The sequence below is a fragment of the Nannospalax galili genome, unplaced genomic scaffold, assembly GCF_000622305.1.
Source record: "Nannospalax galili isolate Female #2095 unplaced genomic scaffold, S.galili_v1.0 scaffold473, whole genome shotgun sequence".
NCBI lineage: Eukaryota > Metazoa > Chordata > Mammalia > Rodentia > Spalacidae > Nannospalax > Nannospalax galili.
The window spans coordinates 1,027,112-1,098,545 of record NW_008334092.1 but is presented as its reverse complement, the minus strand read 5'-3'; the positions used below and the strand labels follow the sequence as shown (position 1 = coordinate 1,098,545).

Genomic DNA, 71,434 nt, shown 5'->3' with positions numbered 1-71,434 from the left:
AACTGTGGGTGATTTAGCACAGCTTGGACAGAGAGGAGAGACAGGAATTTCTTACGTGCTCTTGTGAGAGAGACATTACACTCTAGGGCAGTCATGAGATGGAAACCACTCCCTAGTGCTGGAGCTGAGCTTGGTGTCACCTGTCCCATCTTTGGCATCGTTGACTTTGATCCCTGGAGGGAAGGAGGCTAGAAAAAGATCAAGGGGTCACAGTGGACTGAAGTAGCAGAACTGAGGCCAGGTCCGGCCAATGGAGCACCACGGCAAAGAGATTTTGCTCTGTAAACCCACTGAGAGAACCAAGTGGCTTCTCCAGGGCCTGGTACTAAGTTTTCTGCTGTGCCCAAAGCTATCTGTGGATCCCTTGTGTATCCAAGTACTAGTCAGCGGGAGAGTCACCAGATGTGAGAAGGCAAGGTCGAAGACAGGAGTGAGTTTTCATCACAGTAATAAGGTCTCCCATGTGTCTAAGGCCTACTAATTGATCCTCTGAGTGCTTCATCATCTCAGTCCTCACAGTAACCCAGTGGCATAGATGCCATTCTACAAATGAGAACGGAGACACAAAGTGATCTGACTAGTAGAAACTAAATGGTCTGACAAGAATCGTGGCTCTTACAGCCCCAGCACTTGGGAGATGGAGGCAGGAGGAACAGGAGTTCAAGGCCATCCTTGGCTACATAGCAAGTTTGAGACCAGCCTAGGCTACTGAAACCTTACCTCAAAAATGCAGAAAAACATTTTTTTTTATTTCCCACCTCATATCAAGTAGGTTACCCTTTCCCATCAACGAGCACACACAGGTCAGCTGTGCTCTAACCTAACCTGGCATGGTATGACAGCAGGAGTTCCAGATTGTTCTAGCATGCTAGGTATTTACCATTCTATCTGTTCTAGCATGCTAGGTATTTACCATTCTCTCTCTCTCTCTCTCTCTCTCTCTCTCTCTCTCTCTCTCTCTCTCCTCTCTCTCCCTTCTCCACACCCCCCTCCACCATCACAGGTCTCCTCGGAGTCTTCTGGAGGTACCTTCGTCTACCAAGGCTCCGTCAAGGGCCAAGGCTTTGGGCAGTTTGGCTTTCAAAGACTTGGTAACTAGGACATGTTCTTTATAAGTGTATGCTCAGAGATGGGAGAGATCTGTGTTCTTTACCAGAAGACTGGTGAAGTTGTCCATCTGAAACAGGATTTTTTGACTCTCCTGCATCCAAACTGCCTCTAAGATTCAGACAAAAGCTATGGCATATCTCTCCAGAAACAAGTCTGACAATCAGGCCCTGAGCTGCCTTACTGGCCATTGGGTGCTGCAGGCATCACTGCTTGGAGGACCAGGAACCCCCTGAAGCACCCTTACATGGACCATCAGGGCTTCCCTTCCCTATGATGTCATTTCTTCTTAACATAGTCCTGGAAGGCTGTGATGGTTCCAGAATCACAGATGAGAAACCCCATGCATTAAGGAGCCTTCCCTCCTTTGTCCTTTCCCAGCATGCTTGGTGGCATTCAAACCAAACATTCTCACTTCAGAAATGCCCTGACTCAGAGACTCCAGTTGCCCAGCCTCAGGCTAATATGGGATGGAATCATGGGAGACAGGGAGGGAGCTGTAGATGCTGGAGACCCAGCTCTGTGGCCCAGACACCATGACTTCCAGTCCCGGGGGGGCCCTGCCTTCCAGGCAATCCATGACGTCTTCCTTAGCTCTCACCTCCAAAAAGCTCTAGTAAACAGAAATCTACCTGGGGCTCCCCCTCCGCCCTACTCCTTCCCACAATCCTCTAGGCATTGCCCTCAAGGGATCCTTGCCCCAGTCCTTTCTAAGACAGTCCCCCAGGCCCTCAGCCATATACTGGGAAGACCCCAGCAAATTGGGCTCCAGTTTGGATTCCACAACCGACTCCCTGTCCCTGAGGAAGACCTGTCACCCTCTTGAACCCTAGACCCTCAGTGATGTAACCCTTCATAGGGAGTCACTGGAGAGAGCAGTGACCCTTCAAACATCTCACTCCCCTCCCCTCACTCAGGATAATTCAGCCTCATCAAGTTATATTACGACTTAATCTGTTTTTTTAAAAAAAAGGTTCATCTAATAATATGGCCAAGAAAAGTGTAGAAACTTCAAAGGCCCTCATCCTTTAAAGGTCTTGTTCAGAGCCGGCTTCACGTTGGTCTGCCAGCTGCCTTCCCTGGGACTCAGCAAGTGCTCTGCAAACAATCTGACCAGCACAGGCAGAATCCGGGTGGGGGGAGCTATCTGAGCACGTGAGGCGGGCTTCTGGGGTCGGGACACAGGGGTGGTGTGCAGCGAGACTCTAGAGGGGCTGACAGGGACCGTGGCCTCAGGAGTGCCTAGGACTTGAGTGTTGCGCTTTGGCATTTTTGCAGACCTGAGGCTGTTGGAGTCAGACCCGGAGTCCATCGGCCGCCATTTTGCTTCCAACAGCAGCTCAGTGGCTGCCGCCATCCTGGTGCCTTTCATCGCCCTCATCATCGCGGGCTTCGTGCTCTATCTCTATAAGCACAGGTATGGTGGAAACACAGGCCAGGGAGGGTAACAGGTACCCTGGCCAACTCTACCCCAACCCCCCATCCTTGGCCCAGAGGACTGTAACCTTCTAAAGAGGAGAAAGAGCCCCAGTCCTCTCTTACTTTGGGCCTCTGTGTCTCTGTCTGTAAGTCAAGATCACTGTCTGTTATTCCCAGGAGAAGACCCAAAGTTCCATTCAATGGCTATGCCGGCCACGAGAACACAAACGTTCGGGCCACATTTGAAAACCCCATGTATGACCGTAACATCCAGCCCACAGACATCATGAGCAACGAGGCGGAGTTCACAGTCAGCACAGTGTGTACTGCGGTATAGCCCCCAGGCCTGGCTGCCACTGCTGCTGCCACCGAGAGCCCCGCCGCCAGCAGCCGGTGAGATGGGGGAACTGGAGGGTGGGAGACAGACTGGTTGCAGAACACAGGGGCACACGCCACAGTCATGAAGGGCAGGCTGCACACTGAGCCGGCCACCAGGCTGGGCCAATGCAGTCCCCACTGTGCCTCTATTAGGACCCTCATGGCACATGAGAGCATTGGAAACAGGTACCTAAACATCAATGAACACAAAGACCACACAGCTAAGGAGTGGGCCAGGATCCAGTCCCCAGCGGGAAAATCAGCCCATAAGGGAAAAAGATTACAGATAGAAAAATCAATGATCAAGGTTTGGGGAGACGGCCCAAGGGATAAAGCTCTTGCCGAGCAAGCTGAGGACTGGAGTTCAGATCCTCGGCACCCACATAAAAGCTGGGAGCCCTGCCTGTAAACCCCAGCACTTGGGAGGTGCAGCTGGAAGATTCCATGCCAAGCTGGCTAGCCAGACTAGCTGAGTAGGTGAACTCTGGGTTCAGTGAGAGACCCTGCCTCCGTGAATAAGATGGAACATGATCAGGGAAGATGCTTAACGCCACCTTCTGGCCTCCACATGCACACACACATATACCCACACACATGTGAGCATGCATACACAGACTAAAGAAGCACATGGGTGCCCGACCTGCTCCCACCCCCAGTGTAAGAAGATTAAAAGTCAAAGGTAAGATGCAGCTGACTAATGTTCTTTTATTATGCCTCCCTCGTCCTTCTTGGCCTCCCCTCTTTGTCTTGTCCCCATCTGATCCCACCCTACCCCACCCCTCCTCTCTTCTGCCAACCCTGCTGTACTCTCCTGGTTCCCAGCTCCGTGGGGGGGGCAGGCAGGAGCTCCCCTGAGCACAGCGCCCAGTGCCCATCTTCGTCTGTCTCTCCGCCTGCGTCTGCCACGGCTGGGACTCAGGCCCTCGCCTGCCCTGCCACCATCTGTGCCCGCCACCCTGGAGAGGACTCTACTATGCCCTGGCTTGGGACAGTCAAGGAAGAGAGGCTGCAGATGGAGTAAAGTGGTTTATGGATTTAAAATGGCAAAGCTGTTCATTGCGTCCTAAGGAAGAAACCACAGAGGCTTAGAAAAGGGAAGCGTGTTGCGAAAGATGTCCCAGGCCCTGGTCTCCACAAACACAGAAGGAACGATGAGGAAGGCACCGTGCCCTCTCACATCAACATGTCCCCATCCATGTGTGAGGACACACGTAAACACATTCATAGGATGCATCCCAGCTGTCTGCAGGGGATCAATAGAAGTCAGCAGCCTTATGTAGAGAGCAGGGGGGATGTCTTCAGAATTAGTTTGGTAATCAGTTTCTTTGATTTCATTTTTCAACTGTGGTTGTACTGAGTTCTGAGCCCAGCCGATTAAAAGTGCCCTGGGCAGCTTTGGAAAGAAAGGGTAAGCCAGTGGGGGATAGAGCAGGAATGTGGCCCAGGAGCCCAGAGTCACGTCTGCCTGTCAGCTGGCCAAGAGAGGAGAAAACACCTCTGTGGTCCAGACAGCATGCACTGGAGAGGAGGGGAGCAAGCCAATCCCGACTCCCAGAAGGTGGCAGCTAGTGCTTACTGCTTTCTTCTCTGTGCCTGACACTTGACATGCGTTGTTTCTAGTCCTTAAAACAGCACCAAAGCAGGACTTGCTATTTCCACTTTATGCATGAGGACACAGAGGTCAGGGAAGACGGAGACATGTACCACAGAGACAGTAGAACGAGGATGCAAACACAAATCTCTCTGACCCCAAATCTATTGCACCTGCTGTCAGAAACCCACATCCAGAAGGGGCACCAAAGGCAGGAAGGTGGGGAATCTCAACAGGAGTATGCCCATGTCTGATCTGGGCTCTGCTCCCTGTGCCTGGGAAGTGCCAGGGCAGGGACCCAGCACCCCAGCCTCCTGAATTGGTGCTCAGCCCTTGGCTCTCAGCAGCCCCTGAATCACAGTCGACAAAGGACTTGGCGTCTCCCCAATGAAAAGAACTGAGTGGACATCACCATCTCTCCAGCTCCTCGCAAGTGGCTTGGCTTCATTTAGACAATTTAGGTGTTTGGGTCATTAATGAATTCCATGAGTATGGTCAGGAAGCTCATGCGTTTAGGAGTCAACATGTATCATTTAGACCTTGTTCTTTGTCCTCCAGAAGGTCCCCATGAGCATACACTCCTGCTTCCATGTGAATGCTGGCCTCAGATGTCTGTAGGGCATATTGAAGTACTAATCATGGAGGGGTAGAGCCATCTGGTTCTCAAACCAGTCTTGGGTTGGAACAGTTAGAAGATCTGACTGACGCTAAGGTGGGCTGAAGTGAGGGGTGACAATTGCCAGCAGGTGCAGCGGAAACTATCAAGGGCGGGAGCCCACTTCTGCTCACACACCCTCTGGGACGCAGCATCCCCAGGCCAGGTGGGAAAGGACCAATCCAGACAAATGCAATCACACTAATTCCTTTCTGTCCCTGGACAACAACACAGGAGGCTGTGCTGCTCTTTCCCCTCTTACAGACCACCCAGTGGATTCCTCCAGTCCTCCTACTTCCCACACCTGTGTGTTCTTGGGAAGTCCCAGGAGACATCAAGGAGCACAGGCTGGTGGGCACCCAGCGCTCGCCGCCCCTCCCACCTCAGGCACTTTCTCTCCACCTCCAGAGGCTCGGAAGGGGATAAAGGCAGATCAGGCCCTGAGCCCGCCGTTCATACCCTATATCCACCACCTCCATCCCATGAGGAAAAAAAAAAAGTAAAACAAAAACAAAAAAAATCTTTTGTACAGAGATATATTTTTATTATACAAAGTTTGTACAGTACCAAAAACAGAAAAAAAAAAGGTGTACATTTTTTTTCATTATTGTAGGTAAACGGTAGTGGAAGCCTTTTTTGTAAATGTAATAAAATGTATAAATACGGTTTTCAGAAAATATCAAGTGCTGTAAATATGTAGTCTACACCCCTCCTTGGCTTGTCTGCAGTATATGCATTTAATTTATCGGTCTCTGTATATGAGGCTCCCCTGGGGTTCTGCATTATGGTACTTTCCGGAATTTGAAAGCAATTTTAAATTTTTTGAATTCAAATAAAATATAAATTTTTGCATTGGTTTTCTCACATTTTTATGACCATGTTCATGGCTAGGGGTAGGTGTTTTGCAGTAAACAGGAGGAAAGACATGTTCCCCTTTGGAGGTGGAGTTGGGCTACAACTGTGGTGGGTAGGATCCAAGGATTCCAGTCCAAAATGTGCAAGCACATAGTAGAAAAGGTCCAACCGCGGGAGGATCTTCCAGGCAAGACAGTCCCTAAGGGACAGCGAGGACAGCCAGGAAGCCTGGCAAGAACTTGGATGCATATGAAGTTTTTATTTTGTGTGGAAGACGTGCCCAGGTCTTCCACAGCTTCCTGCCTCCCATCATGCTTCACTTCTACACTGTCCCTTGTTACCCCGGTCTGGGTGGGGTGTTTCCAGGTCCTTCGCCAGTCATCAAAAGAGCGGAAAACAAGGACTTGCGCAGATTTGCAAAGGCAGGATAACTTTATTTGCATCAAAGAGATAGTGTAGGTTAGAAAGGAATACACTGTCAAGATTGACAGGGAGCCACATGAATGAGAGTATTCGAGGGCCACGATTAATGGTTCAGGACTTCCTTTTATGGGGTTCAAGAGAAGAAATGAGTTACTAAGGGGCATGGTTTCAGTAGTTCTTTATTTTGATTGATTAGGTTATGCATTCATTTTTCCGATTGTGGGTGTCCTTCCTATAATGCATCTGATTTTAATTATGCATAGGCATAATTAAGATGGTAAATAGGGGATTCTCCCTAAAAGGTTGCTAGAATGCACAATCTTGCTCATGCACCCAATGGCTCAGGCTAGATCAGCCTGGGTACTCGTTATACCCAGATACATTAGGAATACTACACTTGAATCGAAGATGTCTAAAGCTGATTGTTACCAGAGGTGGTGAATTCATACTATTGTTTCAGAGATGGGGGTACGTGTACCCTGATGTATATGGGGAGTGAAGAGGGCTCTGAGGTTACTAGGTTCATTGCATAGAGAGGGGTGCATGTGCATAGTACGTGCAGGTAAAAGAACTAGGTTTCCAAGTGTGTTGTTAGAGGGGGGGTGTCCATAATGCAGTATCAAATGGAAATCCCAAGCTAAACTATCTCCCATGTTTACCTGCTTCCTACTTGGCCTCCAACATCCCATCCCACATCAATAACCCAATCTAGACTAACTCTTCAAGTTTCAGTGAAGGCATCATCATCTGGGATAAGATCTGGCATTTATCTCCTGGCCACAGAGAACCAGCTGGGTGGGCCTATCACTCCCATTGGACCCTGGGTAGCTTGGCAGGGTTCACAGCTGTGGTAGTGTGAATGAGAAATATACCCCACAAGCTCAGGTATTAGAATCCTTGGTCAGTTGCCTCATGGAGGACGCACATCACTGGGGGAAGGCTTTGAAGGTTCACAGTCTGGTCCCACAGTTAGCCCATTCTGTTCTGGTTTGCCATTGAAGATGTGAGCTCTCAGCTTCCTGCTCCAGCCACTATGCCTGCCCACTGCCACACCTCCCTGCCATGATGGACTCTTATCCCACTGGAACTGTAAGCCCAAATAAACTCTTCCTTCTATAAGTTATTTTGATCATGGTGTTTTATCACAGCAACAGAAAAGCAACTAATACCGCGGACAAGAACTGTACAAGCCCCCATTGCACATTGCATTAGGAGTTGAAGATCAGAGAAGATTCAGATAGAAATTCACCCCAGCACACAGACACTTTATCGGGAAAACAGCAAATAATTTCTCAACACCCAAAGACATCAAGACTGGACAAAATTTCATAAGCCTAAGGGCATAGAAAGAGGCAGACCAAGCCACAGTGCCAGAAAACCAAGGCACAGCATGCCCACAGCTTCCCGCACTGGGGAAGACGGCGCCTGTTATGATTTGAATACAAAATGTTCCCCATAGGCTCATGTGTTTGAACACTTGGTCCTCAGCTGGTGATGCTGTTTTAGAAGGTTGTAGAATCTTTACGAGGTGGAACCTTGCTGGAGGAAGTGAGTCACTGGGGCAGACTTTCAGGATTAATAGAAGTTCCTGTCTGATTTCTGACTTCAAGCACAACGGAACCAGCCACCTTCCCTTAAGTTGCTTCTTAGCAAGTATTTGGTCATAACAGGAAAAGTAACTAATAGAGTGCCCTGAACTAGGAAAGCAAGCAATCAAAGCTACGCACCCCTCCCTCCACTAAAATCTCCACTTACTACTGGTCTAGGTCTACACATTTATTTTATCATGGGCAGAACAGGGCCTCCACATATCTTTATAACAACATGCGCTCCATCCCAGAACCCAAGTAAAAAAGCCAAATGTGATCCTGGGTATCAGTAATCCCAACACTCCTACAGCAAACTTGGGGTACAGAGGTGTATGTCTGTCATTCCGGCACTCCTGCAGTGAGATGGGGGCAGACACAGGAGAATCAGATGAAAGTTCCTGGGCCAGCGAGCTGGGAGTATGAAGTATGGCAGAAACAAGATCCTGACTCGTCAAGGTGGAAGGAGAACTGACTCCTGAAGGTTGTCTCTGACTTCCACACGTGCTGTGGCACACGCACACACACACACACACACACACACACAGAGTAATAATTTTTTTTTAAAGAATAAGGTAAATTGGGGCTGGAGAGATGGCTCAGCAGTTAAGAGCACAGACCGCCCTTGCAGAGGACCCAGGTTCGATTCCCAGCACCCACATGGCAGCTACAAACCATCCTTAACTCCAGTTCCAGGGGATTCTGACGCCCCTTCTGACCTCCACAGCATTGCACGACATGGGTGCACTCACATACATGCAGGCAATACACTCATACACATAAAATAAAAATAATAAATAAAATTTTTTTAAAAGAATAAGACAATGTCAGTAAACCATTGTAACTAATTGAAATATTTAAAATTTATTTATTAAAAATAAGAGAATGGTTTTTGAAAGCATCTTAGCATTAATTAAATAAAAATAAACAAATGATTATTAATATTAAAAAACAAGTTAGAAATCCAAAAGCTCAAATTCAAAATTGACATAGATCCAGAAAGGAAAGACAGGTCTTAAAATGAAAAAGTAGACTATGAACTGCCAGGGGACAACAGCTACAGAAAGAACAAAGTTAACGAGCTGTGGCTACAGGGAGACCTCATCTCAAAGGACCGAAAAAAAAAAAAAAAAACCCCAAAAAAAAAAAAAAAAAAAACCATGAAAAAAAAAAACTGAAAAAGAAAAATAAGACAGGCAAAGCAAGCTAATTCATGTGTGTGGGGGGGAACCTTAACAAATCAAGTGGAATTAATATTTAAATTTATACCCTAAGAAATCTTACTAGAGTAAATCTTGATCTATATTTGGAAAGATCGACCACGTTTCTGAGAGACTTGTCCTAGAATGGTCAGTTTGAGTCATCTGAGGAGAACTATATGATTTTAAAGGAAAAAGAAAACCTTTCAAGCTGGGGGGCGGGGGGGTGACTCACTTTCAGAGCTGTAATGGGAAGAAAATGAAGTTATGTATTAGTTACGTCTCTGTTGCTATGACAAAACACCATGACCAAGGCAACTTACAGAAAGGAGAGTTTGTTTGGCTTATGGTTCCAGAGGAATGAGAGTCCATCATATTGGGGGTGGCATGGCAGGAGGCGGCAGAAGGGCAAGGCTCACATCTTCAAGCAGGCACAGCAAAACTGGAAATGGGACCCAACACCGTGCTTCCTCCACTGAGACTCCATCTCCTAAACCTCCTCAACCAGGATGTCCAGATTAGCTCACAAAGCAAAATTCAACTCCGGGCTGTAACAAGAGGCACATGAGGGACAGAGTCCATCATGGCAGAGAGGGCAATAGTTAGGAGAAGTCTGGCTACAGAAGCAGGAAGCTGGTCACATCTTCATCCACACAATTGCAGAGAGAGAGAGAGAACAGGAAGTAGGACCAGGGCACAAAACCTTAAAACCCACCCCCAGTGACATACTTCCTCTACCTCCTAAAAGTTTCATAACCTTCCCAAACAGGGTCACTAACTAGGGACCAAGTGTTCAAATACATGAACCTATGGGACACATTTCTCATTCAAACCACCACAATATTTGAAATTAAGTAACTCAAATAGCTAAAAGCAAAGGAACAGCAACTGTGTAAACAAGAGAACTGGGATCAGCGTGTTATCAGGTAAGACGGAAGTCAGGCCCACCAGAGTCAAGCCAGACAGAGGACAGTCGTTTCCAATGAAGCTAGAACAGCTCTCAGTAGCTGTGCACCAGGGAAGGACCCAGCACCTTACAAAGCAGAAACTGTGAGACCCAGAGAGAAACACAACCATCAGCTGGAGATGTAGCTCAGGGATAGAGCAATTGCCTAGGGTACCCAAAGTCCTGGGTTCCATCCTCAAGATAGAGGACGAGACAGACACAGAAACAGATCAAAGTGTTGTAAATCACCACTTTCATCCACAATAAATCAAAGAAATGAGGGCAAGTTTGGAAACTTAATCAACAAAATCCAAAGGCAGTTTTTAAAAAAATATATGGCAGTCTGCTACCCAGTATTAGAGAATAGGTTGTCTTCTTTGTTTTGGGTTTTGAGACAGGCTCTCACTGTATAGGCTAGGTCTGGAACTCCCTATGTAGACCAAAAGGGCCTAGAACTCACAGAGATTCACCTACCTCTGTCTCCCCAGTTCTGGTATTAAGTGGTGATATTGCCACCATGCCCAGCACAAGAGTATATTGTCAGTTGAAGCAACATGGAACACTCCTGCAGATGTCTCTCCTACATAAAGAACTCCTAACATTAAAAAAATTTAAGACTGACTGCACAGTGAGTAAAACTAGTCAGAACTGTTCAAGAAACTTATGCAAAGAACCTTTGCAGGCCTGGTAGTAAAGGTCTGTAATCCCAGGCAGAAGTTCGAGTTCCACCTGGGTCATAGAACAAGGTCCGGGCCAGTCTGGGCAACTTTAGCAAGACCCTGTCTCCAAACGAAAAGTAAAAGGAAGGCTGAAAATGTAGCTCAGTGTTGTGATAATTGCCTAGCATGTGTGACCTTAGGTTCCATCCTCAGTCCTGCAAACAGACAAAAGACTCTTTGAATGTAAGAAAAGTTCAAGGTTACTCCTTGAAGATATCACATTTGAGTCTTGAGATATTGTAATACTGAATGGGAGGCACAGAGGAATGCCATAGTGATAGTGAACTGAGTCCTTTATTTATTAGGCCGGACGTGTGGCAGGGGCCTTTAGTCCCAGCACTGAGGACGCAGAGGCAGGTAGAGTTCTGTGAATTCAAAGCCAGTCCCATTTATACAACTTTACTGGTGTTATTGGGAAGTGGGATCTTCCCGGGAGAAAGAGAGAAGACACAAATATCAAATAAATGTTCAGTAAAACTTTGCAACCTGGAATTTGAACTGGGACGGTCATTCTGATTTTATGATGCATTCTATCTTTCGGGTGTATATGTGTTTCCTGGCTCTCTCTACTGAAGAAACCTGGAAACAATGAACAATTCAGTCGCAAGGATTGCACTTCACCCCAGATTGTGGCTTCCAAATATTCCCCAATAAAAAGAACCAGAGCTCTTTGGAGTGGGGGTCAATTCCAGGTCTAGGGCAGGATAAATATGGAAAGTTTCCTCCCAGAAAACAAGAGAACTCAAGAATCAACTTCAAGGGACGGGAGAGACCACTCAGCGGTTAAGAGCTCATAGGACTCTGGACCCAAGAGTTCCATTCCCAGCACCCAAGTTGGGTGGCTCACAACTGCCTGTAACTCCAGCCCCAGGGTATCCAATGCCCACTTTGGCTTCTGTGGGGACTGCACTCCCACGTACAAACCCACATTCACACTCACACATAGACATATAATTTTAAATACTAGAAATTAAATACAAACAAAAGATACAGAAACAACTTCAAGAGGATCCCTGGATAAATATGTGATGATTTGAACATCAAAGAAACAAAAGCAAAATGTGCCCCAGTAAGAAGGGGAATCTTGGGATTACAGGTTCTCACCATGTGGCAAGAGTGACCTTGAACTTCAGATCCTCCTTCCTCAGCTGTCTGAGTGCCGACACCACAGGTGTGTGCCACCGTACCTGGCAACCCGTGGATGTGGTGGTGGCTTTTGAGGTCAGGGCTGTGACCTTCACCCAGGACGAGGGCTTTGCTGGATGGTCCTCAGAAGCAGCTGTAGAGGTTGGAAAGCCGCAGGAACTTGGCTTCCACAGGCAACAAATGTGGAGAGCAGAATGGCTAAAGTTAATAGAAAACTTCCAGAAGAAATCTTAAAAGTGACACTGTAGAGATGCTCCATAAAAGTAAAGAGGGTGGCCATTGAGGAGACATCTGCACATGATACTGGCTCTCAGTATGAGCATGGACGTTTCCAGTAGAGGGACAAACTGTGCAGGGGAGGATTTAAGATTTCATGGTGGTTCATCGTCTAATAGGTACAGCCTCTAGCATGCTAGCTAAAAACTGCATGTGTGTGAGGCATAGGGAGAAGCTGTAGAATTGTAAGCCTCTGGCAAGGATTCAGAGATATATGGGAACCTATACCGTGAATGGCAAATGTGAGCTATGTTTAAAATACAGAAGAGCTGGGCATGGTGGAGCCAGTCTTAGTGCCAGCACTAGGAGGCAAAGGCAGGCAGATCTCTGTGAGATAGAGGCCAGCCTGGTCTGCATAGTGAGTTCCAGGCCAGCCCGGTCTACATAGTGAGTTCCAGGCCAACTGGGGCTACAGGGAGACCCTGTCTCAAAAAGACCAAAAACAAAAATATCCAGAAGAAGAAGGAAGGGGAAGGAGGGGAGCAGAAGATGGAGGAAGAGGTGTAAGAATAAACAGCAGCCGCCAATGCTAATTTCCAGCTGGTTAATGTAGAATTTCAGTATTACCATTTTAATTTCTTATTATTACATTTTTACTTATTTATTGTGTCTGTGTGTGTGTCTCTGTGTGTGTGTGTCTCTCTCTGTGTGTGTGTGTGTGTGTGTGTGTGTACACATGCCATAGCATGACTGTGGAGATCAGAGGACAACTTGAGGGAGTTGGTCCTCTCCGACCACATGGATCCAGGAGATCAAACTCAGGTCATCGGGTCTGGTGGCAAGGGCCTTTACCCAGTGAGCGATCCTGCCAACCCAAGGTTGCTTAGGAGCAAGGGGATGTGATGGCAGAATTTGCTTCTAAAAATGTTTGGAAAGAATGGCAACATGAATTAAAAAAGAGCGTCCGTGTCTTGGTAACTGGCAAAGCTGCATGCTCTGCATACTCTCTACTTTTCATATGTTTAAGTTTTTCATAACAAATCTTTCTTACAGAAATTAAAAAGAGCAAATAATAACTTGTATACATGTTTGCTTTTCTTTCAAAAATATGGAGGAGGGAAGATTAACTACCATAACCTACAGAAGGTGGGTAGATATGGAAGCAAACCTTGAGTGAACATAATTGTAGATTTTTTTATTTTTTAATTTTGTATGTGTATGAGTGTATTGGCTGCATGCATGTAAGTGCACCCAGTACCCTGGGAGGTCAGAATGGGGTGTTGGATCCCCTGGAACTACAGTTAGGACAACTGTTAGCCACCATGTGGGTGACGGGAACCAAACCTGGGTGCTCTGTAAGAGCAGTCAGTGCTTGGCTTAACCACTAAGCCGTCTTTCCAGCTCCTATTTGTAGATTTTTAAAACCTTTATAGCAATTTACACAGTTAAATATTTAAAGACTAAAACTTCAAAGGGGGCTGGAAAGAAGGCTCATCAGATAAAGATGCTTGCCACCAAGACTGACTACCTGGGTTTGGTTCCCCAGAACCCACGTGTTGTCCTCTGACAATACCCATCCCCTGGCATTCCAGCCCCATGCAAATAAGTTAATAATTAATCAATTAAGGCATTGTAGCCACACATGGTGGTACATGCTTGCAATACAACCACTCAAGTGGGAGCAATAGGAAGTTCAGTGTTTGAGATTAGCCTTGGCTACATAATAAGTTCTAGCCTTGGTTTTTATTGGTAAATAGTGCGTTCCTGTTTTGAGAAAAAAAAATTAAAATGTTTTTGAAAATCTTCAACTTCAATGCAAAGAGCAACAAATAGCTTAAAAGCTGGCAGTAGAACCACGAAAAAAGTAGTTATTTTAAGTTACTCTTAACACGGAACTCTGACTTGACATATATGGGAAGGTCTAGGACTGGAAGCACCCTTAGCTTGCATTGTTTAGCTTATCTTTGGTAGTAATATCAATGCTATAATTTTTAAACAATTTTATATGTTATATGATGATTAATTGGCATCAAATGTTATTGGTAAGAGACAAAAAAAATCCACATAGTAAGCTTTAAAATACGAAAATTTGCCGGGTGTGGTGATGCACGCCTTTAATCCCAGCACTTGGGAGGCAGAGGCAGGCGGATCTCTGTGAGTTCCAGGCCAGCCTGGTCTATATAGTGAGTTCCAGGACAGCTGGGGCTACAGGGAGACCCTGTCTCAAAAAGACCAAAAAAATAAATAAAATACGCAACTTTAAATTTGAGTTAGAAATAATATAAATTCATTTGGTTTAATATTTATATAGGGGCTTGGGAGATGACTCAGCAGTTAAGAGCACTGGCTGCTCTTGCAGAAGACCTGGGTTCAGTTCCCAGAAACCACATGGTGGCTAACAACCATCCGAAACTCCAGCTCTGATGCCCTCTTCTAACCTCTAAGGGCACTGCACAACATGGGTGCACTTACACACATACAGGCAATACTCACATATAAAATAAATAAAATATTTAAAAAATGAATAAATAAAGCTGGATGTTGTGGTGCACACCTGTAGTCCCAGCACTTGGGAGGGCAGAGGCAGGCGGATTTCTGTGAGTTCAAGGCCAGCCTGGTCTACATAGCGAGTTCCAGGCCAGTTGGGGCTACAAGGAAACCGTTTCAAAAGACCAAAAAAAAAAAAAAAGAATAAATAAGCATATATATAATTATTATTTCTGTCTATGGGAAAGTTTCAGAAGCAATGTGCCCCAGTAGCAATGAGCACAATTGACTTCCAGCTCTTAGTTTGGATTTTTTTTTTCATTTATTTATTTGTCTTGGGGGAGCTGGGGCAGCATGGCACATGTGTGGAAATCAGAGGAGTTGAAATTTCTGGAAATTTCTGGAGTTGGTGACTTGGTTCTCTCCTTCCATCCCGTGGGTCCCAGGGAATGACTCAGGTCATTGAGCTTGGGGACGAGCATCTTTACCTGCTGAGCCACCTCACCAGTGCCCAACTCTTGGGTTCTTGATACTATCCACCCAAAGCAACTCGGACTCCTTGGAGCCGATTCTACAGCTGGGGTAATTTTAGCACAGGTGGACCTGGCACAGCTCATGACAGAAAGCAAGGACTTGAAGACTGTGTATTTTGTGTCATTGGTGACTTCCCAGATGAACTGTCAGAACTTTAAATGAAGCACGAAAAGTCAAACCTGTACTACTTTTCTAGAAATGCTTTGAGGGTATTTTATCTGGATATATTTGTTGGAATTGTTCTATCTCTCCAACAATACTTTTGTATTTAATGGATGAATAACACTTGCATATTTTACAACACAGATTATATAGCAAGTGAAGCATAGACTCACTGCAGAACAGCTAAACTGAGCCAGTCAACACATGTATCACCTCATGTGCTGGCTTGGGTGAGAACATACCATCTACTGAGCCATATTCAAGCACACAATGAATGTATTTTTTTATTGAGCTTTTTAAATTTCATACATTTCCCACTCAAATCCAGACCCCTCCCCCATCCATGCCTCCTCCTATTCCCCCCACTGAACCCTATGCACTCTGCCATGCACGCTGAGTCCTATTCATTCGGGTGTTTGTACCCAAATGTCCTTCAGTGTAAATGAACGTACTTTTACTGAGAAGATCTTTTGAACTTTCTCTTCCATCTAACTAAATTTCAACTCCTTTGACCAACATCTCCCCAGTCACCCCTATTCTCCAGTCCCTGGTAACCATTATTCTATAATCTCTCTTTACATAGGTCCAACTTTATTAAATTCCACATAGAATTGAGATCATACAATATTTGACATTTGGCCTCTGTTTTATTTCACTTAGCAGAATGTTCTCCAGGTTCATTCAGGTTACTACAAATCACAAGATTTCCTTATTTTTTTAAGGCTGAGTAGTAGTCCAGTGGGGTGTGTGTGTGTGTGTGTGTGTGTGTGTGTGTGTGTGTGTATCTCACATTGTCTTTAACCATTCCTCTGTTGATGGACATGAGTTTTTCTCTACTGGTATTTTGAATAATGCTGTGATAAACACATTAAAGTAGATGCTGCTTTGACATACTGATTTTCTTTCCTGTGGTTATACAATCATTAGTGGAATAGCCAAACCATGTAGTAGTTCCGTTTTGAGTTTTTTGAGGAACCGCCAGACTGCTTTCCATAATGGCTGTACTAATTTACACTCGCACTAACAGTAGGTTAGTTTCTCCTTTCTCCACATACTCACCAAAAGTTATCCTTCATCTGTTTATACCAGTCATCCTAACAGGTGTGAGACGCTAACTTTATTGTGTTATCTCCCTGATGTTTAGTGATGCTGAGGGCTTTTTCATATACACATCAGGGTTACACTATGTTAGAGGAGCATTTCACCAAGGAATACCTAACCCTTCCCTTATATGAATCATTCCAGGCATGAAGAAAAGAAAAATTCCATGAGCTCATAAGTAACCGTGGGGTCTCTCCCTCCCCTCGCGGGCCATTGGCCACCGACCCACAAGAACAAAGGGAGCAGAAGCGACGAACGGGTTCAGGACAGCCAGTGAGCATGACAGAAAAAGACTTTCCGGGGAGGCAGATTCCGTGAAAGAGCTCCGTTTATTCAGTGGGGGTTAGGGAAAATACAGTGTGGAGGCAGCAGCCAAAGCCTCAGCTGATAGGTGCTCATAGTATGCTTTATTTACATGTGGCAGGGGGATCCTATCATCTGGCTATAGGGCTATGCCTAATTATCATATAGAAAAAACTTGGGGTCATTTTATTGCAGGTAACTATGGCAAAGGTCATGCTCCAATAAGGTCAGGCATCCGTGCTTGATGGCACTTTCCAGATAAGTCAGGCAGAGAGCAGGAGGCCCCCGCTGAGAAAGGGAGTCCTTCCATATAGCACCGAGCCCCTTAGAGCCATCCGGACATGGAGGACTACAACCTTAGCAGCAGGGTTCCCCAACAATTAACAATAAACTAATTCCCCAGATTGAAAACAAATGAAAAAAGTGAACCTAATAAGACATAAAATTTGTAAATACAGGGCTGAAGAGATGGCTCAGCAGTTAAGAACACTGGCTGCTCTTTCAGAGGACCCAGGTTCGGTTCCCAGCACCCACATGGCAGTAAAAATCATCATCCATAACTTCAGTTCCGGGGAAATCTGAGGCCTTCTTCTGACCTCCACAGGCATTGTATGACATGGGTGCACCTACCTACATGTAGACAATATGCTAATACACATACGATAACAATCATTAATAAAAATTTTTAATTGTAAATACATCTCTATTGGAATATATCATAAGAACAGAAAGACAGGTATAAGTTCATAAGCCTGAATTTCATTTGAAATGACCTGGTTTTATGAAAGCTTAATTTTGACAATTACACTAAAAAAAAAAAACTCATAAAAAAATAATAATCTGTAACTCCGAGGTAACCACATTAGCATTACGATATACATCCAGCATGTTTTTGTGTCCACGCACATTTACAATATTATACTTCCTACTTACTGTAGACTTGCCATCTTACACACTCATGCGTGTGCCTTTTATTTCCCACTTTAAATGGCTGCTTACTTTCCATTGCTGCTAGTGCTGTAATTTGTATCTTGGTTCCTTCCATTGGACATTTCCATTATGAAATGTTTTATCACCATATTACTGCCATAAACAATGCCATAGAACAAGTGTTGGGCTTGCTTAGAGCCTAATTGGCCACGAATTTATTTTGGTGACATTCTCTGATGGCGTTTGTTTTCCTCCACCTCAGTCAACAGGAGAATATTGGCTACAGAGAAGTTGTATTTTTGGATTCTTGCAGGACAGATGCACATGTGACAAAAGAAATAGGAGTTTCTATGGGTAGCAGTCACTGAAATTCTGAATTATGGTGCTTGAGGTGGGGAGAGGAAGTGATGAATAAAGGAACAACAGGGACAAGAGATGTATTTCTGTCCATCGCAAAGAAGGAACTACAACTCTAACCTAACCAGAAAATGTACTGGCTCAGGAAGGCCAGCCGTCCAGGGGCCTTTGGGATCAGCCTAACCGATACCTCCAAGTCTGCTTGTCTCTCCCCTGTGCTATGTGTGGCTTTAGCTCCCAGCAGGCTTTCCCCAAGAGGAAACATTTTCTATGGATGAGAAAATGACTCCATCACTAAAGTGCTTATTGCACAAGCGTGAGGACTGATCCTCAGAACCCACCAAAAAAGTTCAACCTGGCAGTACACATCTGTAACCCCCAGTGCTGGAAAAGCAGAGACAGGTCCCTGCATCTCATGGGCCAGCCAGTCTAGCCAATAGATGAGCTTCAGTGAAAGTCTCTGCCTCAAAAAATAAGGTGAAGTGGGGGCTGGAGAGATGGCTCAGTGGTTAAGAGCACTGACTGCTCTTGCAGAGGACCTGAGTTTGATTCCCAGCACCCACATGGTGGCTATGAACCGTCCTTAACTCCAGTTCCAGGGGAATCCAAAGCCCTCTTCTAACCTCCACAGGCATTTCACGACATGGGTGTGCTCACATACATGCAGACAATACACTCATATGCATAAAATAAAAATAATAAATATATATATATATCTTAAAAAAAGATAAATAAGGTGAAGAATGAGGAAAACACCTGACATCCACCTCTGGCCTCCTTACACACACACACACACACACACACACACACACAGAGTTGTGTACACACACATGCATGCACATACATATTCATGTGCATACCCAGACATACACATGTGTGTAACACACGTACATACACACATGTGCATGCACACACATAAAAAGGAAACATCCTAGCCCTGCCTTCGATCATGAATCTCATCAGCACAAACAGGTCTTCCATTCTCGAATCAGCCCATGTTGTCACAGAGATATCCTCACTAATGATTTCTTTTTTGTCTTTTTGAGACAGGGTCTCCCTATAGCCCCAGCTGGTCTTTAACTCACTTTGTAGACCAGGGTGGCCTCGAACTCAGAGAGATCCACCTGCCTCTGCCTCCCGAGTGCTGGGATTACAGGCGTACACCACCACACCCGGCTCTCGGTAATGATTTTATTGTATCTGGATGGAGAAGCAGCAAAGGGGAATCACCTTTAGACAAAGTGTGGTCACACTGGAACTGGGAGCAGAGGAAGCCCGCAGACACGTGGGCTTCAAGGGAGGAGTAAGTTCCCTAAACAAAACCACATGTCCTTAGGGAGAGTGGGTCCAGCATACACACTGAGAAATAAACATGTACTGATCGACTATGGTGAGCGTATAAGGAAAGCACTGGGTGGGGAGAGGACATTGGTTGGGGTAGGAGTTAGGGACTGCATTTCTGTAACTTGGAAGGTGAATGGGAAGAACATTCTAGTAGCAGGAACTACAGGTGGAAGCCGGGGAAGGAACAGACTATGGGAGGAACTGAGAGACCAATGTGGTTGAAGCAGGGAGATGAGCAAGTGCAAAGTCATCTATCTGTGACAGGAAGTAGCGTGACATGCCTTACTTTGCAGTGTAAGAGAAAATAGAATGTGGCTTTGAGAGCTTGGCTTGAAGAGAGCCTAGAGCAGCAGCAGGTATCCATTGGACAATCCCAGTCAACTATGATGTTGGGGGAAGGGGTGCAGGGGTGGGGAAGGACAGCCCCAGGTAGACAACCCCACTCAACTGCATGCTTGCGGGGAAGGAGTGCAGGAGGTGGGTAACAACAGTACCGATGAAGGTAAGGGAGTGGGGGATAACGACAGCCAGGACGAAGGCAGCAACAGTGGGAATGGAGAGAAATGGAGTCAAGATACTCTAGGAGGTTTAGTTCATATGCTGTAGAGAGTAATTGACTGTACACACACAGGAAAGATTTAAATGTAACTGCCACACTTCTGACTGAGATATCTGGATGGATGATACTCTACTGGGTGAGAAAAAGAAGGCTGGAGAGCTTACAGGGAAATTCAGGTAGACATGCTGAGCCCCAGGGAAAATGCCAAATAATATACTCTAGGAGGTTTAGTTCATATGCGGTAGAGAGTAATTGACTGTACACACACAGGAAAGATTTAAATGTAACTGCCACACTTCTGACTGAGATATCTGGATGGATGATACTCTACTGGGTGAGAAAAAGAAGGCTGGAGAGCTTACAGGGAAATTCAGGTAGACATGCTGAGCCCCAGGGAAAATGCCAAATAATTGGTGAAGAGAGAGAGAGAGAGAGAGAGAGAGAGAGAGAGAGAGAGAGAGAGAGAGAGAGAGAGAGAGAATGCTGAGGGAGGAAGATCCTAGGTGGACGCTGGAAAGTGGAAAGTGCTCAGTCAGGTGGGAACTGACACAGACAGGGAGAGGATAATGGGAGATACAAAAAAGCAGGATCTCCCAAAGGACATCTGGATGGAATGCTGGTTATGAGTGTGGCCCTGGGGCTAAGCTATTTCATCTGAGTTGCAGTCTAGGCTTTCCAGGTAACTATTGTCACCTAAAGCAAGTTATTATCCTGAGCCTCTCTGACCCCTTTACAATCAGGTACCGAAGATCCATAGGTCCTTTGTAAATATAAGCTCTGGATTATGGGTCAGATGAACACAGAGGAAAAGAAGTAACAGAATGGAGGGAGCAGGAGGGAGTGAGGAGAGGAGCACAGCTGTGTGTCCACCAGGATGTACCTGGGCTCTGAGCAACTGAGCAGCCTCCACTTGAAAAGGCTGCCGAGGAGGCAGGATCTTCCAGAAAGCTACTTCTGCAAGACCAAGTATGATGGTTAATCTCAACTGTCAATTTGAGGAGATCTAGAATCATCTGAGAGATGCCTGCCTGTGGGGCATTATCCTGATTAGGTTAATGGAGGTGGGAAGACTTGCCCACTTTGTGTGGCACCATTCCTTGGGCAGAGATCCTGAACTTTATAAAAAGGAGAATGTAACCTGATCAGAAGCATTTGTCAATCTCTGCCTCCTGGCTATGTATGCGATGTGACCTAATGTCTCAAGCTTCTGCCATGGTGACTTCCCTTCCACAATTGACTTTACCCCCAAACTGTGAACCCAAATAAACCCTTTCTCCCTTAAGTTGCCTTTTTCAGGGTATTTTTATCACAGCAACTGGAAAAGTAACTAAGACATCAGGATAAATGAAATGATGGAGGCTGGAGTTGGTTCATGGTGAGTAGAACTTCGAATGGGATGGGTGGACAGGTTTGTAGGGGAAAATGGGAACTGATGGAGGTTAGCTCAAGGCAGAAGCAGTAATCCATGACATTAAGAGCTGTCACCAATAAAATCAGCCTGGGAGAGATAGCTACACCTGACACCAGACACTTTTGTTACACAGAATTCATCTGTAGGTACATCTTCATGAACAGCAAGAGAAGGTCCAGGAGAGCTGTGGAGTGGCTGTCCCTGCAGATGCACACAGAAACTAGGCAAGGGATGGGAAGACTAAGCTAGGTCATTCAGCACTGGAAGGTCTTCAGCAGCATCGGGGTCGACTTTGGTCCTCACTCAGTACGCATGCCTATATGGAGGGAGAGCTACTTGGCTTGTGTGTCTACAGCAGGCAATAAAATCCATCTTCCACTTCATAGACTCCCACCAGGGACAAGAGTGAATCAGTGCTGGAGAGTCTTGAGAATAGAAGAGGTGAGCTCTACTTTCTTGGGCTTCTTCTATCACAGTCAGCTGAGTGGAAAGAATGCTGAACCAGTGACAGGAAGCCTGGTTGAAAGTTTCTGTTGTTCTGTGTTCATTAGACTGTGGACTTCTGCTTAAGTTCTCCTTCTGAGCCTGTTTCTTTATCTGGAGAATGTGCATAACATTTCCACTTGGAAACTTCCCATAAGTGTCAATGTGTGGCTCTTCCTAGGTATAGAGACATGAACAAACACCTATTAGACCCCAGATAGGGCACTAAGGATAGGGCACTAAGGACAGACCAAAGGAACAGTCCGTCTAGTCCAGCATGGTAAATTGATGAATTTAGGGGCTTTACAAATTTTCAACCTACCAAGGTCAACCTTAACTATCTTGTTAAAAAAGGAGCTTCTTCTGGGGCTGGAGGGTTGGCTCAGCAGTTAAGAGTGCTGGCTGCTCTTGCAGAGGACCCAGGTTCAATTCCCAGCACCCTTGTGGTGGCTAACAACCAGTTCCAGGGGATCTGACACCCTCTTCTGACCCCCATGGGCACTGCACGGCACGAGTGCACTTACGTACATGCAGACAATACACATAAAATAAAAATAATAAATATTTTAAAACAAAAAAAGGAGCCGCTGAGTCCAGGTGGGTCATTTGACCCTTGCATTTATAGATTCCATTGCAATGCTGAGAGGAGCCCCTGATGCGTTTAAGGCTAGGAACCAAATAACAGCAGGATTTAAGTCAGTGCTATTCCAGTGGTCTACCATAAATTAAAATGCAGACTGGATAAATCATTTATACTACAACCAACAAAGATTTATAAATAATATTACCAGGGACACTGTCAAGGGTCTGGCAGATCAATTGGATGTCATCAGGAGGACAGCATGGGAAAATAGACTAGTTAGTCCTCCATGTCACATTAGTAAAAAGGGGGCGGTCTATGTGAAAATAGGTGGTCAATGTTGTACTTTCATTACCAATAATATCGTTCCCAATGGCACTATTACAAAGGCTCTTCAGGGACTAACTACTGCATCCAATGAGTTAGCTGAAAATTCAAGATGACCCTTTTTCTAATTTTATGAAATAATGGTTTAAAAGGTGAAAGTAGGTAATAGCCTCAGTCCTGTCCTCCCCGTCATAGTCCTATGAGTCATAATTACAAGGGGATGTTGTGTGAACCTGTGCAAAGGAAGGTAAGTCTGAAGACTAACTGAAATAGCTATAATTGGCAAAACTCTTGCATCGTGTCAAAATAATGACTGAAGAATACCTCAAAACACAACAGGCAATGTTATTTTTAAGTGTGAAAATATATCGTAAAAAGAAATAAATTATGGAAAATGTAGAAGAAATGTCCTTTTTAATCAAAGGGTTAAATAAGACAAAACCTTATTAATGTAAAGAAGTGGCTCAGGGATCTGTGGAAGAGGAGGTGAAAAGATTCTAAGAGCTAGAGGGGGTGGATGACCACCAAAAAACACAGTCTTCCAGGCAGCTGGTCAGTTACTCATATGAACTCAGCAATGGTGACAGCAAGCACAAGTCCTATGCAAGCTCAAACCAGATAAAATCCCAGCATAGACTTGGGGAAGTGCGTAAGAAATCCCAACCCAAACTAAGGAACCTTTGGCAATTGATTGTTGCTTGGGGGGAAGACAGTATGTTATAGGGATGGGACCCCTGGTGGGCCCAGTGGATGGACCAACACTGGAGGACATGTGGGGACACAAATCAGACTCTATGTGCTGTATTATATATAGAAGAGAGTACGTTAAATTGGGGGGGTATTGGGGGGAGGAGCAGATGGGGAGGGGATCTAAGTATCATCGAACTATATCGTATGCATGAAAATCGCAAAAATTCAATTAAAAAAATGTAAAGAAGCCGCTTGGTAGATAGAAATTCAAGTTCCTCCAGGGTCAGGACTTCTTGAAATGAAAAGATATGCTCATTTCTCCCTAGAAACTGTGCCACTCTGTATTGGCCAATTGTGAAGAATATGGAGCTGAGCTCTGACCACTCAGAGTGAGACACAGGAACCTTTTGCATTAGGAATAAAAATCCTATGTGCCTCGTGCCTGCTCCTTGATTTGGCACAGCACGCTTCTGCAGAAATAAAGCCCTGTCTTCACAAAATACTTTGGATTGTATAGTCACGTTTTGAGAGCCCAGGCCATTTCTTACAATGGGTGACCCCCAAACAGCTGCATCACCAAAAGATCCCACCACCAGCATGGGTGACGGCCCCCAAAGAGTCCCCCTTTGGTTGACCTTTTGCTTCCTATATATCCCAGCACCACGTCAGGCCACATGCAGCTAGGACAGTGGGAGAAGGGGGGTGCCTAGGAGGAATGCATGGTGGTTAGAATCTCAGGTGAAGGTCTAAAGACCTTCCCCAACCCCCTCCTCTGAGGGCAAGTCAACAGGCCATATTTTGTTGGGGTCTCTTTGTAGATACAGCTACGAGAGCTGTAGACATAACAGCCATGTTATATCCAGAAGAGAGCATTCTACAACACCAGATCACCTCTGATAAGATTTGAAAATATTGGTATGCCATGCCCCATCCCCTCATCCCATGCCAGGTTCAGAAACTTCTCTCCACTTTCCAACACTCAGACTGAGCAATTAGTGACCACCCAGGGCGGCCTTCTGGTTGCTCCGGCTTTCATCTGGTCCACATGACTCATTCAGTGGCCTTCTCTTTGAGGTGGATAATGGAGCTGTGTAAGGCCTCGGCTTCTGAAAAGAGACGCATGGGGCCACAGGTATACCGTTCATGCTGCTCCGGATTGCAGGCGATTGATTACCTTCTATGCCCATTTACACACAAGCTGCTTCTGGCCAGCTGGGCTTGTGGAGAAAGCCCTACCATCAACCAACTGATCCCAGGCCAGGGCTTCTGCATGGGCCTGGTGAGCATGAAAGAGCCCCTTAGGGCTTAAGTGCCTCATCTAGCAAATGAAGCATTCCAGGGGCACATCTAGTTCAAATGCTCTGGGACAGTGCTAATAATTGAAACATACTTGCAACTGGCATATGTGATATCAACTTTCTGGTAGCCACTTTATAGAAGTAAAGGAAACAGGTAAAAATTCACTTTAATAATGTATTTTATTGAAACTAATATATCCAAAATATTACCATTTCTAGATGTTTCTGTATATAATCATTATAAAAATATCAAGATCTTTTGCTTACTTTCAGTCTTCAAAATCTGGAGTATATTTTACGCCTACCATACTACATCTCAATTCTGACTGGCTACACCAAGAGGGCCAGACAGGCCCATGTAGCTGCTGGCTGCCATTCTGGGCAGTGCACTCCCAGAATTTCTGCTTGTGGTTACTGTGGAATCTGGGCCACGGGAGGATACAAGGCACTGAGCAAACAGCCCAGCCCTCTTTTCTCACTTGAGAGCCTTCCTGGTCCACTTGCCCTCCCCGCCACAGTCCCTGCATTCCTCCTTTCTGCCCACCCACTCTCTGCCTGCCTCACTCATGAGATGCCCAGACAGCCGGTCCATTTGCCCCTTGTTCCTTTCCTGTCTTCTCCTCCTGGGCACTTTGCCTGTCCCTCTGCTCCTCCTCTTCTCTTTCCCAGTTCTCACCACCAACCCCAATCCACCACCTCCCTTTCCGGTTTGTTCCCCTCTCCTCTCTCAGTCCTTCATATGGCCCTTGCCTGGATTCTTCCTCAAGTGCCTGAGCCCTGTAATCACCAGGTCCCCCATCCTCCTCTCTGAGCCTCAGTCACAAAGATGCCCAGCTCTCACCTGTGGTTCCCACCACCTAAATAGAATCGGGTGCCCCTGCCACTCAGATTTCTGGCTCCACTCAAAACTTCTGGCCCAGCTGGATGCGGTGGCCCATACCTTTAATCTCGGCACTTCGAAGACAGAAGTGGGTGGATCTCTGTGATATCAAGGCCAGCCTGGTCTACACAGCAAGTTCAGGCCAGCTGGGGCTACAGGGACACCCTGTCGAAAAAGCAAAAACAAACAACAAAACTTTTTGGCCACATGAACATCCAGCAGCTCTTTGACAGGTAAGATAGCATGGCCAGTCCCGGCCAATGAGGCATGTCCCTCAGGTGGGTCTTTTCCCCAGTGATACCTTCTCAGCCTGACTGGCCAGCCTCACTCTCTGACTGTCCAGATTTGATCCTTTCAGATAATGGAGGTTCCTGTTCCCACCTAGACTGGCTGGTCAGCCCTGGCATTTATTTTTTTTAATATATATTTTAATATTTTATTATTTTATGTGTATCAGTGTAGTGCCTGCATGTAAGTAAGTGCACCCATGTCATGCAATGTCCGTGGAGGACAGAAGAGGCTGTCAGATCCCCTGAAACTAGAATTATGGACAATTGTTAGCTGCCATGTGGGTGCTGGGAATCGAACCCGGGTCTTCTGCAAGAACAGTCAGTGTTCTTAACTGCTGAGTCATCTCTCCAGCCCCCAGTCCTGTCATTTATAACTGACCTCTCTGGCCTAATGTACTTGTGGTCAAGCTGTCAGCAAAAGCATGAACACAGCAGTAAATCTGTGCCCTCTGCCCTGTCTTCCAGGAAGGGATGTCCTGCAGGCCTGGACAGCGTGCAGTGACTGCTGGAAAGTTTTGTGAAAACAAGACCTGGAGCTCATACCTCAGGGAGACCATAGCCACTTCCTCTCGGCTGTCACCTCTGTCCTAGACATGGAACATCAATACAGGCCACACCCCACCACCACCTGCACAGCTTATGTGTGGACTCAGCAAAGTCAGGTCAAAGTCTGAAAAACCATGCTCTCCCTCTCTCTCTTCCAATTCACAATCTGAATTCAAAGATAACAAGTTGCCCATGGCAGGTGAGGGAGATGGAGGAGAAAGAAGGCCATGAGGGCCCTGCAGCTCTCTCCTCCTCAGATACAAAGGTTGTCTGCTGTGTTTCTGAGGAGTAAGGCTCAGCCCTCTGGGAACTCCTGGCTTTCTTTTCATCCACAATCATCCTTGTGTTACTCGGATCCCAGATGCTCAGATTTTCTAGCGCAGAGCTCCTGAGGACCTACACAGAGATGTGCAGAAAAGGCCCGCAGCCAAGAGGCCACTTGTTAGGCCTAAGGCTAGACACCAGGGTTGTGTGCAGCCATCCACATCTGAAGAGCCAAGAGCACAGGACAGGGAGACACTCTCCAGCACAAGGCTCTAGAGATACTGGGCCCCCATCTCCCTGAAGGCAGTGCTATGTCCTGATTATTCCCTTCCACCTCCCCTCTACCCTTTTGCTGTAACCAAGAAGATGCCAGAAAAATCCAAATCAAGTTTTCTTTTGATAAGGGTTTGGCATTATTCATCAGGCCACCTTACCCTAAAACAGAATTTGGATAGCTTTAGAAGATGTAACAATACCATAATACCATGGGGGGGGGGGCAGAAAAAATAATAAAGTACAGGAAATGAAAATAAAACCAGGTAAGACAGTGAAGTGACTTACTTCAAAACAGAGGGCCTGTTCTCTGCAGTTGAGCCTTCAGTCCCAGAACTTCCTGGGGCCAGGGTCCAACCAATTTTAATTTTGGTCACCAAGACAGACTAAAAAATCCATCACAGCAAATGTCCACTTTTTAAAACAAAATAGAAATGGCCTGGCTGATTACAACTGCTTTGTTTACCAAAACAGCCAGCCAGTTCTAGCACAACCTCCTCCTGCCTACCCAGTTTCACCTCCTCCTATATTTCCGGGAAACTTCAGGAGCAGCATCTGGCAGATCCGGTGTCACAAGCCTTTTCCCTATCAGAGGTCCAGAAAGGCGCCCTCTCCTGCCCTGGGCCCCTGGGTTTGCAAAGAAGCTTCTCACCACTGCCTCCAGGGGGCACCCGAGACACCTGCTGGTCTCCCCTGCTCTTAAAAGTATGCAAAGGCTACTTTGTGGTCTGTTAGTTCCCCAGAGTGCTGGGGAACCCAGCTTCTATTTGGGAGAGTCACTTTCCTCTTCAGTCACTCCTGTCACCTGCCACCAAAGTAGAGCATCCAGGGCCCTAGGAGCTCTGAAGACTTGACAACAGCTGTCAGTGCCAGCTCCTCTTCCGATTGGGCTCAGATGAACACCTAATGCTACTCCAAGACCAATCTTGGACACTTTTTTGCCTAACCTCCATTCCTGTGGCCCTCACTCTCCAGGTGGCAGAATTATGAGCTACTTTCATGCAACGAAAATGTGAAAAATAGGTGTTACTTCAGTGACGAGTATTGTGTAAAGGTAGGCATGACCAGAATCTGCATGCAGAGACTCACTAACAGTGCCCTGAGTAGAAAGTCAATGGCCACGTGAATCCCCAAGCCACTTGTTCCCATCTATTTAGGCAAAATTATTGACACGGTGCATGCTCTTCACCGTTCTGAGGTTCTTGGCTTCACCAAGCAGCTTTAAAAACAACAACAAAAAAAAAGGTCAACATCCAAAGTGGGAAAAATGGCCTTGCACTGAGAACGGGAGCTCTCACACTCCCTGCCTCCTCCTGTAAGCAGACAGGAGCGTCCTGACAGGGACCTGGTGAGAGCGGGACCAGGAAAGGGGCAAAGGTCATGAGAGGTGAGATGGAAGTGGGGGTCATTCCCTGGACTGCTCATGGGATGGGGAAGAAACCATCAGGAGAGGAAGGAACAGGCCTTCCCCACAAAATGGACGTTGGCAGCAACTCTACATTTGCCATCAATTAGTGAAAGGAAAAATTATGTCAACATGCTAGTGGCAGCACTGGTATTTCCAGTGAGAGGAAGGCTGCACTGCTTGTCTGCCCCAGCTGGGGGACAGTGGGAACCCCAGCTCTCCTTCCAGCCTACCGTACCCTCCCATGCAGACAGACTGACCCCTGGGAGCAATCTGGGGCCAGGTTTAAGAATTGTGTTAGCTCCAAACCTGGAGGGAAACAGACATCCAAAGCAAGGTGGGGATCAAAGTAAGGCAAAGAGAGCTTCATGTGACTCATTTTAACTTTGGTTCTGCCTCCCAGTCCTGGCTGTTGGGGAACCCAGCCCCATCTGAAACACTAGGGGAAAATGTCTGAGGTCAGGCTGGGTGTGTAAAGCTCCCTAGGGATGGGGGGGAGGGGGAGGGAGAGCTAAGTATGTATGTAAATGTGCATGCCGACTGAAAATAGCAGTAGGCACAGGGCTTTGAGGGGCCAGGAGTCACCAAAGCAGGGCCGGCTGGCAGACAGCTGGGTTCCCAAGAGGCCCGAGTAGAAGACAAACCAAGTCATCAGGATGTGCACAGTAAGGGAAAAGGGAAAATGGGAGGTGTCGGGGACAGCTGACTTTGGGCAGCAACCTGGAGCAAAAAAGGACACCTGCTACGGCCATTTCCAAGTACTGCTGCATTCATTGCTTCAAAAGCTGCAACCCAGGGTGGTGAGATGGCTCAGCACCAAAAGGTGCTTGCCACCAAGGCTGATGACCTGAGATACACATGGTAGAGGGAGAGACTGACTCCCATGAGGTGTCCTCTGACTTCCATGTGCCATGACATGCGTCACACACACCACACACACACACACACACACACACACACACACACACACACACACGCACGCCCCCAGAGGGGGATTACGCCTCATCAGAGTGACTAAATCTCCTATCTGCAGCCTGTAAGAGCTGGCCCCCTGCAGCCAGAACACACTCAGCTTGCCCTGCCTTGGAGAGGAGTCAGGCAAGGCGGTCAGGACCCTGAGTTCAGTGCTGGGGACTAGACCTCAGAAGAAACTGCTTTAGGCTTCTGAAGCAGCCTTTCCCATGGCTTCCTGCAGTTTCCTTTAGGTCCACTGTGCAGTGCAGAGTCTGAAATGGGAGGCCTCTAGGAACCTTTCAGTACCTCCTGGTCACTTCGAAGGAGCCACTGTCCTTCTTGGGGTGGAGAACATGATTAAGGAAACAGGTACAGCTTGCCTGGGGGGACATGATCCCACCTTTAGGAGTCGTATACACCCTCCTCTGAGGGCAGCCCTCACCACTCTGGTTTTCATAGCCAGGGTCAGACCTGTAGCCATGTGGGCTGAGGAATTGTCCACCATTGTGCTGGGTGAATTTAGTGCCCAAGAGCAGGATGGGGAAAACCAGACGCCAGTTTACTTAAGCAGAAATCATTCTGGAAGATGTCTGGGCACAACAGCAAGGTGCTGGGTCAGGCCCAGAACAGACATCACCTATAAAAGTAGTTCTTCCAAAAAGTTAAGTAAGTAGGGGGTGGAACCACCTGGTGCAGGCTTCTCTCCCAGCCCTCGGCTATCCTTGCTCTTTTGGACAAGAGAGCTGTGAGAAGGAGCTGAGGATAATGATAGGAAATAAAAGCACCTGCACCAGTCACTGAAAACAGAAGACAGTAGCACAGTCCCAAGGGCAAAGAAGCAGGAGGCCACTTCACTTCCGCAAAGCACTCAGCATGGGGACTCCAGAAAGCTCAAGACTCCACCGAGAAGCCAGGGGTCAGCGTCAAGGGAACAAGAGTCCCAGAGGTGACATGAGGGTTGGAGTGGTGCAGAGCTCCCTGAGAGGTGCCTTTCTTCCCTTTCTGGGCTTCTGGGTTCTGTCTTAAGTACAATACTCCCTTTAACTTTGATCATGATCTTTCTCAGGAGTTTGACTATGATGCCCACATAGACCAATTCTCTAGGCCTAACTTCTCCCCCAACTTCAGGCTCAGACATATAAATGAAATGTTATGCAGAGGTCCATTAAGCATCTTGTGTTCAAAATGTTAGAAACTAAGCTTATAATCTTCTGCTTGCCTTGTTTCTATCTCCATCTCTTCCTCATGTCCCCAGTGTGAAGAGAGCATACACTAGCCCATCACCAGAGGCACTCTGCTTTCCCCTGCTGCCCTCTAAAACCGTGTGGTAGTTCAGACCTTTTCCTCTTAACTGTAATACTGTCACACAACCCAACTAGTGATGCTGACTATAGTACATCCAAGTTCCAATCAGCTGTTAGATTTTGATGACACACATCTGAACATGTCACCCTGGACCTGCCATCTAAATTCCATTCATACAAGACTTTGCCCCCAGTACCCATCCAATCTCAGCTCCCAGCATCCCCCATCCTTTAACCTACGCCACAAACCTGGGCCTCCACCTCCACCCAGAATCCACGCTACTTCATACCGTAGGCTCTTTTTCTGGAACTTTCTTCTCTTCCTGGAACCCTTCCTTTCAGACCCAGAGTAGTCTACATATTTTCTTATTGCAGTACTAACATTTGTTGATTTCAGTTCAGGGCTCATCTCATGACCCCTGCTCTTTAGAGATAAAGTTAGCTAGGAAAGATAAGCTGGGAAGGGATTGAGGGAAGGTGGCCTCGGGTGGACTGATTCCTAAGAAGCGAGGTTCTAAAATGGGAAGAGATTAAGGAGCTTCTTTTAGTGGGAACAGCAAAACCTTCTACCTACATCTTCACAAATGTACAGAAAGTTCCAGTCTTCAAGATTCCAAACTCTATTATTGATAGCTATTTCTCAGGTCCATGAAATTACCAGGGTATGAATGACATCCTAGGGTCACGGGTGGATGTAAGAGAAAAATCTACCTTTAAAATTCCATGGAAACCAAAGTCTTTGGCCAACATTCTTAAACCCTTCTAATGAAAAGCAAAGTGCTACAAGCAAGAAAATCATTGCATGTGTGGACCTCTCACGCATGAACCTCTCCGACTGAGCCTACGTGTGTGAGTGGCTGGTCTGAGCAGCAAGCACTGGGTAGCCCTGGAACAAGAGGGCTCAGGCTAAAACGATGCCATGAACCTCAAATGTGGAACCACCTCTCAAAAGAGGACAATGCACCAATCCCTCCACCTCAGCTATGGCACTGGAATCAAGACAGAAAGAATGGGCCAGAGGGATGAAAAGGCAGGGATGAGTGAACAGGAGAGGGGAACCCTGGTTTGGCAATGTTCAAGCTGTGATCAGGCATCAAGATAAGCAGGACTTGAGACCCTTACTTCCGTAGCCAAAGCACTAACTAGCTCACTGGAAGACATATCACTTTGCTTTTCTCCAGTCTCACCCACATCTCTCTGACCCATATTACTCTAAAGATGGAGACTCAGCTCCATCACCGTGATGATGACAGCTCGGCCTTCACTTCAAAGCACTTCAGCAATTCTGAACATCCCAAATCCTTCCATCTTTAGGAATTCTTGGCTTCTGTATTTGTTAAAGGAAGAATTAATTATCAAACTTTGAGATACTGGTACCAGAGTTACCTGCCCTTATGTGAAAGGGAACTCGGTCAAGGAGGAAGCCTCTCTGACTCTGGGGACACAGGAGTCTGACTGCCGGCCTCTCATTTTCAGATGTGGACCAATGCAGGTTATCTAACTTGCTCAATCCTGAGTTTTCTTCTCTGGGAAATAGGGCTGTCTTGAAGATTAGATAAGGTGATATGTTTAAGGTGCTAAGTACACAGGAGGCCAAAGTGCTCAGTACAAGTTATGCGGTTATTAATGACTTTAGATGATGCCACTGCTGCTCCTCCTAGTTGCTGTGTTCTGGGTGGGGAACCCTAGGCCACTGAGTTCAAGTCTCAAGGTTCTCTTGGGAAGATCTGCCGTTACTGCCAACTACCAAGGATAAGAACCACTGCCCATGGGTTTGTGCATGTGAACAGTGCAAAGGCACAGCAAAAGTCTGAGATCAGACTCAGGGCCAAAGACTGAACTCTAATCCACTATGGTCACCAGTCTGGCTAAATATTGACGAAGCTCTTACACAGCAATTAAGTGTAAAGACAGGACTGCGGGGGAGGTGGTTTGTATGAGAAAAACAAATTACACTTGAGAAAAGTACCTTCAGATCTTAATCCTTAGTAATTGTAATTCACTTCCAAATTACCTGAATTTTACCAAGATAATACCTATAGGTATACACCAAGCTTAAAAATTGGATGGTTTCTTTCAAGTATGTATTTTAGAAACTTGGGAGACATAAGTGCAGATGTACTGCCCTTCTGCCGGGGGGCGGGGGGAAGGCAGTCTCCTACGATGCTTTCCCTGCCGCATGGGTTCTGCGGTGGGCACTAAAATGGGAGCTGTTGTTGAAATCTTTGCCGCACTCTGTGCACTTGTAGGGCTTCTCCCCGGTGTGAATTCTCTGGTGAATGATGAGACTGGAGCTCTGGTTAAAGCATTTCCCACACTCTCTGCACTTATATGGCTTCTCCCCTGTGTGAATTCTCTGGTGAGTGATAAGGTTCGAGCGGTCCCGGAAGAACTTTCCACATTCAAGGCATTTGTAGGGCTTCTCTCCTGTGTGTACTCTCTGGTGTGTGATGAGCTTAGAGCGCTCACTGAAGCACTTCCCACAGTCTGTACACTTAAATGGCTTCTCCCCAGTGTGGGTTCGCTGGTGGTTAGCCAGGGTAGAGCTCTTACTGAAGCTTTTCCCACATTCTGCACATTCATATGGCTTCTCACCCGTATGGATTCTTTGGTGACTGATGAGGGCAGAGCTCTTAGAGAAGCTTCTTCCACATTCAGAGCACTGATACAGTTTCTCTCCTGAGTTGGTGCTGTGGGGTCCAGGAGAACTCACCCTCATGCTGACATTCTGAGATGGCTCAGGTCTTTCCTCTGCAGAATTCCCCCAGTGAGCACTAAAAGATGGGTTTTGGCCAGCTTTCTCCATAGGCTCACTACACTGGTCCAGACTTTCTCCCAAGTGGATCCTCTGATGTTTCAGTAGGTTTGAGCTCTGGTTGAAGCTTCTCCAGCATGCCCCGCATTTATAGGGCTTTTCCCCAGAGTGGATTCTCTGGTGGGTGATAAGACTGGAGTGGTCGCTAAAGCTCTGCCTACATTCAAGGCATTTGTAGGGCTTCTCTCCAGTATGGATTCTCTGATGGGAATGGAAGTTGGAGCGATCACTGAAGTGTTTTCCACAGTCAAGGCATTTGTAAGGCTTCTCACCTGTGTGGGTCCACTGGTGGGCAACGAAGTGGGAGCTCCGACTGAAGCTTTCCACACACGTGTCACATTTATAGGGCTTCTCTGTGAGGTACAGGCCTTGATGGTCAATGAGCTTTTCGAAGTCGTCCTCAGAGGAGCACCCCTCCCAGGAGTCCTGGGGAGGGCATCTCCACTCCCCTTCATTTTCGTTCTCACTGTCTTCCCCCGAATCGTGAGGTTGGCAAACAGGCTCTGTAGTATACTCTGATAAAACTCCAGGCAAATCCCCCAAAAGGTCCTGCTCTGAAATCTGGTCTTCATCCTCATGCCTCATCTCAAAACCTGACAAATGGACAGAAATGGAGCTTTTGTTCATTTGTGGGTCAACATTTCTCTATCTGTATCATGCATTTTATGAATGTGGCTAACATAAATATGGATCTTCTATCTCACAGCTTGTAAATGCAACTAACGTGACCTGTAAAGTTTTGGTGCACACATGTGCTTCTAAACCTGCATAGTAACCCCACTACAGCAATCATGATGCCTGCCCCACATCCCAGCCAATTCCCCGAAAGTCTGTATTCAATACTGGCGCCTTCTCTCATCTTCCAGTACATTAAACAGATCCTGTGTCATGTAAGACTGAGTCTGTTCTCTAATTACCCAGATGTATTCCCCCAAAAGCTAGACTGGCCATCTCATATGCAGGACAGCACTAAACAAGAGATGATCATCTATGCAAAGCACAAAACCTTTTCCTATTCAATCTCATTCACTCTTTTAGCTCAGAAACAAAAAATAACAGTCTTTGTACATGGATGCAGATTCTGTAGATACCCAAGGACTCCAGCTTACCTGGATCTGGAGTTTGGGGATTTGGGGTCATAAGTTTAATGGCATCTTCATCTTCCATCTCACCCCAGGCTTCTTGGTCATCAGCCTCAGTACTGCTCTGCCCAGATCCAGGAAGACCTGTGGCCTCTCCCACAGTCTTCATGACCCTGATGACAGTCCGAGCCCTCATCAGTGAGTCCAGCTCCTCATAGAAGGGGCAGGTCCCTGGTGGATGGCTGCTCTTGGCTTTCCGGTAGCTTCGAAGAAGGTTTTTGAATCTGTAGCGACACTGCTCCAGTGTCCGCAGGAAGCCCAGTGCACACAGCCGCTCTGCAATGGCCCGGTACACCTGGCTGTTCTGATGACAGGTACGAAGCTTTTCAGAGAATGGGGATTCGCTGAGAATTGCCAAGAAGGCCTTGGTCTCCTCGTAGCCCCAATGCACACCTGCTGTCAGAGGTAAAGAGTTCAGAGGTATGAGAGTTAAGGAGATTTTTAAGTCATTAGGGACTGGGGTCACCTGCCCTTTTTAAATTTCTAGAACACTGGCACCTCAGAAACTTCCCAATTACCTGGGAATACAAACTTGCCTCTCAGGAATATTCTAGGAACACAGCCAGAGCATCCTGTCTCACCCTTTAAGAGACAGTCTTGCTGGAGGGGGTGGGGGGACTTAGTAACCATATCTTATCAATTATATCAGGTGACCCACTCCCTTGGCTTCAGCTTGCTAACTGGTAACTGGGATCCATGAGCTTTTCCCTATATCCATTCAGAATATTATCTTCTACTTCCTTTATGAATTCTCCTTGTCACAAAACATGGATCTGAGAATCCCCAAGGATCAGAGATGCAAATGGATCTCAAACCACCAGGCAACAGAATCCAACTGAAGATGACCTTTCCTCTCAAGCAAAAGAATGAAAAAGATGTGGTTTGGAAGTCTGGTCTCATTTCTTCTGCAAATAAGAGAGTAGCCCAGGGAGGAAGCACGGGGAGGGGACCCGCATGAACACGACAAGCAGGAGCCAGGCTCTGCTCCCGCCTCTGTGTGGCTTTAGGTGGCTCATCTCCTCGACAGCAGCCATGGTGCCTTTGCACTAACTACGAGCTTGCCACACAGACTCCCAAGTCCACACTGTCAGCTTCTTCCCTGTACGTTCAGTGTTTCACTATCTTTCTTTACCCAAATTTGTTATCTAAGAAATAATGGGCTGATGTTCTCACACACGTTAGGGGAAAGTTCACTCAGCTACCACCTATTCTCATCCTGTATTATTAGTGAACACTTTGGGAAGTAACTGGATTCTCTCCTTAAGGTATACTAAGGCTTTAGAAGTATTTGCTCCTGTAACTAAGAAGACATGGTCATTGCAGAAGAGTGGGAGTCTGAGCATGTTTCAAGGAACTCAGCACCTGACTCTGATACAGGCTTGCAGTCTGTGCTGTCCTCAAGTAGCACAGCCTGGCTGACAGGAGAGTTGGGACTATGCATCCAGTTAAACCCCATGTTCTTACCAATACGACTGTGGAGCAGAGCTGGGCCCCCTGCAATCCTGGGCACCTGAGTAGATTCATCAGCAGCCAGGCCAGCAGCATTGCAGTCTTCCGCTGCTTCCTCGGGCTCCCAGTTCCCTTCTTCTTGCTCATCCATCTCAGCATCACTATCGCCCAGCCTGGGAAGGGCCATGGCCTCTCCTGGTCCATTTGTCGTTCTGATGGCTGTTCGAGCCATCACCAGGGCCTCCAGCTCTTCATAGAAGGGACAGGTCCCTGGTGGGTGACTGCTCTTGGCTTTCCGGTAATTCCGTAAGAGGTTTTTGACCCTATAGCGACACTGCTCCAGTGTCCGCAGGAAGCCCCGTGCCCTTAGTCGCTCTGCAATAGCCCTGTATACCTGGCGGTTCTGGTGACAAGTCCGAAGCTTTTCAGAGAAAGAAGACTCACTTAAAATTGCCAGGAAAATCTTGGTCTCCTCATATCCCCAGTGAACGCCCGATCCTTTCATGTCCTCCCCATCCCATTGGCCTTGCTCTTCCCAGGCCCCTGAGTCCTTCCAGGCTGATGCCTGAGCAGTTTTGTTTTGCTCACTGTCCAGGCTATAATCTGCAGTGCTCCCTTTCCCAGAAGTTATAAGGCTCAGTCCCCAAATTTCTGATCCTTGTTCATGCTGGGAGGTGGTGCTTGGCTCTGAAACTGGAATGCCTTCATGAAAGGAAGAAGAGAAGAGACTGAGCAGAGATGACTTGTTGAACTGTGTTTCTCCAAACTGTCCCTGACACTTATATCCTCTCCCTGAAAGAGGCTGATGAGAAATCCCCAGGCTGATCTTCTCTGGGAGAGACAACCAGAAGCAACAGGGCCACCTCACTGAAAATCTAAGGTCTGTTGGTTCATGTGCCATACTGTTGTTATAAAATAAAGCCCATGACAGAGTAGCTAGTACTGATCCACAGATGACAGACACATCAGGCTGAGAGCCATTGTTAGAGGGAAGACAGGTGCATGTGTGTGTGTGAGTGCGTGCGTGCATGCATGCATCCGTGTGTGTGTGTGTGCGTGCGTGCGTGCATGCGTGCATCCGTGTGTGTGTGTGTGTGTGTGTGTGTGTGTGTGTGTGTGTGTTACGGTGAGGCCTTCTCCTGCTGGGAAACTTCTGACCTCCATCGCCACTGGCATTTCTCTATTAACACTGGGCAAAACAAACTCTGATGGCAGGCAGAGAGAAAAACTACAGGGCCCGTAGGGCACTGCTGCACCAACACATACTGTGACTGGAACACTTCCTCCTCTGGACTTCCAAAAGTGTAAAGAAATAAATGTCCTAATTTTTCAAACAGGATTCCCACCCCAACAGTTCCTATCCTAACAAATAGAAAGCCTTTCATCAAAATAAATGTTTGAAGAAAACAAGATGAGAAAGAGTTGAGATGTAAAAGTGCTTAAGGACGATCTAATTCAGCATTGCCCAAAGCTGGTTCCTTTAAATATTATTTCCCCCAGATACACATGTAAACTCGGGGTTCCACTGTCAAGGGAGTGGCCTTCAAGCTTCTGGTCTAACCTCATGAGTCAGACCTGTCCCCGTCTCTTCATCTTCACCCACTCAATGTCTAACCTCCCTCAGGGGAAGGTCTCTTTGGCATTTGGCTCTCCGTATGGATGGCCTTCAAGAACAGGGTCTATGCTAGTCACACTTGAAGGCTGTGCTACTTATTTTTCTTGTGGGTTCACACATGGGTCTCATGAGTTTAGTTCACATGAGTCTGCCCCAAGAGGCAACTACCAATGGGTCCTGAAGAAACAGATTTCTGAAAGGGCAGGCTGGGCCCAGTCCTCCCTGCCTCCACCCTCAGAGTGACTGACCACGGGCATGAAGGTCATGAGCCCCAACAGGGCCATGCAGCATACCAGCCTGATCCAGGCAGGGTCTCTGTGGTATTGGTTAGCAGGAGCCACTCTTCTTCCTCCCTTTGAAATTCCAGAGGCTGCACAGCTATGATTTGTAAGGAAGTGGAAATGCCTCTCTGGGAGTTGAGTGTATCAGAAATAGGACTGGTGGGCTCCTGGAGAAGGGCATGTTCTCCTTACCCAGGCACACACCGTCTCCACATTCATCTGCTGGGGTGTCCTTGCAGAACTCCTCAGTGTGTCTGCTGGGACCCAGGGTTTCCTGTGGCACACAGAAGAAAAGGACCTTAAACTTCACTAACCCTTGCAAACAACCTGGGCACCTACCAGGCCTAGGAAAGATGAGGACAAGACACCACAGAGACGCCTGCATTGCAAGCAGAGCTGGAGGGCAGGAAGAGAAAGCAGCTCACCTGAGACCTGGCTGTCACCTCCCAATCTCCAATGCTACCCATCTTTGGAAGAGTAGGGACTCGGGGAGTGAGGACAGCTGAGGAAGAGAAAAAGCCTTTGAAACCCAAGTTCTAGTTCCCCAAAACTGTTTCCTTCAGAGACCAAAAGTCATGCTAGAATCAAACTGAGGCTGTCGCTGGCCAGCCCGGACTTCTCCTAAACTGCGAGGACTTCTAAACTGAGGGCGTCCCTGTGGCTAACGGGGAATTCTTTCACTTCTCTTTTGGAGTGTAGAACTGCTAAGCTACTTTCTCTGGTGTGCCCTGTGTGAGATGCCAGCCCTGAACTCCTGTGAGCACCCCCCACACACACCCCGTACCTGCTGTATAACTCCAGGTAGAACATGCTGGCATCACTTGTCACTTTCTTTTACAGGGCTTTCTTATTTCTCAATAAGACTATCCATGGACATCATCCTGCCTTTTACCTTAAATTCTGTGCATCCTTCCTCCCCACCTTCCAACTCTGTCCTTGAGAGCCCTCATCCCTAACGTCCCCATGTTCCTGGTACTCACCACTCTCTTTCAAGGACCAAGGTGCCATCTTGGGAAGGTCACAGCAAGCATTCTTCACCCATGGTTTCTGGGGCTGTCCCTCAGACCAGTGAGCCACTGGCTGTAGCCGGAAGCTCTGAGACTCTTGCACTGCCTTTAAGGACTTGGTCTCTTCTGCACACGGCTCCAGCTCCTATGCACATAGTCAAAATTTCCAATCATCAGCTCAATAAAACCCACTTCAGTAGGTCTGGGAATACTGTTCTGAGTGTGACTGTGTCCCAGGAAGTAATAGACTCTTTTAGGATCCAAAGAGAGTTTCAAGTATAATGAGAAAGCTATCAGACTGACTAGTAAATGGACCAGCACTTATATCCCCAAACAAATACTGTCTTATTAAACACTGGGAGGCTATATAAGAATTTCAAGGGGCTGGAGAGATAGCTCAGTGGTTAAGAGCATTGACTGCTCTTACAGAGGACCCAAGTTCAATTCCCAGAACCCACACGGTAGCTAACAACCATCCATAACTCCAGTTCCAGGGGATCCGACACCTTCTTCTGACCTCTCCCAGCACTGCATGACACAGGTGCATTTACACACATGCAGGCAATACACTCATACACATAAAATAAAAGTAATAAAATTTTAAAAAAGAATTTCAAACAGGTGATCACTGCTCAAAACATTTTTGATTCATAAATTATGTAAAATTTTGTGACATTAAACAATAATGTAACTAAAAAAATAATAATTTATAAGCCTAAAAATGGACCTGTTGCATCACAATTATAACCTACAGAGGAACTGTGTGACTAGACTCAGCAAGAATCCTTTCTTCTGGTCCTGGCGCCTCCAGCCATGACCACACTAAAGCAAAGGTTCTAGCTCCATGGACAGTAACTGTCAACACAAGAAGAGCAGACTCAAGCGGCAGTGAAGAAGGACAATCAGCAGGACAGATTTAGTGTCTCTAGTCCAGTAAGGAGCTGGGACACTGCCTTTCCATCTCAACAAGGAAGGAGCTGAACAAACCAAAAAAAAAACATCTCTTCTTAGGTCCATCAGAGAAGTGAGGTCACACTACAGAGACCTGTCCTCAAAGATAGAGAAACAACTTCCCTTTGCAGGAACCAATTCTGGGGCAGGGAAACTGAAACCCTGGCCAACAAGGTGCTGGGGACACAGTGAGGACGGCCCTGAGGGCCAAAGTTCCAGAGACTCAGTCATGGAGAGAGGGGCTCGCACACTTGAGTTTGAGTTCTACCAGTTCCCACAGTGAGCAGCACAGGCACTCCCCTCGTGCTTCTGCAGGGCAGGGAGAGAAGCCATTCTGAAGCCCGCTAGAGTGCTGTGACCAGGGCCTGCCTCAGGAGGAACCATTTTACCAGAGCATGACCTACGTGACTGACATAAAGGAGATAGCCATGTCCAGCTCTTTACCATTCCACATGGAGGATGAGACACGCCCACCCACAGCCCCTTCCAGGCATTCTAGCCCATCTAGTAGGAAGAAAACCGAGGAGCACTGGTGAATTTCAGAGTCCAGGGCACAGGCTCACCAAAAGACTGAGACCTAATCATAGAACCATATAGTTCTCACACACACAGACACAGACACGGACACAGACATAGACTCAGACACAGAGACAGACAGGCACACACACATACACACACACACACACACACACACACACACACACACACACACTTTGCCACTACATTACGAAAAGCTTTTGGCCATAGTTCCTTTTTATCCAAGACATCACTTTCCCACCTTTTAATCAAAATTTACAAGGCATACTAAAAAGGGGAAAAAAACAGTTTGAAGAGAATAAGCATCATAGAGTCAGATACAGCAGGAAATTAAAAATACTAATCTGCCAGGAATGGTGGTACACTTTTAATCCCAGCACTCAGGAGACAAAGGCAGGAGGATCTCTGTGAGATCGAGGCCAACCTGGTCTATTCAAGAGAGTTCCAGGCCAGCTGGGGCTACATTGGGAGACCCTCTCAAAAAAAAATAAAATAAAATAAAAATAAAAATACTAATGCAAGTGCAGAAATAATCACCTAAATGTCAATGGTCTTTTAAAAGCACCAACTAGCTGGGCACGGTGACACACATCTGCAATCCCAGCAGTTGGGAGACTGAGGTGGGAGAGTTGCAAATTTGGGGCCAGGCTGGGCTACATTGTGAAACTCTGTCTCAAAAACAAAACAAAAAAAAAAAATAAGTAAATAAACCAACTAAAATGCAGAGATTGTAAAATAAAACCTGACTGCATGCTATACAAGAAATCCACTTTAAATAGAAAGACACCTAATAGACACAAAGTAAAGGAAGGAAGAAAGATACTGAGTTAACCCTAATCAAAAGAAAGCAGGCTGGGGAGATGGCTCAGCGGTTAAGAACACTGGTTGTTCTTGCAGAAGACCCGGGTTCGAATCCCAGCACCCACATGGCAGCTAACACTGCCCTAACTCCAGTTCCAGGGGATCCTACAGCCTCTTCTGTCCTCCACAGGCATTGCACGACACGGGCGCACTTACGTACATGCAGGCAATACACACATACACATAAAATAAAAATAATAAATTTTTTTTTAAAAAAGTGTTTGCCACACAAGTGCAAGGACGGAAGTTTGGATCCCCAGAAGCCACGTGCCAGGTTCAGGTTCTGGTTCCATGGAGGCCCACCTGTGACTCCAGCCTTGGAAAGCAGAGACAAAGGATCCCCTGGCCAATGTGACCAGGTACATCAGGAAGCTCTGGGTTTGACTGGGAGACACTGCCTTGGTGAATAAGATGAAGAGTGACTAAGGCCTCTACATGCAGTCTCCCACGTGCATCCACACATGCGCAAACATGCAGACATACACCACACATACACATATGAAAATGGAAAAGGGTGTGTGTGTGAGAAAAGCTATGTTCATTTCAGACACAGACGACTTCAGAGCAAGAGAAGTTACCAGGGATAGAGGAGAGCATTATGAAATGACAGGGTCAGTACGCTATCGAGGCATAATAATCCTCAGTATACATAAGGGTTATGCACACTCTTTCTTTTCAAAGATTTACTTTTATTTTATGGATGTTTTGTTTGAATGCATATAGGTGCATCATGTGCTTGCCCAGTACCCCTGGAGTCCAGAAGAGAGCATTAGATTCCCTGAAACTGGAGTTATAAACCACTGTGAGCCACTATAGGCTACCAGGGGCAGCACTGCTGAAGAAAACTGACCCTTCTTCCCCCAGCAGCCATCTCCCTCCCCTAGCAGCTATTGCCAATGGCTTCTCAGCTAGCGGTGAGAACTCATGATCCCTTCCTCCATCTGTGCTTGGACTTTGGCTGTCGTATGCATGCAGTCACAGCCACTGTGAGTTTATGTGTGCGACGGCCGTCCTGTCCGACAAATAATGTTTCACTGCACACACCCACTACTTCTGCCCCTGACAATCTTTCAGCCCCCTCTTATGCAATGATTCCCTGAGCCTTAGAACGTGTGTGACACAGATGTCCCATTTAGAGCTGAGCATGCCATGGTCTCATTCTCTGCATGTGGATGAGTTATAAATCTCTATATTAATCGCCGTCTACTGCAAAAAGCTTTTCTAATGAGATGAAAGATGCACTAACTTATGGTATAGAGATAAGAACTTAGGGGGCAGTTCAATACTATGTCCATTTAGCAAAATAATAGCAGTAAGTTCTCCCCTAGGGCCTATGACCTAGCAAGTCACAGGATTTTAGCCCAGTTAACAGTACCAGACATGAGCTCCGTCTTATAGCATGAGCTTCAAATACAATCAGAAAGTGACGGGCTATTCCTATAACATCCATACCATCACTGCACCAGTAGGTATGATGCCAGGCCAGTCATTATTGTAGCTCACAGAGTTCAGAGTTGGTTAAGACTGTTGAATACTCATCTCCCTCGGTTGTGCAAACAGGACCGTCCAGCACTACCACAGCTAAGCAGTAGGGATAAAGCTTCCAGGTTGGTGCCAGCTTGATTTCTCCATGTTCTATGACAAGTATGTGGTGTCTTCAACAATAAGGTCTTACCCTCAAGTTTTGGAAGTAACCAAGAATATCAATATCCTGTACCGTTGGGGATGGGAGAGGATCTGAGACTCCACTGACCAATGACCAAACGAGGTAACCCGTACCTGGCACTGGGCTTTTTATTTGCTAGCTTGTGGTGTCTGGAAGAGGCACTGCCCTCCCTGTCACAGGGTAACTCCATTTAAACTCCTTTTACACATGTACATGTAAACACCTTAGGAAGCATCTACAGCAGTAGGTCCCATACAACATTTTCAAACATTTAGTGGTATTATCCCTCCCCACACTCCCTCCTCTATTCTGTTCTCCCACCCTTCACCCCACTTAACCCCTTCTGTTCTGTTATTCCCTTTCCCCTTCATACAGTCTGCATTCTATCCTCCTTTCTTTGAAATTCTCCCTCTTCTAGTTAGCTTCATCTGTCTCAAGTGGGGAAATGTTCAATCAGAATGGCCTGTGGGCATATCTGTCTTAGTTGCTAATTGATGTTGGAAGGCCCTGTCCACTGTGGGCAGTGACATCCCTAGGCAGGTAGGCCTGGGCTGTAGAAAAAAGGTAGCTGAGCAAGCCAGCGAAAGTAAGCCAGCAGGCAGCAGTGCCCCATAATTTCTACTATAGTTCCTGCTTGAGCTCCTGCCTGACTTCCCTTAATGATGGATTGTGACATGGAAGTGTAAGCAAATTAAACCCTTTCCTCCCCAAGTTGCCTTTGGTCATGGTATTTCATAACAGCAACAAAAAAGTAACTAATACATAGTTGGGCTTAGTGGCACAGGCCTCTAATCCCAGCACTCAGGAGGCAGAGGCACGTGGGTCTTTCTGAGTTCCAGGTTGGCCTGGTTTAAACATAATGAGACCCTGTCTCAAAAAAAAAAAAAGAAAAGAAAAAAACATGTAACTAGTACATCCCCATGGCCCTTTACTAGTCTCCTGAGTTTCATAGGTACTCTAATTTAAACACATATTCATAATTTCTAATCTAGCATCCACATATGAGAGAGAACATGCAGCATTTGCTTTCTGGATCTGGGTTACCTCACACTAAATTATTTCTAGTTCTGTTCATTAACTTGAGAATTTTGTTATTTCCTTTTTCTTTAAAGCTGTGTATATGCAACACATTTTCATTATCTATTATCAGTTGATAAACTTCTAGGCTGTTTCCATGTCTTGGCTATTGTGAATAGAACAGCAGTGAACACAGATGAAAAAGTACCTCCGCAGTAGGCTATAGTCCTTTGGAAATATTCCCAGGAGTGGCAGAGCTGGATCATGTAGATCTAGTTGTAGCTTTCTGAGGAACTGCCACACTGATTTCCATAGTTGCACTAGTTTGCACTCCCACTGTGCTGGAGAGCTTTAGTGTCAACTTGACACACCTGGGTTGAGGGAGCCTCAATTGGGGAACTGCCTCTATTGGACTGGCCTGTGGCCAAGTCTGAAGGGCATCTTCTTGATGAGTGATGTGGGAGGGCCCAGCCCACTCTGGGTGGTGCCACCCCTGGGCAGGTGGGCCTGTGTTGCATAAGAAAGCAGGCTGAGCAGGGGCCAGGGGAGCAAGCCAGTAAACAGCATTCCTCCATGGCCTGAGCTCTAGCTCCTGCCTCCAGGTTCCTGCCCTGAGTTCCTACCTTGGGCTCCCTGATAAACTGTAACCTGGGAGATGTAAGCTGAATAAACCCTTTCCTCCCCAAGTTGGTTGTGGTCAGAGTGTTTTGTCACAGCAATGGAGACACAAACTAAAACACTCACCAACAATAAATAAGTATTCTCCTCTTCCCACACCCATGTCAGCATTTGTTGTCTTTACATTCTGACTGGGATAAGATGAAATCTCATAGTTGTAATTTTCTCTCTGATAGTTAAGGGTGTTGAACATTTAAAATATTTTCCAGCCATTTGTACTCGAGAATTCTGTTTAGTTTCATGGCTCAATTTTGTTTAATTATTTTTATTTCATGTGTATGAGTGTATTGCCTGCATGCATGTGAGTACACACATGTTATACAATGCCACGGAGGTTAGAAGAGGGCTTCGGATTCCCCTGGAACTGGAGTTAAGGACAGGTCGTAGCCGCCATGTGGGTGCTGGAATCGAACCTGGGTCCTCTGCAAGAGCAGTCAGTGCTCTTAACCACTGAGCCATCTCTCCTGCCTCATGGCCCAACTTTTAAATGAGTTTTTGTTTTGTGTTGTTTTTTGAGCTCTTGGTATATTCTAGAAGCTAACCCTACAGCTGGTAAAGACTTTTTTTCCCATCCTGTAGGCCATCTCTTTGTTAAAAATGGTGTCACCTCTTCAGAGGGGGGAATGTTGGAGGGGAGGGAGTGGGCATGGATTTGATAAAAACACCTTATATACATGCATGAAATTCTCAATAAAGTTTTTGTACAATTTTTTTTAAAAAGAAAAAAAAATGGTGCCCTTTGCTGTACAGTTTTTTAATTACACGAAGTCACATTTGTCAACTGTTGGTCCTAATGTCTGTTCTATCAGGATCCTATTCAGTTTTCTTGTGCATATAAGTTGAAGTGTATTCCCTACTTTTTCCTCTAACAGATCCAAGGTATCAAGTCTTATGTTGAGGTCCTCCATCCATCTGGAGTTGAGTTTTGTGCAGAGTGACAGATAAGGATCTAGATTCATTCTTCCACATGTAGCTATCCAGTCTGACCAGCACAACTTGTTGAAGACACAGTCTTTTCTCCAACGTGTGTTTTTGGCTTCTTTGTATTTAAAAAAAAAAAAAATCAGGTGGCTGTAGGGGCATGGGGTTTGACCTGGACCTTCGATTCTATTCCATTAATCAATCAGTTTTGGTTCCAGTACCATGCTGCTTTTGATACTATAGCTCTGCAGTGTAACTTAAAATTGGGGCTTGATACCTTCAGCAGTGTTTACTGTTGAGGATTGTTTGGCTATTCTGGGTCTTCTGTGTTTCCATGTGAACTTTAAAATTATATTTTCAATTTCATTGAAGAATTGCATTGGAATTTCAGTGGGGATTGCACTGAATCTGTAGACTGCTTTTGGTAGGATGGCCATTTCCACAATATCAACCCTACCAATCCATGAGCATGGGAGGTCTTTCCATGTTCTTGTATCATCTTTGATTCTTCACTATACAAGTTTTTCACTTCTTAGGTTAGATTTATTCCAAGATATATTTTTGAGGCTATGTGAGTGGGACTGTTTTCCTGATTTCCTTCTTGGTATGTTTGTTGGTGGTGTAGAGGAAGGTTACTGATTTTGTGTGTTAATTTTGTATTCTGATACTTTGCTGGATGTGTTTATCAGCCGTAGGAGTTTTCTGGTGGAGTCTTTGGGATCTTTTATGTATAGACTCATATTATCTGAAAATAAAGATACTTTGACTTCCTCCTTTCCTGTTTGTATCCCCTTTATCTCCTTCTCTTGTCTTACTGCTCTAGTTAAAACTTCAAGCACTATACTGCACAGGAACGGAGAGTGAACATCCTTGTCTTCTTCCTATTATTAATGGGGATGCTTTTTGAGTTTTCTACTTAGCGTGTTGGCTCTGGGCTTGTTATATATTGCCTTTATTATGTTGAGATATGTCCCCTGTATTCTAGATTTTCCAAGACTTTTATCATGAAGGAAAGCTGGGTTTTCAATTAAAGGCCTTTTCTGCATGTAATAAGATGATCATGTGGTTTCTGTCCTTGAGTCTACTTTTGTGATGAACTACATTTACTGATTTATGTATGTTGAACCATCCCTGCATCCTGGGAATGAAGTCAACTTTGGTGGTGGATGGCCTTTTGATGTGTTCTTGAAATTGGTTTTCAAGTATTTTACTGAGAATCTTTGTGTCTATGTTCATCAGGGAGACTGAGCTATACAATTCTCTTTTTTTGTTGGGTCTTTCTCTGGGTTTGAGTCTAAGTTGATATCAAGAGGCAAAAGACCCAGAATAACCTAGACACCTCACCAAAGACAATTTCAGATGCCAATTAAGCACATGAAAATGTTTAGCATCATTACAAAACTGAAAATTGGGGGCTGAGGAGATGATTCAGTCAGTAAAGTTCTTGCTGCACGAGCATAAGGACCTGAGTTCAGAACCCCAGTACCCATAACAGTGCACACTGGTAATGCCAGCACTGTAGAGGTGGAGACACAGGAGGATCCCTGGAGCAAGTGCATCAGCCAGCCCATCTAGTCAATCAGTGAGCTCCAGGTTCAGTGAGAGACCCTGTCTCAAAAATAGATGAGGAAGACTCCTGACAGCAACCTCTAGCCTCTACATAAATGTGCACACATGTGCATGCACACCCAAACCCACATGCACCCCCCCACACACACAGAAATTACAAGTTAAAACAAGAAATTGCTTCACAACTACCAGAATATCCGTCAAACAGAACACAACACCAAAAGCTGGTAAAGATGAGGAAAACAGGAACCCTCATTCTTTGTTGGTAGAACTGCAAAATAGCACGGCCACTTTCAAAAAGTCTGGCAGTTTCTTCAAAGATTAAACATACTTTTACCATAAGATCCAACAACACAATTCTTAAGTTTTTACTCAAACGGACTGAAAACATGTCCATACAAAAATCTACATGTAGATATTTATAGTTTTATACACAGCTGCCAAAACTTAGACATAACCAAGATGTCTTTTAGTAGGTGAGTGGATAAACTGTGGCACATCCAGACAACAGAATATTATTCAGGGTTAAAAAGAAACGCACTAACAACCCATGAAAAGTCATGGAAGAGCCTTAAGTGTACATTACTAAGTAAAAGATGCCAATGCAAAAGAGAGACTGTCACTCTACCTACATGGCACATGGCATTCAGGAAAAGGCAAAACTACGGAGACAGTAGCAAGATCCATGATTTCCAGGAGTTGGAGAAGGAGGAATGAGCAGGTAGAACACACAGGATTGTTAAGGCCATGAAACTATTACATGTCACTGTGATGGTAGATAAATGTTGTTATGTATGTCACTGTGATGATGGATAAATGTCATTATGTATCTGTCAAAACCCAGACAATGTACACCACCAAGAGTGAACCTGAGTGTGACCTATGGACTTTGGGTGATGATATCAACACAGGGTCACTGACGTAATTCATTTACTACTCTAGTAGGGATGGTATCAGTGGTGGAGTCTGAAGCAGGGTTAGGGTGTCTATAAGAACACTACTCTCTGGAGCTGGAAAGATGGCTCAGCAGTTAAGAACACTGGTTGTTCTTGCAGAAGACCCGGGTTTGAATCCCAGCACCCACACAGCAGCTAAAAACTGTCTGTAACTCCAGTTCCAGGGGATCCAACAGCCTCTTCTGTCTTCTGCAGGCATTGCAAGACATGGGTGCACTTACCTACACACAGGCAATACATGCATACACGTAAAATAAAAATAATAAATAAAAAAAGAACACTACTCTCTGCTCGATTTTGCCACAAACCTCAAAGTACTCCACAAAGTTGTGTGTACGTGTGTGTGTGTGTGTGTGTGTGTGTGCGTCTGATGAAGAGGGGACTTCCACAAGATCATGACGGCAGATGAAATAAGTTCAAGATCATACAATAACAGAGATGAAAGATCTCTTTTAAGAAACATCTTAGGGGCCATTTGGCCCTGAATCCAGACACTGACCTTTATGAGATGGTGGTTAACCTTGAGGAACATAAATTCCATCCTTTTATGAAGACTTGGGAAGATTTTATCTGCAGAGAGGATAACCAAGACACATACTTTGCAGCATAAGACCACAAGCTACGACATGTTGCCTAAAGAAAACTCCTGTTTTGCACACCCAGTCACTTTGAAATTTGTGAGCACTCAGGAGCAGGCAAAGAAGTTAAAAATGAAAATTTACAAGGCATGGGAAAAGAATGCCTAAGAAAAGTTTCCGTTATTTTGCTTTTCCTTGATTTTAGAAGCAATTCAACCTTTGGTCAGCTCACAGGGGCTTAATTTAAGAAAATTTGGTCTTGCCCAATTTTCTCACTTTACAATGAAGAATCAAATAGCCCTTTGATTATGTCAATTTCTTCATCTTCCAGCTATGAAGTCCTACGACCTGCCTTTTCTACTGTGCCACTTAAGACAACGAGCTGGCCTCTTAAGGGAAACGACACAGAGGTGGGGTGCATGCTCAAGGCCAACTTAGTTCTCCGACTTGAAATGTTATTCTTTCTGCATCTTCAATCAGTCTGTAAAGGAATCGAACACCAAAGCCACAAAGCTTCCCTCTCCCTGCCCCAACCTCATGTCTGCACAGAGCTTTACAGTTTAAACAGACTGAAAACCCCTGCCATTTACAGCATATGTATTCCCCTCAGCAAAACGTGGCTAAGTCCAACGCCATGAGGTTCTCTGACCGTTAACAAGTAGAGAGCAGCGAGGTTTTGAGATGAAGGCTCGGAAGGCTGCCTCAGCCTGAAGCCGGCACAGGAGCTGCTGACTGAGGGCAGCTTCAAGCAGGAGCCAAAATCTGTGTCATAGCAAAAGTATCCATTACATCGTTGGCCTTAAGAGTTACTTATAAACCATCAAAACTGTGAACGCTAAATCCATAATACCACTTCCCTTTCCCCAGCTCTACCACTCAGCTATATAAGCCCAGTCAAGGTACTTCTCTCTCTGTTAACCCACCTGAAAAATAACAATGCAATTACCTACCTTATTAGACTGCCATGTGAGATGAGGGGTGTATACAAAAGGCTCAGCACAGGGTCTGACGCACAATGAGTGCTCAGAGAAAGCCAGCAAATACCTCACCTGTGCCTCACACACAGACGCATTTTAGTTAGCGCGGTTTGCAGATGAGACATCCATCTGTAGTAGGAAGAGCAATGGCCTTGCAATGGAAGGACCAGGATTTGGGCTCCAGCTCATTCACTGGGTGGCCTTGGTGAACATGTGGTATTTGGAGCCCTAATCTATAATACGGAGACAGTAATACTACTTCTGGAAATGTACTGATGTAAGAATCCCAAGAGATGAAGCGTGCATAACGACTGTGTTAAGCATAACACGGATTTTTAAGCATACTACACGGCACTGAGAGGCAGTTTCAAGTGTGATTAGGCATGCATACTCCAGTCAGACTGTCCACTGTTTAAATCTTGGCTCTACAATCCGGTAGCTGCTGAAATCTAGCAAATTAAGCTTTTCCTTGCCTGTTTTGTCATAGTTAAAATTAGGTTAAGATTAAACTGCTGGCAAGAGTAAACGAGTTAACACACATTAAGCAATTAGGACACTGTTATACAACAGTGGTCCGCAGATGTCAGTTTTGGGGCAATTACTAACTTCAACCCTGGCCCGCTACCTTGCCCAACTGGCTTCTTGGAGAACAGACCATTATTAGACTCACCCGATGTTCAGCAACCTGAGCCTCTCGGTGCCAATCCTCCACCAGGGCCACAGCCTCCTCCCCGCTCTCAGGATGGCGTGCCTGTACCCACACTCGCACCTCCCTGGGTAAGATGGACAGGAACTGCTCCAGGACCAGCAGCTCCAGGATCTGCTCTTTGAGGCGGATTTCGGGCCTCAGCCAACGACAGCAGAGAGCCCAGAGCTGGCTGAAGGCGTCATGGGGTCCAGCTGCATCCCTGTACTGGAACTGCCTGAAACACCGGCGGGACACCTCAGGGCCAGGCACAGGGCTGCGGTCCTTCTCCTGAGGCTTGGATTCTGACCCCCATGAGTCCTCCTCCAGTTTCACAATCAGAAGTTCTTCAGGTTCTGGTAGGGGTGAGGCCTGAACCTCGGATTCCAGGGCCACAGCCATCATCCGGCCTGGATGCCTCACTTCAGCTGGGCTGCCCTCATCCGATGACTTCCTGTATTGACAATGTGTCCTTCAAGGGACTCCTGGAAAACAGACTGCTCCCCAAGACTGTGAAGGCAGAAAGACAAAGGACACAGTGAGCAAGCGGCTCAGGAACCTTGCTGTCCTCATTTCTCCCACACTTTTCACCTCTGCCAGGCACAGCAGAGCTAAGAGATGGCCTTCCCAAAGGGCAGGAAGTAAGACTGCCTTCAGGCACCAAATCAGCAGCCAGCTCACACTGCAAAAATACAACACCCATTACATCGTTTGGGACACATCTAAATGCCTTAGCCTAGAACCCTGGGTCTCTAAGCTCTGGACCTACAATCTGGCCTCCCCCCCCAATACAGATGTCCAAAAGCTAACCTTCCTTCAGGCTGGGTTCTGAAGGCCACCTCCTCCATAATGCCTCCCTTCTGAGCCTTAAAACTTGGTGTTCGTCTATGGATGCGCTCTTTAGAAACCCCTCGTTGTCTCCACTCTCCAGCGTCATCCCATGCATCTGGCATTATTCACCATCGCCAAACTCAAGACTCTCAAAACTCCAGCCACTACTGTCCATAGTCCCAACTTCAACATTTCCACTTTACTGTCCCTTAGATACCTCATACTCAACAGGGCAAAAGCCGAATGCATTTTCAGACACAGTGGTACCTATAATCCAAGCAATCAGGAGGCTAAGGCAAAAAGATCTTGAGTTCAAGACCAAATTGAGCTACAATAGTAAAACCATGACCCAAAAAGTAAAAGTAAATAAACAAATAAATAAATCCAGATTTCATTAGGTTCTCCTACAGGCCCATCCATCTCTAGAGCTTTTTATTCATTGAAAGTACCACGTTCCATCTGCTTACTCCCATTTGCCCCACACCCAATTCATTAACTAATGTCCACAGAATCATCTCACCATGTTCTGTCCTTGCCCTCCCAATACATGGCCTCCCTCCACCGCCCCCACCCCAACTTCCAGTGCACTCAGCACAACAACCAAACTCAACCAAAATGTGACCTCGGTGCTAAACGCCAATCCGTGATCTCCCAACCTTATCTCTGTCCCAAGCTCCCAAGCTAGGCTGCTCCAGCCTGCAGTTCTCCCCCCAGGCTGCACTCAGAACGCTCCCTGGAGCCAGCCTGCTCTGGGAAAAGCCTATTCTTCGTTACCTAGCTAGGTCTCAGCTTAAACTGCACTTTTCCCCTGAGGCCCCAGACACAAACTTCCATAGCATCTTGTATTTTCTCTTACAACTTTCATCATCCTTTATCATAAGCACCTTATCCACCACATCCTTAGCTTCCAGAGGAATCTGGTATAGTGCTCGGCACACAAAGGAAACACAACAGTGAAGTCGTGTTAAAACTCACGAAGCAAGGAATGGTAAATCCTTTCCCGTGTACACTAAATAAAGGATAACTGATTTTCTGCCCACACCAGGAGTTCCTTTATCCCTGTGATTCCCTCCTCTCCATGACACCATTTTCTACCATGCATTGCAGGGACCTGAGCATGTCTGTGCCCAAGGAGATGACAGCTTCCCTAATGACTCCTGTGCAGGCTTCTCTGAGAAAGTGACAAATCTAGATGACATGAAACATGCCCGTTCAAAGGAGGCGCAGCTAAGCAGGAATGACACAGTCCAACCAAGAGTGGCATCAGGGCGGCCTTTTGGATTTTAGGCCATCTGACTGGGCTCTATGGAAACAAGGCAGGGGCGGCAAAAGAGAGACCCCTATAGACTCCCAGGTCCTTGGAAAGAGCCTCGCAGCACATAACTCCAGCAACTTCCTGCTCAGCCCTCTGCTACTGGCCCAAATGTCACATCCTTTGCGAAGAGTGCTTGGCCTGCCCTTGCCATGCCCTCCCCCATCCCTACTCTCCAAAAATTGCCTCCCTGATCCTATTCCTGAAGCAGCCAGGCACCTCTGAGATCCCCATCGTCTACGCTTTTTGTAATCATCTACTCTACCGTCGGGCAACCCCATTTGACTACCACTAAGGCCAGCATGGATCTTACCTCTGTATCTGTAATATCCAACCTAGTACCTGATAAAAAGCGGGTCCATTAAAAAGTTTTGTTACCTCCTATTAAAACCATAAATCGGTATATTAAAAGGCTAAAGGATCCATAATTTACATTAAAGAATTAACCCTTCATGATTTTTTTTAGACACAACTTTCTGACATGCTAATCTAAACATGTTTCTGTCAGTGTCTCACAGAAGAACTAACCTGCATTCACACAGTATCCAGTACATAGCCTGCATTGTACTGAGCACTAGAGATCCAACAACAGCTAAGACAGACTGTCCCTGCAGCCTTCAGAAGAGTTACAGTCTAGGGAGATAATACGTCAACAAGCTAAGATTTCTATCCTCCCTCATAAAGAGGACACCCATCAGGCAAGGAGCAGTCTCATCAGGTCCAAAGCCAGAGCTTTGGACATCTTTGGGTTGGGGAGGTGGGGGCAGGTGGCAATCCTAAAAACCTCAAAGGTTCATTTCAAACAGATGTAAGAAACCCCCAGGGACCATATATCAACTTCAACCTTATGAGAGGAAGGTGAGGTAAACACAGTCTGCCAACAGCTGGACACAGGCATTCCCTAGTTCTGAGACTATCAAAAACATCCAGGCCTCCCAGAGTTACCATTTATTGAGTGTTAGGTGCAGTGCTAAGCATTCCACATTCATATTTGCACCAAATCCTCCAGGTAAGCAAGGGGAAGGCCATTGGTGCTGGGCTGTACTTTGGTGACCTCGAACCTCCACAATATACACAGAGAGAGAGAGCATAATTTAAACAGCGCAGCCAATACCATTTACTTGTCTGTTCCAGAGCCAGAATGTGGTGCTAACCCCACAACTCTGCTACTCTCTGGCTGCTTTTGGTTCCCTTGAGGCTTTTGTGACACAGTGGAAGTGGAGTGCCTTTCCTGCAGCACAGTCCCCAAGTCAATCCTTTCATCTAACGTTCCTACAAGAAAACCTGGCTGTGTTGATGAGCTTATGCAAGGACAGCATGTTGAGTTCTGAAATGGCTCCTGACCAAAGGATGTTCAAGCTGTGATTTTTTTTTTTTTTTTTTGGTTAAGTGTGATTTTCACCTTCTGTGCTGAGGTTAGAATTATCTGAGAAGATACAAGCACATTATATCCTCAAATGCATAGAGGGAAACTGAGCTTCTGCAAAGAACAGTCACTCGTGGTTACAAAACTAACAAGTGTCAGAGTTAGGGCCTCTGCTCAGGTCTGTCTTCTCCCATCACTTTCCTTAATCACATCACACAGCCTCATGCCTGCTAGTCAATCAAACTCCTGAGATTATAGTATGGGAGACCGGAAAGAACATCAGCAAAGATTGAGGGGAGACAGGGATCTAGTTCCACTCATGATACTTAGCTGTGTGACTTTGGGAAGGCCAGGCGGCCTCCTGCAGCTGCCTACACAGGCAACTGCCCTAGCATCATGAGGGTAGAACAGTGGGGCGGTGAAATAGAAGTGGTGGTAACAAGGAAATAAGTGAAATGGATGGGCACTCTGACCAACTACACGGACCTGAGAAGCTAGACTTCTGGAGTTGTTACTGCTGTTGTTTGTTTTGTTTTGTTTTGATCCTGAGACAGTGTCTCCCTGTAGCTACATCTGGCCTAAGTCTCACAGAGACCTCTGCCTCCCAAATGCTGGGACTAACGGCATGTGCTACCATGCCTAGCCGAATTCTGCAGTTTTAAATACTGGCCCAAAATAGTTTCAGACACGATAAGGATTAAATATGTTGCACCAAGCATAGTGGTGCACGCCTTTAGTCCCAGCACTTGGGAGGCAGAGGCAGGTGGATCTCTGTGAGTTTGAAGTCAGCCTGGTTTACATAGTGAGTTCCGGGCCAGCTGGGGCTACCGGGAGATGCTATCTCAAAAAGACAAAAAAAAAAAAAAAAAAAAAAAAAAAGAAAAGAAAAGAACTTAAACTAGGGACAGCAAGTAACTTTCATTTAGACTGAAAATTCATTTCAATATACTACCTAGAGTAGCTGTAGAGGAATGAGTTCCATATGAACATATGACCAATTAGTTCATGACTGCCAAGGCCTAGGCGGCAGCACACATTACATATACTAGCCACCCGGTACTTGAATTCCCATCAGCACTGAGTGAGCCTCAGCGTCCAGCAGACAGCTGTGACAGGAAGGAGATTAAAGACGGTGTCCAGGAAATTCATAGCCATCTTTAAGCCTGGTCTAACAAAGCTCATCCTGATGGACTATCTTCACACAATCAACAAACATTTACTGATCTGCTTGAACTTCATCAGGCGCTTCTGGGCTGGACAAAGGGAGATGACTCAGACACTTCCTGTGCTGATGACACTCAGTCTAGTGGAAGAGACAAGAATGTCACTGATAATTATATTTCTCAAAAGTGGTAAATACAATAGGAAAGGCCTGGAAGCTAGAAGTTGAAGGTCAGCTTAAGGGATTTCAATGGGGGTTACCTGTGGAGTTTGTTCTTGGGTCTCCAGACAGACAACAGAGGATGGAGTGTTCTAAGCAGAGATAACAGGATATGTGACAGTAGAAAACCAAACCGTACCCATTCGGAAAATGGGAAAAACCTTGGCAGCCCTACAGTGTGAGGTGCATGAAAATTGGGCTGCAAAGGGAGTTGATGAAGGGTTTAGAATACAAGGCTAGGATGTGTGGACTTCATTCAACTTGTGCTGGATAAAGTATAATCAGACCTGTGGGTTAAACGGACCATTCTAGCTGCAATGTGCTTGTCCCTGTTGGGGAAATGCAAAGGTGGACACTTCTACAAAGACAGGGGCAGTTTCCTGAGTCACTAAAGAAATGGCAAGCCCTGCAGACGCGTGATGTGGTACAATACAGAATCGGAAGGTAAAGCAAGTAGGTCAGTGGGTGGGTCAGTGGATTCACTTCCATCAGAAAAAAAGTAAAGAAGTACAGGTTTGGGGGAGAACGCAATCGCCAGTCCCACCCACTACAGAAGTAACAACCACCAGAGAGGATACAAACTTGGGTGTGTTGGGGTTGGGCAGGTAGGTGGAGAACCAAACATTATCTTAAGGTCAGGCTTCCAGCTCTTCAATTCTTTGCCAGGGCCCAGGTCCTCCTTCGTTCCTTCTGCTCTCCAGACCCTAAGGTGACTCTCCCATTTCCAACACCCAGCCCTGTCGTCTCACCTGCAGACCTCGGGGGACTCGCCTCACTGCCCGTCCCCTCCAGCTCCCTCCTCATCCCGACCCCGCGGTGACCCTCCCATCTGCGTACGCTGCATCCTCGGCCCGCCCCTCGCCATCCATTCCCACACGGACGCTGCCTTCCCCTCTCACCTTCCCCGGCCCCCTGGGGTACCACCACCTCCTAAGCCTTCAGCCCAGAGCCTGAGTCTCGGCTGCCCCAACCCCGCCACCCGGACTCACCCACCGAGACACCCACTTCACAACAGGGCGGAAGTACTCCCGGGCTCGCGCGGTGGATGCTGGGACGCGGAGTCCGGACGGTGCCGGTCCAGGAACGGGATGTCTGAGACCACAACTCCCAGAAGGCATCGCGTGAGCGCCGGTGAGCCACGCCCCCCGGCTACCTCCTTGTAGATGACGTCAGCCAATGAATGCGTCATCGTCTCACGGGCTCTGGCACCGGAACAGGTTCAACGCCTGGGGTCGGGAGCCTGATGCAATACTGACTCTTTTCATTGGCTCTACGGTGATCGCACCGCCCAATGGGCGGGAACTAAGAGCAGAAGGGGCGGGGCCTACTGGACGCTAGAAGATTCCTGGGTGAATCTGGAGACTGAGGCAGAAATAATAATTAGGAAAGAGGATGACTAGACGTGACCAAAGTAGGGCAAAGAGAGTTGGACAATTGTAAGTTCAATTTCCAGTTCACGACTTAATTATATGACTTGGATGAATTCTCGCCTCTATAATAGCAGCCATGTCATGGGTGTATGTGAGACTTCGGTGAGACAATACACCTATAGATCAGGGCCCGGATCCTAACAATATACAGCAGCATTATTATGTAAATCGGTTCGTGCAGAGTTGTGACACTTCGTGGGTGTTGGGGAAATGTTCATCGTTATTTCCGAATAATGTGAATATAGACTAAGTGGTTGCTTTATTCCACCATGAATACTTTGGGGTATGAGCAATCTAATATAAAGCTGGGAGTGTGGAACTTGAAGTCAGGCATCAATCCAGATCCCAATCCCAATACTTCCTAGCTGTGTGGCCTTGAATAAAGTACCACATTGCTTTTGTCTTCATTTGTTTGTTTTTTCACCTGTAAAATACAGGTGATTTAACAGAACTTACACTTCAGAGTATTTTGAAGATTAAAGCTATTATGTAGGTAAAGCCTGGCTGCCAGAGTCAAGCCATTTGTGTCTGAAACTTACTTCCAAGGCAGGATGCACTTCTTGCCACTCACTAGTTGTGAAAACTTAGACAAACTACTAAACCTCTTTCATGTGTGTATTTGTGTGGATGAATGTATGTGTGCATACAGGAGCACATGCTCGTAGAGGCCAGCATTGAGGTCTTTCCTGGTGCTCTCTCTCTCTCTCTCTCTCTCTCTCTCTCTCTCTCTCTGTGTGTGGGGGGTAGTGGTTTGAAAATGTCCCCTCATAGGCTACAAGTATTTGGACATTTTGTCCCCAGTTGGCACTGTTTTTGGAAGTCTTAGAAGATGTGGCTATCCTGGAAAGCATGTCACTGGGGGGGGGGGGGGAGCTTAGAAACTGATCTCCAGTTGCTCTCGTTTCCTGTTCCTACTTGAAGATGTGAGAGCTTAGCTTCTGCTCCTCCTCCAGCCACCTCTGCCACCATGCCTCCCTGCCATGATGGACTGTAATTCCCCTGGAACTGTAAGCTCAAATAAACTCTTCCTTCTATAAGTTGCTTTGGGTCAGTGTTTCTATCACAACAACAGAAAAGTAGCTAACATACTCTGTCCCTGCCTTATTTTTTTAAATACTTATTTTTATTTTAATGTTTGTGTGAGTATGTTGCCTGCATGTGTGTAAGTGCATATATGTAGTTCAGTGCCCACAGAGGTCAGAAGAGGGCGCTGGATCCCCTGGACCTGGAGTTATGGACAGTTGTTAGTTGCCATGTGGGTACTCAGAATCAAACCCAGGTCTTCTGCAAGAGCAGCCAGTGCTCTTAACCACTGAGCCATCTCTCCAGCCCCTCTTTTTTTTTTTTTTTTTTTTTTTGAGGCAAAGTCTCTCACTGAACCTGGAGATCAAAGATTCAGCTAGGCTGGCTTGTCAGTGAGCTCTGGGAATCTACCTGTCTCTGCTTCACCCCCAACCCCACTCCTGGCTTTTATATGAATGCTGCAAACCTAAATTCAGGTCCCCATGCTCGTGCAGCAGGCGTTTTACTGACTATCTCCCAAGCTCTTGATTGCTAAACCTTGTAATGCTCCAGTTTCTTCATCAACAAAATGGGAATAATAATGGAATTATTGTTGAGACAATTGTGAGAATTGTCGAAACTACGTGAACAAATGAGTAAGGAGCTTGGTATCTGCCTCGCACAGAGAAAGTTTAATAACCATTGGCTATTCTTTTTATTAAGAGCTATAAAACTTTTTATAGTAATTAGCATTTAGAAGGGGCTCACTGTATGTTGATTACTTTTAAAGTTAAGGAAATTCAGCATCTTAGTTTTAATAAAGCACTTCAAATTCTTTCCCCTTAGCCAGGCGTGGCAGCTCATGCCTTTAATCCCAGCATTTGGGAGGCAGAGGCAGGCATATCTCTGTGAGCTCGAGGCCAGACTGGTCTACATAGTGAATTCCAGGTCAGCTGGGGCTACAGGGAGACCCTTTCTCAAAAAGCCCAAAAGAATTTCTTTCCCCTTTAACTATATTCTGACTTACTTGCCAATATTTACTTAGTGCATGTAATACTAACCTATTAACACTCCTCAAAACAGCCCTATGTGATTGTTATTGTTAACCTCAACTTAGAAAATGGGGGTAGGAGAAGGAAGAGGAGGAGGAAGAAGAAGAAGAAAGGAAGGAAGGGAAAAGGAGGAGGAGGAGAAGAAAGAGGAGGAGGAGGAAGAGGAGGAGGAGGAGAGATTGATTGTAACAATTTTTCCCACTCTGGAGAACCCTGCTCAAGATCACATGGGAAATAATTACAAAATCTGGAATTTCAACCCCTGAGCCTGTAACTCCAAAAGCTTCCTTCCTGTCTGCCTGACTTCATGGAGAAGACACCATAGGAGAACGAGGGAAGACCTGGGGTAGACAGTGAATCAGTAAGGATGGCTGAATGGACTGGAGCCATCTGAGCACGTCGGGGCCTGAAGGTGAAAAGGTAGCTAGCTTTGCAGGGTCGGGTAAGAATTTCCTCAGCAGCGACGTCTGTTTTGCAGAGGAATGGAGATGGTGTACAGCAAGAGAAACACACCGTTAGAACACAAGAGGGCGCCCCTCACCCTAAATCCAACCTCCGATTGTTCCTGTGGCATCTCTTAGCCTTTGTCTTATTAAAACCTGGCATTTTACAGAAGTGGCAAACTAAAGAAATTCATAAGAGGCCAAATACCCTGTACCCTGCCATATGGAACTAAGAAACAGCCTGGCCCAGTCCCGTCTTCTGCCTGATTTGGCAGTGCCTTGTGCACTTGTCTACCTGAATCCTCTTTCAGGGTCAGGACTAGACTCCAAGGATGCAGAGTCGAATCATATGTGTCCTTGCCTCCCTCCAGAGTCTGATTTCCAAACTCTGAATCAAGTACTCCAAGGAGTAAAACCTTTTGGAATACACACTTCCAACTAATGTGTATTAGCTCATATATGATGCGCATGTACTAATATATAATTTTTAATTTATTATTTTTAGATTATGTGTATAGTGGGAGTGTAGTGCACATGAGTGCCAATGCCCTCAGAGGCTATAGGTATTAGATCCCCCTGGTGCTGGAGTTACAGGTAAACTCGCCAAAGTAGGTACTGGGAACTGAACTTGAGTTCTCTGCAAGATCAGTATGCACTCTTAACTATTGAGTCATCTCTCCAGCCCCCTTGAATATAACTTTTATTGAACATCTGTAATGTATGGGTAAGTCTTTCTCTTAGTATTTTAGTCACATGAGCTTACTTCATCCATACAAGACCCCAAGAGAGGGTGTGAACGCTCTATTTTACAGAACAGGAACCTTCTGTACAAAGGTTAAGTAACATACCAAAGCCACACAGTTTAAGAGCAGACACTCTAGCTTCAGAAAAATGTGAGATTTTAAAAGTAAAGAGAAATAAAACTGGGCCAAATGATGCATACCCCTGTAATCCCAAATCCCAGCACAGGCTAGGCTACAAGAGGCACTGTCTCAAAAATCAGAAAGAGAGAGAGAGAGAGAGAGAGAGGTGGAGGAATGGAGGGAAGAGGAGAGAGGAAGGGAGTGCCTGAAACAAAGGCACTGTATCAAAAATCAGAAAGAGAGAGAGAGAGAGAGAGAGAGGTGGAAGAAGAGGAGGAAGAGGAAGAAGAGGAAGAAGAGGAGAAGAAAGAGGAAAGATTGATTATAACATTTTTCCCACTTTGGAGAATTGTCCTCGAGACTCCCAGGTCTTTACTCAGTCCTTTGAGACAAAAGGGTACAGGAAATTGTGAGAGTCCAAGAACACATTTATCCAGGCTGGAAGCTTAGCAAAGGCCTCTGAAGAAACTAATGGCTGAGATGAATTCTTAAAGGATGTTTAGGTAGTCCCCAGGGGCAAGGCATTCAACAGTAAAGAAGCAGGGTATATAAAGGCCCAGAGGCAAGAGTACTCTGAGAGCAACAAGTAGCTCTACATGGCTACAGCATACAATATGATAATATTGCTTTGAGGCTCAAATGGAAAATCTATACAAAGACACCTTCATGTTTTCGCTGAGGATAATCAGTCTGCTGCCTCCTAGACAGCATCCCAGCTTTGTGGTCCTTAACTGCCAACTCTTCTGTCCTGGTCTGCTTAACTATCAACTTGATACCAGCCTAGAGTTATCTAAGAAGAGAGCCTGAACTGAGGGATTAACTAGATCAGACTGCCCTATAGGCATGCCTGTGAGGGAGGTCTTGATTACCAATTGATGTAGGAGGGCCCAGCCCACTGTAGGTGGCACCATCCCTAGGCAGTGGTCCTGAACAGTATAAGAAAGCTAGCTAAGTAAAAGCTGGTCTGCAAGCCAGGAACTGGCCTCCTCCATGGTTCCCACTGTACTTCTTGGCTGTGAAGTGAGTTCCCTGGTCGGAGGTGATGCTGTGTGGAACAGCAAGCAGGCCTGCCTCCAAGCTCCTGCCTTGAATTCTTGCCTTGATTTCCCTCAGTGATGGACTGTGACCTGAATAAAGCATTCATCCGCTACTTGGCTTTTGGTCAGAGTATTTTTTTTAATCACAGTACAGAAATGAAAATAGAGCATATGTAATCCTAGATGCAGAAGAACCCCTTGGCCTCTTGAACATCAGCTTGAATTAGGCCTGGCCCCAAGTCTCATATGTTTAGGCTCCTTCCCCACTTCTCTCTATGTTTCATGAAGTCCCAACTTTATTTCCCTTTTCCTTTTGTCTCATGCATTTCTACAAAATAAAAGTTCAATTAAGCCAAGGATTTCATGGATTTAACAAATTTACTGAGGATTTGGAGATCCTGGGATCCCATCACACACCCCATAGGGACCTGCCATCTCCTAACTTTTTCCATGCAACCCCATGAGCCTCCCAAAGCCCATGTTCCCAGCTTCTAGTCTCCTACGTCTATAGAAAGCTGACTTCATTCAGCCTCACAGCACCCCTTTCCCCCACCACAAATACACTGACTCCCTACCAGGCTGGTTTGCTTCTCCTACCCCACATGCATCCTCCTACTCCAACCCAGGCTGCTGCAGCCTGCTCCTCAGCCAAGTCCAAAAGCCCTCCTTTCTCTCCTCTTCCTTGGGCCACAAGCAGTAGTCTCCTCTTCTGAGTAACCGGGCCAGTCTATGGTAGCGAGGGAGCTGGTGGCGGGAGATGGGTTCCAGGAAGATCAGCAGGAGTACTGGGGGGTAGGGAGCAGCCAAGAAGAGAGAGGTGGCCAGACGGAGCTCCAGACGACAGCGAGGGGTACACAGGGCCTGGCGACTCAGCACACAGAGTGTGACGCGGCTACCCATCATGCTGTCTGCCACATTATCAACTACATCCTTGCCTGGCTCAAAATCTCTCTCAGGGAGGCAGAGGCGTAGCCCCCAGCCAGTTGGAGGGAAGCCCTCCAGAGCAGGCAGCAATTCCCGCATCACCCAGCCCTGGTCTTGCCTGCAATGAGACACGAACATATCATAAGGGAACTTCTTTCTCTCATCCTTCTGACCCCTCAGTCCCCGGAGCCAAGCCCTAAACAAGGCCTGCAAATAGAGGACCCAGAAGTTCCTGGCTTCCTGTAAGAGAGGCAAGGAGAGCAGCAGAATCAGCAAGGCAAGGCTGCTGCCAAAGAGAACCAGCTCCAAAGCCTGTGGGCAGTGGTTCCAGAGAAAGGGGAAAAGGGAAAGACTGGAGCGGCCCTCTGCTTCTGTCCGACACCTCTGAGGACCTAGTATGCATATGTATGTGTTGGGGGACCCTTTAAGCCAGAGCTCCACCCACACATTGGCACACTGACAGGCCAGGTTTGAAGACAGAATGTATACATACTCGGGCATCTGAGGACTATGTGCCTGCAGGCTATCATCCAGCACCAGGTCTTTCTCATCGTCAAGCACTAAGACCCGGAGACTGCCCAGACGCTGGAAAGCTGTAGCCGACAGTGACTTGAGCCCTGTACTACACAGCTGCAGTTCCTGGAGCTGTGGCAGTTCCCCCACTAGTTCCTCCAGCTGTACCGAGCGGGGCTGGGTTGTGGACTGCAGCGACTCCAGCTTCAGCTTCCGTAGGCTGGGCAGTCCAGTGATATAGCAGGGCCTGGGGTTGCTCCGAGAATCCCGTACCCACAGGGACTGGAGTTTGGGGAACTGCCAGAAAAAAAGGTTGTAGGTACCCTGGAAGCAGAAGACCTCCAAGCTACTGCCAAACAGGGATAGTTGATGAAGAGCAGGGAAGACCTCAGAGACATTCGGGACCCCCAGCTGCAGTCCCCTGCCTTTTATAGTCAAGGTCTGCAAAGCAGGAAAGACATTGGGCATCAGCTTCCAACGCACCATGCCTAAGGCTGCATGAAGCTCCAAGATGGTCAAAGTCCTGGGCAGGGACAGTACTGCCCCACGAGGGGCAGAGGGAAGCTGCAGTCTCAAGGTGTGCAGATTCTCTGCTCCCCAGAAGGCTGAAGTTGGGCCTGGCGATATGTTAGTGTCTAGCAGGCTAAGGGTGGTCAGTGCAGGCAGAGCAACTAACCAGTCCTCACCCAAGTTAAGCAGGGGATTTTTATCCAAGTTCAAGGTCTCTAGCTGCTGTAGGCCCTGGAATTCCCGACCTTCAAGAAAAAGCAGCTGGTTATCCCAAAGGAGGAGTTCCCTCAGGTGTGGTAAACAGGAAAAGGCGGCTGGGGTCAGGACTCGGAGCCCATTTGGGGACAGATTCAGGGTCCACAGTCCTGACACGGCTCCTGTCTCGTTCATGCACAGCATGGCACTCTGCAGTTGGTTTCCGGCCAGGTTCAGACTCTGAAGCCTGGGCATGGCAGCCAGGAACCCTGGTGGCAGATTAGTCAGGCCAGTGTTCCCAAGACTCAAGTTCTTCAGGCTGTGGCAGGAAGCCAGGGCTTCCTGAGCTATGTGGCCTATCTTGTTATAACCCACATTCAGTTTCTGCAGCTGAAAGTGAGAGACCACCTGGGCAGGCAGTTCAGCTGTGCCAGTGGCCTGTACAGACAAGGCAGTGAGCCTCTGCAGCCCCAGGCCCCTCACTGCTACCGCCTCCAGCTTCGTGCGTTCCAGATGCAGAGTCTCCAGCTTCAGGCCCTGAAGCGACCCAGGACTGGCCATCTTCAAGCCCTCATTGAGTGACAGATCCAATATATCCAAGGTCCAGGTATCCCCAGAGGAGGAGCCATGCACCAGATCTGGGAACATGCCAGCTAGCTCCCCAACATCCTGCAGGCAACTGTTCTTGACAGCCAGATGTCGTAGGTTGGGAGGCAGTCGGATACCCGCCCTCTTGTCCATACAGAAGCCATAGAAACTGAGTTTCTGGAGAGATATCAGGTCATCAAAGGCATCAGGATGTATAATGATGGGTCTCGTCTTTATAGGACCACCCATAAAAGAGAGCTGCTGCAGATGCCCCAGGCCCCGGAGAACTCCTGACTGGAGTTGCTTGAGATGCAAACTCAGAACCAAGACCTTCAGTCCAGGAAAGGCAGAGAAAGCATCCTGAGGCAGAGAAGACACAGAGCCACTGAGGATGAGCCCCTCCACTCTCCGAGGCACAACTTCAAATGCTTCCGTCAAGTTGGTCAAGGAGGAGCATGCCGCAACAAAGGATAGCTTGATGTCCAAGGGCAAGAATGCAAAGTAGCGGGAAACCAGGTGCCGATGGGAGCCTTCAGTCACTGGGCATTTGGAAGTGGTCCAGCCTGTTACCAGAGGCAAGAATAGGAGCAGTCCAGGCAGCAGCAAGTGCCTGCCCATCTTAACAGACCAGAGAAGCAGAGTCAGATCTGAAAGGAAATCCAGATCCTCCACCCATCCACACGTGCACATTGACAGTGCTCATATACCTGAAAGATCTAGGAGCATGGTCAGAGGGCCACAGTGCCTCCACTGTAGAAGAGTTGGGGAACTGAGAGGGAGGAGAACCAGAATAGGAGAAGGTTACCACTCGTGCTCCAAGGATCAGAGAAAGGAAGTTCACTGGTGGTAAAGTGGGCCCGGGTCTCACTTCTCTGTTACAAGAAAGCAAATGGGGTTTCTTTTCTCCTTCACCTCCTCCTCCTCCTCCTCCTCCTCCACCTCCTCTTCCTGCTTCTCCTCTTCCTCCTCCTTCTTTTCTTTTTGAGACAGGGTCTCATGTAACCCATGCTGGCCCCAAATTTGCTTTGTAGCTAAGGATACCCTTAAACTACAGATCTTGTTTCCATCTCCTGAGTGCTGGGATTACAGGTATGTGCCACCATGTCATTTATTCAGTACTGGAGATTGAACCCAGGGCTTTTCTGCATACTGGGCAAGTGCTCTTCCAACTGAATTACAACCCCATCCCCCACAAGCAGGATTTGTAAGCACAAAATCTTAGTCCAGTCAGTCAGGCTTTCACTCTGCCATGATTCTCAGTGGGGCATCCCACCTCTCTGATCCTGTTCTCTGTGAATAAACAGACTAACCCCCTCTTCACAGACTGCTACACATATGAATTTGGGTCAGCATGGGCCTCTCTCTCATCACTTTCATTATGACATCCTGTCTTTACTGACAAGAAAAAGTTCTTGATTAAACAAACAAAATAAAGGAGATGCTTTGTAAACAAAACAATACATCAAAATGATGTTACTGTAGATTCCACATGAAAATTCCAAAAGCCTCCAGTGTTGAGAGGACTGGTGGGCTTCATTCCTGCCCTTTGAGAGTGGGGCAAGGAAGGAAAGTCTCTATGGCTTGACCTTGACATGCATGACCAGAATGTGCTAGAACCCAAGGGAGAACAGAAAGAAAAAGAAAAGAGCTTTACAGTTATCTCGAACAAGGCAGGAAAACATTCAACAAAGCCAACATCTGTTCACAATTTTGAAAACTAACAAATTCAGAGAGAAGAAAATTCCTTGACTTAAAAGGGGGTATCTATCCCAGATCTACAAAAATATATAATCCTTAATGCATTCGGCTTATAGCTGGGAATGAGACAATCACATTTTTGTTCACCATTATAATGGACACCGAAGCCCATAGAATAGTAAATTAAAGAACATAAATTAAAATATAAATTAATAGTAATGACATTTGCTCAGCACAAAACCAACCTGAGGAAACACAGGAAGGAGGGCAGGAGACTAATTGTCAGGGTACCTCTCAATTCCCTGGCTCTGATCTCTTCCCAGGATGTTCCATAGGACCAGAATGGGGAGGGGTACCCTTAGTGTAATCCACTCAGGTAACGTCCCTCACAGAGAAAGTTGGACAAGAGCAAGTAGATTCGGAGGCCTCTGCTAAAGAAAGGCAGCACTGTTGGCAACAGAGAATTAGAAAACATACTTTGCCTGTAAACCCAGCACCCAGAAGGTTGAGGCAGGAGGATTGCAAATACAAAATCAACCTGGACTACATAGTGAGTTCCAAGTTAGCCTGAACTAAATAGGAAGACTTGCCAGAAAAGGAGGGGGAGGAAATGTGGAGGAGGAAGGGGGAGGGAGGGAATAAATGCTGAAAATTAATGAGCCAGGCAACATCCTTAAAATGTTAGAAAAGTGGGCTGGAGAGATGGCTCAGTGGTTAAGAGCACTGACTGCTCTTGCAGAGGACCCAGGTTCGATTCCCAGCACCCACATGTTGGCTTCAAACCATCCTTAACTCCAGTTCCAGGGGAATCCGACGCCCTCTTCTGATCTCCGTGGTCATTGCAGGAAAAAGCACCAGTTGCTCTTGAAGAGGACCCAGGTTCAGCTCCGAGTACCCAAAGGGCAGCTAACAACTGTCTGTAACTCCAGTTCCAGGGGATCTGACACCCTCTTCTAACCTCCATGTGCACTGCATGACACGGGTGCACTCACATACATGCAGGCAATACACTTATATACATAAAATAAAAATAATAAATGAAAAAAATATAAAAATAATAATTTTTTAATGTTAGAAAAGGAACAATTAAAAAAACAATAAGACTCCCAGGCTGGAGAGATGGCTCATCGGTTAAGAACAGTAAATGCTCTTGCCGATGACCTGGGTTCAAATCCCAGCACCCACATGGCACCTAACAACTGTCCGTAACTCCAGTTCCAAGGGATCCGACGCCCTCTTCTGACCTCCATGGTCATTGCAGGACACAGGTGCACTAACATATATGCAATACACTCATTCATATAAAATATTAAAAAAATAAGACTCCCACTCCCTCATTACGCAGTAACTCACAAAACGAGCCCTTCCACCATGAACACCTGTCAAACTGGACCAAATACACCAAACAAGTGCTTTCAGGTATTAAAACATTGTCTTGAGGCATCTGTGCTGCTAAACAGAATACCGCAGACTGGAGGAAATGTACTTCAAAACTAAATGTTAAGAGCCAGCAAGATTGCTCAGAGGGGAAAGGCATTGCTACCAACCTGAGAACCTGAGTTCAATCATTGGGACCCACAAGGCAACGGAAGAGAACCGACTCCAGAAAGTTGTCCTCTGATTGGCCCGCACACCCACCCAACCCTCCACACACACGATAAATACAAAGTTAAATAAAGTAAATGCTAAAGCTGGGCCTGGTGGCTCAGTCTATAATCTGAGTTACTTAAGGAGGCTGAAACAGGAAGAGGGAAAATTCAACTCTTGTCTGGGCTACAGAGTGAGTTCACGGCCAGCCTTGGCGTCATAGTAACACCCTGTCCCAAAATAAATAAAAAATAAACTCTAGTGATATAGCTGAGTAATAGAGATCTTGGATACATGAAGCCTTAGGCTGAATCCCCAGACTGGGGAGAGAAAGAGAGAGAGAGAGAGAGAGAGAGAGAGAGAGAGAGAGAGAGAGAGATCACGAGGCACAAGAATTCATAGGTAAATGGAACAGACTTTAGACTAATCATACCTAGTCACTTGAGTCATAAAAACCCTATTTAATTGTACTTATCTTCATCAAATATAACTCAAGATGCATCATAAACCTAATTGTGAAAAAACAAAGCAACAAACTTTTTAGGTGAAAACATAGAATATTTTCAAGGTCTTGACAGAAGTACAAAAAAGTTCTAGCCATAGACTGATTTTTCCAGAAACTGACTTACTAAAATTAAATTGTGAACATGAAAGGACATGGCCAGGAAGCTGAAAAGATACGCCACTTGCAAGAGTAGTCACTTGTGATGTATATGCTCAGCTCCTAGTTGCAGACTATGATAACTTTGACTAACCCATGGACCAAAGAGGGAATCATATTGAAAATCAGAAAGTATTTAAATTGAATAATAATGACAAGACTATACAGCAAAATTTGTAGGATAAAGCTGAAGCAGCACCCACAGGGGAAATGTCCATCCTTAAACGTCTGTGTTTGAAAACCAACAGGAAAAGCTGAAAATTACTGAGCCAAGCAACAGCCTCAAAAAGCTAGAAAAGGAACAATTGAAAAAATAAGACTCCTGCTTCCCCCATTACACAGTAACTCATGTCAGTCTAGCCCTCCCAACAGGAACACCTGTCAAACTGGACTAAATAACACCAAACAACTGCGTTCAGATATTAGGACATCGTCTTAGGGCATTTGTGTTGCTATGACACAATACCACAGACTGGGTAATTTAAAATGAACAAGAATTTGGGACCAGTAAGAGGTGGTGCCGGGCAGCGGGTCTCTCGCTCTCTCCACAGCTGCGGCGGGTGCAGGCGGGCTCTGCAGGCGGCTGCGGGCGGGCTCTGTGCCAAGCTGCAGGCGGGCTCTGCGCCAAGCTGCGGGAGGCTCGGGCTAGCTGCGGGAGGCTCCCCCTCGGCTCGTGGGTTGTTGGCCACCAACCCAGGAGGGCGGGGAGAGCAGGAACAGCGAACGCAGAAGCTGGCGAGTGAGTGCTGACAGAGGACAGCTCCTCCGGGAAGACTGATCACAGGCTGGTCCCAGGCGCAGTGAAACACAGCTCCAGGCACAGTGAAAACAGCTCAGCCAAATTCAGTGATACAGCTCCAGCCAAGTTTAGTGATACAGCTCTGTTTTATTAGGGGGAAAACTAGAGGATTTATAGTGTGGAGGCAGTAGCAAAAGCCTCAGTTGATAGGTGCTCATATTATGCTTTATTTACATGTGGCGGTGGGCTTCTGTCTTCCAGGCTGTCAGACAATGCCTGATTATCATATAGAAAAAAATCTGGTAGTTTCTATGCCAGAGGTCATGTTTCAGATAAGGCATCTGTGGCAGCACTTCAAGGTGAGCCAGGAAGAGAGCAGGAGGCCCCCTGCTGAAAAGGAGAGTCTCTCCATCACGTGCCGAGCCGCTCACGGCTATCCGGACATGGAGAAACTGCAACCCTAACAGCAGGGTTCCCCAACAAGGTGGAAGGGGGAAGGAAAGGTAAATGTCAGCAAAGTACAATGGCATGTATGTATATGTAATGAAACCCATTATTCTTGTTATGGCTAATTCTGGTTACCAACTTGACATACCTGGGAAGAAGGAACCTCAATTATGGAACTTCCTCCATCAGACTGGACTGTGGGCATGTCTGTGGGGCATTTTCTTGATTGTTAATTGCTAAAGGAAAGCCCAGGCCACTTGGGAGGTACCATCCCTAGGAGGTAGGTCTGGGCACAATAAAGAGATAGATGAGCATGAGCCAGGGAACAAGCCAGTAAGCAGCTACTTCATGGTTCCTGCCTCTGCTCCTGCTTGAGCTCCTGCTCTAACTTGGTCCAATGATAGACTGTGACCTGGGAGCATAAGATGAAACAGACCCTTTCCTCCCCAAGTTGCTTTGGCCATGGTGTTTAATCACAGCAGGATAAAAGCAAATTAAACAACTAATAGTATCAAAAAACAATAGTAATTAGCTAAAATGGTTGTTAATTTTCTATATTACAACTGTAATTTTTTTTGTCTTTTTGAGACAGGGTCTCCCTATGCCCCTGCTGTCCTGGAACTCACTATGTGGACCAGGCTGGCCTTGAACTCAGAGAGATCCGCCTGCCTCTGCCTCCCGAGTGCTGGGATTAAAGGCATGTGCCACCACACCCAGCACAACTGTAATTTTTAAAAGAAGCTGGAATTTATTTCCTATAGTCTGGAGGCTGGTAATTTCAAGGCAAGGTACTAGAAGACTGGGCTGTCTGGTGAGGGCTGCTGTCTACTTGGTACCTGCAGCTAACAGCTAACCTGCAGGAATACTGTGCCATCACATGACAAGGCAGAAAGACCAGCTGGCTGAACACTGGGTGACCCTTCTTTCATGAGTGCCTTAATCCCTTGTGAAAGGAGAAGCCTTTATGTCCTACTCAGGCTGACCAACAAATGTCTTACTGAACCAAGAAACCAGTTAAGACAACTGCTGTTTGTGGGACAGAGTACGGGAAGAAATGTTGCTACCCGAGGAAAGAGAGTTCTAGAAAGCTGGTCACTTTTTGTCCAAACACTAAGCTGAGTATGTTTAGAATGAAACTCTACAGGATGAGACTAAGGATAACTGTTGGAGAACTTTAGGAATAATTTCCAGAGTTTTTGCAAGGCTGGGAGAGGCTTAAGTTGGAACAGCCCACTGTGAATGGTGTGGTTGACTATCCAGAGCATTCCATAGAGAAGAAGGTCACACTTTAGCAACAGGGTTAAAGTTGACAGAGCATAGGGTTACATAAAGCTGTTAGTTGGGGCTGAAGAGATGTTAAACTGTTAAGAATCCATACCATGCCAGCCATGGTAGTGCACACCTTTAATCCCAGCACTGAGGTGGCAGAGGCAAGCAGATCTCTATGTTTGAGGACAGCCTGGACCCAAGTTCAAGTCCTAGCACCTATGTAGGGCACCTTAAAACCACCTATAACTCTATCCCCACCCCCAGGAGGATCTGACGCCTCTGGCTTCTGCAGGTATTGGCACTCATACACACAATTAAAAATAATGAAATGGTACTGTCTTTAAAAAAAAAAAGTTAGAATTACCAAGGTGACCCACAAATCACTGTCTGCCCCCCCAATCTCAACATTCTCCAAAAGAAAGCAATAAAATGCAGTATGTCAATAATATAACACTCAAAAATTGTGAGATAGGTGAAAACTCAAGAAAATGAGGCTCATAACCAAGAAAAAAAATCAACACAAACAGACCCAGAAATTACAGTGATGGTGGAATTAGAAAAGATAGTAGATAAATGTGTAAATATATTCAATGTACTTGAAGATTTAAAGAAAAACATGAAATTCATGAGAAAAGAATGGGAAACAGGACCGGAGAGATGGCTCAGAGATTAACAGCACTGGCTGCTCTTGCAGAGGACCCAGGTGTGATTCCCAGCATCCACATCCATCCGTAACTCCAGTTCCAGGGGAATCCAACGCCCTCTTCTGACCTCCGCAGGCATTGCACCACAGGGGTGCATTTACACACATGCAGACAATGCATTCATACACATAAAATAAAAATAATCAATAAATAAAATAGTTTTAAAAGAATGGGAAAACATTTTAAATTAAATGAAACCTCTAGAAATAGTGTCCCTACTGAAATCAGGGAGTCTGTTTCAGATGCAGTTTCTCTGACTCACAGACAAGTATGACAGCATTTCTCAGACATGAGAGTATATATATTTCTCAATGTTTTCACAAGTGAATTCACTTCTGGATCTGTTAGTGGTGACAGGGCAAAGATCCAGCTCCACATTGTCATCTGGGCCAAACTGAAATTCCTGACTTTGAGACAGAAAAGGATTTCAGGCTTGACCAGTTTGAAACAGAGTT

At 46.3% G+C, this 71,434-nt stretch overlaps 3 protein-coding genes across 9 annotated transcripts in view; 1 reads left to right on the top strand and 2 right to left on the bottom strand.

Moving 5' to 3' along the window:
• The window catches only part of Csmd2 (CUB and Sushi multiple domains 2), a 633,859-nt gene extending 627,857 nt beyond the window's left edge, over positions 1 to 6,002 (top strand). The window contains exons 70-73 of the mRNA XM_029561678.1: positions 1,004 to 1,091; positions 2,386 to 2,524; positions 2,704 to 2,919; positions 3,727 to 6,002. Coding sequence (XP_029417538.1) covers positions 1,004 to 1,091; positions 2,386 to 2,524; positions 2,704 to 2,863 — 387 coding nt within the window. The 3' untranslated portion in view covers positions 2,864 to 2,919; positions 3,727 to 6,002. The remainder of the gene's footprint in view (positions 1 to 1,003; positions 1,092 to 2,385; positions 2,525 to 2,703; positions 2,920 to 3,726) is intronic.
• A 26,646-nt stretch (positions 6,003 to 32,648) lies between these two features.
• Positions 32,649 to 56,420, bottom strand: Zscan20 (zinc finger and SCAN domain containing 20). Of its 7 annotated transcripts, none has more exons than XM_029561692.1 (8): positions 56,307 to 56,420; positions 50,413 to 50,937; positions 39,005 to 39,176; positions 38,450 to 38,526; positions 38,217 to 38,298; positions 36,144 to 36,830; positions 34,647 to 35,075; positions 32,649 to 34,130 (listed from the first exon to the last, which is right to left on the bottom strand). In XM_029561692.1, the coding sequence occupies exons 2-8, from the start codon at positions 50,830 to 50,832 to the stop codon at positions 32,881 to 32,883; spliced, it is 3,117 nt and encodes a 1,038-aa protein (XP_029417552.1). In that variant the 5' UTR covers positions 50,833 to 50,937; positions 56,307 to 56,420; the 3' UTR covers positions 32,649 to 32,880. The 7 variants fall into 7 exon arrangements, with proteins under 7 accessions (XP_029417552.1, XP_029417556.1, XP_029417554.1 ...); XM_029561696.1 differs by having other exon boundaries at positions 34,647 to 35,072; XM_029561694.1 differs by having other exon boundaries at positions 56,323 to 56,382.
• A 5,336-nt stretch (positions 56,421 to 61,756) lies between these two features.
• Positions 61,757 to 64,492, bottom strand: LOC103730924 (toll-like receptor 12). Its single transcript, XM_008829243.1, has one exon. The coding sequence runs from the start codon at positions 64,490 to 64,492 to the stop codon at positions 61,757 to 61,759; it is 2,736 nt and encodes a 911-aa protein (XP_008827465.1).
• Positions 64,493 to 71,434: the final 6,942 nt, after the last annotated feature.

Coding starts and splice junctions, on each gene's coding strand:
- Zscan20 (XM_029561692.1), bottom strand. CDS start 50,832: ATGATGGCTGTGGCCCTGGAATCCGAGGTTCAGGCCTCACCCCTACCA. Junction 39,177..50,412: donor CTCAGGTTGCTGAACATCGG/GTGAGTCTAATA, acceptor CTATGTGCATAG/GAGCTGGAGCCGTGTGCAGA. Junction 38,527..39,004: donor TTGGTCCTTGAAAGAGAGTG/GTGAGTACCAGG, acceptor TCTCTTCCTCAG/CTGTCCTCACTCCCCGAGTC.
- LOC103730924 (XM_008829243.1), bottom strand. CDS start 64,492: ATGGGCAGGCACTTGCTGCTGCCTGGACTGCTCCTATTCTTGCCTCTG.